We start from the raw sequence: 71,361 nt of genomic DNA on the forward strand, positions 1-71,361 counted from the left end.
CGCAATGTAATGTGTATCAGAAAAACATCTGTTCAATCTTTGCCAATAAACAAATTAAAGTACCACATGAGAACTTAAAACTGACAACCCCCCCCCCCCCCCCCCCGGTCGACAACTGCTCCGGCAAGTGGTACTCAAAAAATTTCACCAAGGTTGGCAGGTCTGTATTTGGTTTGTTCGAAAAACCAAGTCAAGTGATTCCTCTAGTAAAACAGACGAGACAGAGAGCAGCAAGCAGAGACGATAGGGAGGGAGAAGCAAAGTAGGGAGCGATAGAAAAAGCATCCGCCTCCTCCGAGAGCCAGCAAAGAAGAGAAGACTGGAAAGATTCCTTGTTGACAGCAGAAACGCAGCCGCTGGTCATGAGCAGCACTGTCATCAGTGTTTCCTGGGGCCAGAGGGGAGCGTGTACGGGGGTGGGGGGTGGGGGGCGGGTGGTGTGAGGCGTTGAAATGTCAGGGAGGGGGGGCGGGCGGAAAAAAGAGCGCACACATGTACCCCTTTCCCATTGTCAATTGTTAGTGGGTCCAACCATGTTTCGACCTGCTAACAATCGTCTTTTCGACTCCTTTCCCACTGCCTGCTGACCCGGGTCTGACCGCCTGCTGGCGAGCCGCGTTGCTACGTTTTCCATTTTCCCGCACTGATGGTGTCGCAGTATTTGTTCACACACACCACGAGAATCCATCTTGCACCGCTCGTGCTCATGCGCTCGGGCTCGAATTTTTTTCCTGTGGTCCAATCAAGCGTCCTTTAGGGCGGGACATGAAGCTTTGATGAAAGCAGGAAGCGACGGACTGCTAATAATATTAGCATTACTAGCGAAAAGAATGGATGTCCCGACAGTGATTAAATCTGTTTTGGATGAATCCTCTACTGCCTCTTTGAAAAACGAACAGCAAGAGGTGCTTTGTGCATTTTAGAAACTGAAACTAGAGGTATATGAAATCCGTTTTATTTTTTCCCAAATTCCGTTTTTTTCCGTTTTAATATTTCTGAATTTGGTATTTTGTTTTTTATGCTCATTTTTACCATAAAAAAGGTGTCTGGTTAGTGGAAATGAATAAATGTTCCCAATTTAATAGGATATAACAGTCCATTTAATGTTTAAGTGCTGCAACAAAGAAATACTTTTCATTTAGTCACATGCGTCTTTGCGAGTCCAGTCCACAGTACGTTGACAGTATTTACAAAAAGCTTCTCCCCTGAGGCATAAAAGTCCGTGTTCTGTTCTGCTCTGTATTTAGCGCTTAGCATGGAGTTTTGGAACTTTTTTGAATGTGTGAGAGGGGAGGCAGCAGCTCGCTTGGACATCGTGTTGTTGCGTTGCGTCTCGTCGTGGCTGGAACGCGCGTTCACATTTGTTTTCAATTGTATTTCGACGCAAAATCGTGGAAAGCATTTGGCGGTGTGAACGCAGCTTTAGCATATTAGCAGCGCTGTGGAAGTGACGTACACGTTGCAGCAGCTCGGCGGTCCCCCCAGCATGTTTGCTTTGCACTATAAGGTTCCATTTTCTCCCGAAAACTGAATTTCAGGCCAGATTAAGACGAATTCCGCAATATTCCGCGTTTCATTCCAATTCCATTTTTATTGGTCATCTCCACGATTCCGTTATCACAGATTTCAGATTTCGGATTTCAGGGCTGTCCAGTCAGAGTGAAGCTGTCTCTGTCTCCTGGTGTTAATCAGCTCATGTGTGTCCATGAAGAGAGAAGAAGTCCTCGGTGTGTCGCTGCTGTTGGCTGCAGATCTGAGATCTGTCTGAAAGGTTCTGTTAGACATGATGCTGCTGCTTTCTCTCTCAGTGACTGAAGATGAGTGGTGTGGATGAAGAGGAGGACGGACCAGAGTGTGTGGACAGGTGAGAGACGCCAGCTGCTCCTGCAGAGTCCACAGCAACAGCAAGGAGGAGACGAGATGCAGCGCTGCTGTTTCTGTCTGCTCTCAGTGAGCTGCACTCATTCTGAGCTTCAGTCAGAACCTCCTGACCTGTCAGTGACCAACACACCCTGCTGGGAGGCTCTGACCTTTGACCTCTGTCATGGTCCGTCTCTTTACAACTGTGTTGATGATAAAATTCATCAGAGTGTGTGTGTGTGTGTGTGTGTGTGTGTGTGTGTGTGTGTGTGTGTGTGTGTGTGTGTGTGTGTGTGTGTGTTCAGACTCACAGCAGAGTCTTCAGGATCCAGCAGGTTGTCTCTGAAGAGTGACTGGTCCAGATTTACTCCACCAGACTTCAGTGTTGAACCTGAACCTTCAGACACAAAGTAAGAAACTCTTTTCTCTTCTCTTCTTTTCATCACTTCCAGTGTGTCTTGGTTGTGTTTTGGCTGAAATCTGTTCATTACACTTTTGAAAGCGTTGACAGATTTGAATCCAGTAAGAATGGAGATTTTCTGATGTTTAATCTAAAACTGGGAAAAGTGAGAGAGTGGACTGACCACAGCTCCAGATCCATTTAAAGGAACATTTCCTGAGTGAAAGGACTCAGAAACCTGATGAGGCCTCGGGTCAGTACGAGTCCAGCCAGCTGAACAGAGACCTGGTGGAGGGTTTCTTCTGTGAACACACAGCAGAGCGGCCGTATGATGAAACTTCACCTCATCAGAGATAAACATGTTTTATTCTGGTCTGAACCATCCACTCCTGAACAAAAACCCCAGGATTTCAGAAATGTGGTGATTTAAAGAGTGTCTGGTCATCATGTCAGACTGTTACTAACAGCTTCTTGTCCTCTGCTTCACTCTGGAGTCAGAAACAAAAACCCCATCAATCAGCTGAAAGATGGAACTCTTCATAACAGCAGCCTGGAGTTAATGTGGCTGCTGCTTCAGTCACCAACTTTACACTCTTTACACACCGATGTGGAGGAAATACAGACAGTAAATTAGTATGCTTCCCCGTCGCCGCGACATCGTTCCTACCTGATCTACGCCACGCCCTACATCAGGCTACGCTAGGGCTTGACGCACACCTCCCGAAAATCGTGACTTGGCGTCGAGGCGACGCGTGGTGACGTGAACATCGAGGGCTGTGATTGGTCCACGTTCGCATTGTTTATAGAATAAAGTAGAACTCACCCAGAATGCTTTTCTGATCCGAACAGTGCTTCAGGAGGAATTTATTTCTAGAATTGAGCGGCGCACATCCCTATACTGTTAGCAGTGTTAGCACTGTTAGCAGACGGGGCTGTGTGTATAGCCGCTCCTAAAACGGCTTTAATCGTCCAAAAGCTCATTAGTTTCACCAATATTTCATCACGGTCCCTCAGCCTCTCCTCCACCACAGCCCGGTGCCGCCAGATATGTCATATATGCAGATATATGTTCGGTAAATGCACGCGTGTCTAGATACGTACGTCTAGAAATCTCTGTCTATAGATCGATGTCTATAGATCTATGTCTAGGTAAAGCCGGAGCTACGGAAGCCGCATTGTTGTTGTGGCTGCTAGAGGCTTGGCGGTGAAACTGCAGAGGAGGGTGTTCCCTTCACGCAGAAGCAAGATAAGGTCAGTGGCGGCGTAGGAACGACGTCACTGTGACGGGGAGCATACTGAGGCCTTTAGACTGACTGAGCTGACAGTGGGGGGGGGGGGGGGGGGGGTCATGATATATGGTCACAGTCAGCAGCTCAGACAGATTTGATGCAACAACTGACCACAGGAGCCTCAGCAGCGTTTAAGAGACGATAACAAGAGCAGAGAGACTGGTGAAGTCCATCACTGAGGGGAGTGTGTGTGTGTGTGTGTGTGTGTGTGTGTGTGTGTGTGTGTGTGTGTGTGTGTGTATTCAGACACACAGCAGAGTCTTCAGGATCCAGCAGGTTGTCTCTGAAGAGTGACTGGTCCAGATTTACTCCACCAGACTTCAGTGCTGAACCTGGACCTTCAGACACAAAGTAAGAAACTCTTTTCTCTTCTTTTCATCTCTTCCAGTGTGTCTTGGTTCTGTTTTGGCTGAAATCTGCTCATTACACTTTTGACTAACCAAGACTAAGGCTACGTTCACACTGCAGGGCTTAATGCTCAATTCGGATTTTTTTGTGAAATCCGATTTTTTTGCGAGTTCGTTCACATTTACAATAAAATGCGACTTCTATGTGATCTCCTGTCTGAACAGAATACCACCCAAAAGTGTCCCGCATGCGCAGAAGAGGACAGAACGACGTCACGCAGCAGCGCTTCAGTGTTTGCTGAACTCACAAACAACATACAGAATCTGTAGCTTTTCAAGCGTCGATGATTTATTTAAGAACTGATCAAACACGTGTTCTTACAATTGAATAGTGAGCAATCATTTCAGTGCTGCGCTTCTAATCAGCCGCGCCGAGCTCCTTCTGTGTGTGTGTGTTGTCCGTTGTCCTGGCGCTGCAGAATTTAGCGAATGAGAAGGAAGAGAGCCAAGTGTTTGGCCATGGCGTTTTGTGGACCAGTGGCAGCAACAGAGAAACGCAGTCAGGAGTGGGGGGACAGTGATGTGAGAGGTTTTAATGATACGGAGTTCAATCATAATTTTCAGATGACAAGAACTCCCTTAATGTACGTCTGCGAGCGCCTTTTTTTTTTTTTAACACTCACGGTAAGACACATGTCTTCAGGGCCCCACATCGTGACGTGCAGGTCGGATAAATGCGACCTGGCCGTTCAGACTGAAGTCGCATGGCAAAAGATCAGATAGATCAGATTTAGGACCACATGTCCAAGTGGCCTGGGTCGCATTTGAAAAAAATCAGATCTGTGTCGTTCAGACTGTCATGAAAAGATCCGATACAGGTCGCATAGGGGCAAAAAAATCAGATTTGGGTCACTTCAGCCTGCAGTGTGAACGTAGCCTAAGACTAAAACGGAGCGTGGAGACTACTTGACAGAGAGCCCTCTGTCGGGGTTTACCTTTATTCATTAGTATTAAGTTACTAGAGTATGGATTACTGAAAGTAATTGATCACTCAGTAATTTTATTCAATTATTAACTTGAGTAAATTGTCATTTACTAATGAATAATTACAGATAGGGGTGTGATAAGATCTGGTGAGATTAAATCATGACCATATTTCTCGTTTAAATTAAAATCTGTCTCGTGGGATCAAGGCAGAAGCCGATCAGAGTGAGCTCACACTGAACACAGCAGACAGCTTGCCAAACGTGGACAACCGACTCGTTTTTCTGGCAAATTCCAGTCTGAGCAGAGAGGAAAACGGCCCAAATGTGTTCAAAATACAGTTTATAAGTCCAAAATTATTCATATTCCAGGCAAATTTAGGCTCAAAGTTACTTTCATTCAACAAAAAAGCTTTTTTTTTTTCTTTATTTGATTTACCAGAAATGATTCTGGTATTTTCCAAAAGTTAATAAGATTATGGACAAGAAGCACCACTGTGAAATAAAATATTTCTTAGCTTTAATTTACGTTTCAATAAATAGTGTCACCTCCAGCATCATTCATATCCTTCTCAATAATCAACAGAATAGTCTCCATTAGCTTTACAGTGATCAGCCTCTTCCTATAATCACTGAGCAGCTTGTTTCATGTCTCCACTGGGATTTTTAACCATTCGTTTCAGCAATAAGCTCCAACTCTTTTATTTTAAACATGTCCTCCATTTAGTCCTCACAGCCTGTCCCTCTGAAGAGACACCTGTCTCCAGGAGACACTACCAGGTGGATTTCAGGGTGTCTCCTCTTCAGACCTGAGCACAAAATGACCTGTATGGTTTGTTCAATAAAAAGTCTGTTTCTCCAGTCGTATTTTGTCATTTTAGTTTTCTCAAAAGTAAAGAGGAAATCTCGTGTCGTCTCATGATCGTGAAATAAATATCGTCTCGTCTCATATCGTGAGCCGAGTGTCTCGTCACACCGCGACTAATGACCAAACTCCAGCCTCAAAAAGAGGAGAAATCATTTAAACAGGTTGTTAATCTTTACAATGAAGAGCCGTTTAAATTAGTATTGAAGCTTGAGAATGGCACTAAGGCTGCTGTGTGTGTGTGTGTGTGTGTCTGTGTGTGTGTGTGTGTGTGTGTGTATTCAGACTCACAGCAGAGTCTTCAGGATCCAGCAGGTTGTCTCTGAAGAGTGACTGGTCCAGATTTACTCCACCAGACTTCAGTGCTGAACCTGGACCTTCAGACTCAAAGTAAGAAACTCTTTTCTTTTCTTTTCTTTTCATCACTTCCAGTGTGTCTTGGTTGTGTTTTGGCTGAAATCTGTTCATTACACTTTTGAAAGCGTTGACAGATTTGAATCCAGTAAGAATGGAGACACTTTCTGATGTTTAATCTCAAACTGGGAAAAGTGAGAGAGTGGACTGACCACAGCTCCAGATCCATTTAAAGGAACATTTCCTGAGTGAAAGGGCTCAGAAACCTGATGAGGCCTCGGGTCAGTACGAGTCCAGCCAGCTGAACAGAGACCTGGTGGAGGGTTTCTTCTGTGAACACACAGCAGAGCGGCCGTATGATGAAACTTCACCTCATCAGAGATAAACATGTTTTATTCTGGTCTGAACCATCCACTCCTGAACAAAAACCCCATGATTTCAGACATGTGGTGATTTAAAGAGTGTCTGGTCATCATGTCAGACTGTTACTAACAGCTTCTTGTCCTCTGCTTCACTCTGGAGTCAGAAACAAAACCCCATCAATCAGCTGAAAGATGGAACTCTTCATAACAGCAGCCTGGAGTTAATGTGGCTGCTGCTTCAATCACCAACTTTACACTCTTTACACACCGATGTGGAGGAAATACAGACAGTAAATTAGTATGCTTCCCCGTCACCGAGACGCCGTTCCTACGTGATCTGTGCTGTGCCCTACATCAGGCTACACTAGGTCTTGACGCACACCTCCCTAAAATCATGACTTGGCGTCGAGGCGACGCGTGGTGACGTGAACGTCGAGGGCTGTGATTGGTCCGCTTTTGCGTTGTTTATAGAATAAAGTAGAACTCACCCAGAATGCTTTTCTGATCCGAACAGTGCTTCAGGAGGAATTTATTTCTAGAATTGAGCGGCGCACATCCCTATACTGTTAGCAGTGTTAGCACTGTTAGCAGACGGGGCTGTGTGTATAGCCGCTCCTAAAACGGCTTTAATCGTCCAAAAGCTCATTAGTTTCACCAATATTTCATCACGGTCCGCTCAGCCTCTCCTCCACGACAGCCTGGTGTCGCCAGGTATGTCATATATGCAGATATATGTTCGGTAAATGCACGCGTGTCCAGATATCTATGTCTATAGATCTATGTCTATAGATCTATGTCTAGGTAAAGCCGGAGCTACGGAAGCCGCATTGTTGTAACTGCCTAGCAGCATGGCGGTGAAACTGCAGAGGAGGGCGTTCCCTTGACGCAGAAGCAAGATATGTTCAGTGGTGGCGGGGGGGGGTCATGATATATGGTCACAGTCAGCAGCTCAGACAGATTTGATGCAACAACTGACCACAGGAGCCTCAGCAGCGTTTAAGAGACGATAACAAGAGCAGAGAGACTGGTGAAGTCCATCACTGAGGGGAGTGTGTGTGTGTGTGTGTGTGTGTGTGTGTGTGTGTCTGTGTCTGTGTGTCTCTGTGTCTCTGTGTGTGTGTGTGTATTCAGACACCCAGCAGAGTCTTCAGGATCCAGCAGGTTGTCTCTGAAGAGTGACCGGTCCAGATTTGAACCACCAGACTTCAGTGCTGAACCTGGACCTTCAGACTCAAAGTAAGAAAGTGTTTCTGAGATTTCATGGAGAACAGAATTCATTCTTAACTTTCACACACACCTCTGAAATCATGCAGACCCTCCTGTCCTCCTGTCCTCAGAGTGTGTTGGCTCTCTGACAGTTCTCCTCCACAGAGGACATGGCAGTGGAGGGTCCATCCTGTCCCTGCTTCACCAGACCCTGTCTTCTCTCCATGGTGCTGGGGGACATGAGGACCAGGCTTTATGGTTCTCCAGTGTTTTTAACACCATTCAGCCAAGAATCCTGAGAGACTGACTGAGTGTGGAGCCTGCTTTCACCAAACGGAGAAAGCCCACTGTTGGGGTTTACATTTATTAATTAGTATTAAGTTACTAAAATATGGATTACTGGAGGTAATTGATCATTCAGTAATGTTTTAAATTATTAATTTGAGTGAATTGTCATTTACTAATAATTTACATTTAATGGTGCATTAAGGAGTTTGCACGTTTCATGCGAAATAACTGCTTCTGCAGGCCTTGGACGTAATTGCAGCTTAGTGAAATACTCGTGCCTGTGGCTTGCGTCCATGTACGTGCACAGAAGAGGGGAACTCCTTCCTCACTCTTTAAGCAGCACTCGAGTAAGATTTAAGTTTCTTTTACCCGGTGGAGTCTGTGTTGGAGCTGTGGCAGTGCTAGAAGCCAGTCTTTTCTTACTTTCTGGAAGCTCCTGCTCAGTTGTTGCTCACGAAGCATCTGGCGGAGTAATGGCAGACAAAACAAAACTTAAAGCAGAACTTTGCAACTTTTTTACCTCAATAAACGTGCTTTAGAATCCCTGTGGGGGTAAACAAAGACTTGTCACGGTGATTCGCCTGTCTCTTCACTCCCCCCGGGGTCTGTGTCCTGAAAACAGCGCTTGCAACTTTCAGAGGAGCGGACCCGACTACATCTCGCGAGAACAAACCTGCTTTACGGCGCTCATACGGGATTACAAGTATAAAAGCTGTTGGAGTGCGATATCTGTCATTGTGTTGCAATAGACGACCTTTGCATGATGTGTTGATTGGTTCTAATTTCTGTTTGGTAACTGAAAAATTAAGAGGAGTGGCACCTCCTCTCGTAGAATTGAGCGCGAGTGAGTTCGCTGAATTGAGCTGAAAGCATCTCCGAGTGTGTTAGTTTTCCAATAAGTTTGAGTGTGCGAGGCAGGCGTGTCTGCGACAGAGGGAGCAACCGGAGGAGGCAGCGCGAGGAACTGCTGCTGCAGAAGATTTAACAAAATCGCGTAAAACAAACATGAAACCCTCGCTAGCGTTAGCAACGCCACCCTTAGCTGCTCACGGGTGGCAGAACCAAAAAGACAGAAAAAAACTTTGTCTAACGAGCAGAAAAAAGGAAACAGGAGTGAGACGCACTCTGCACGCGGGGCCGGGGGGGGGGGGGGGGGTTATGCGGAGGACGTTTCCGACAGTGAGCTTTCACAGGAGACCAGTAGGGGGAGCACTAAAGCAAATCTTGCATAGTACTGCTTTAAGGAAAACAGGCCAGGGGAGCGCACATTACATCACATCGTCTCAAATTCTACCGAAGAAAAATTCTGGTGCCGGACCGGCACTGCAACTTTCAAGTGACAATTTAGCGATGCTAGAGGTACTTGTAATGAATATGTCAGGGCACATTGTACACATCATTGAATATTTGTAACACATTTATGGTGGAAAATAAGTATTTTTAAAGTTGAAAAACTCCTTAATGCATCTTTAATAATTACAGATCATAAACTGTGAGTAACTAATTATTAATTACAGAGTAAAAAAAACTGTTTAAAGTGAAACACAAAAGTAATTTATCCCAAATCAATCATCAGAATAGATTGTTGTGTATTTATTAATAATGTCAGACAATCAGTCATGTAGGAATGAGTAAATCACAGCAATTTAACAATGAAATCATTGATTAATGAGGTGTTATTGATCAACAATTCAAACTTTATTTGTATAGCACTTTTCATGATAATAAAAACAACGCAAAGTGCTTAACAGTAAAAAAAGAAAAAAAAACAATGGCACAAATGGCTAATTTACTGAAAACAGGGTAAATAACAGAAAATGAACTGACAGAAATTTAGAATTAGGAATTAAATAAAGTATTGGTGTATTCATGAATAATTCTGGGCTCCACCTTGAAGACAAAGCTAATGACCAAACTCCAGTCTCAAAAAGAGCAGAAATACTTTAAACTGGTTGACTGGTAGAATAAACAGCTGTTTGGATCCTCTTAGGGATTGGTCCTGATGATGAGCGCTCACTGCTGGGGGGTCCGCTGGGCGCCCAGCAGCCTCAAGAGCCTCCAGAGTTTGAGAACAAATGCAGACCAGGTTCTGGGTCTGGAGAACAGGGCTGGTTGGAGGCTCTTTGGAAAGCTTTCCTTGAAGTGAAGGTCCAGGGGGGTTTGGTTCTGGTGCTGCATCCTGGGAGACGGAGGGAGGGCAGTGGCTGCTGGCTGCTCTGCAGGAATCCCAGGGAGAAACGTTCAGCACAAATGGAAGATGGTCCAGTCCAGTCTGGGCCCGCGAGGTGTTCTGGTAGCCAGGTGTTGCTCTGGGGGACGGTGCTGGACGTGGTGGCAGCTCTCAGAGAGAAGATCGGTGTGATTCTGGTGTCGTCTGAGGATTTCCTGCGTGGCGGTGATGTTTATAGCCGTGGTTCTGCTGAGTGAAGACGTCACCCTCCAGTCAGCTTCAGACCAGCAGCAGTGCAGCTGGTGGTGAGGAGGGGTCCCGGCTGCAGGGCTCATGAGCGACATCGTGAGGTGAGGAGGTGGTACTGCACCTCCAGCGTACAGGAAGGTCCTCTGGGACTTCAGGCACTGGAGCAGGTGCTATAGACTGTTGCTGAACACGGCTCAAACAAAGGAGAAGATGGTAGAGTTTGGCAGGTGGAGGCACAACATGGACCAGTCCAGACTGATGGAGAGTGTATGGAGGTGGTCTCTACCTGGAAATATCTGGGTCCACCTGGATCACAGACTGGACTGGTCAGTCCTGATGCAGCATATAGAACGGTCGGTGCAGACTGGACTATCTCAGAAGACTGAAATCTGTTGATGTCTGCAAGGAGATGCTGTCCTCTTACTCCCATCACTGGAGTCCTGTGCTGGATGTTCTAGCTGAGGTTTGCTGGAGAAACTCATGAAGCTCAAAGTCACCACTGGAGGGGAACTGCTTGAACAAGCTGGTCTAGAGGTGTGTGTCAGTGGTGGGGGGGTCTGCTGGTGAACTGCTGGAGAACAGAATGAGGAGGAGAATGAAGTCCATCCTCATGAACAGCAGCAAAACTCTTTTTCTCACCAGAGTCAGTCACACATCCACAAGTTTAATCCCTCCTTCATGAACACAAGTAAAATTCTCACATCCGAAACTTTGATCACTGTTTTATATGAGTCCAGGATGAAGATGCTAGTTTATATGAAAGATGTTGAACATGTTCTGTTTATATAAAACATTTATACATGTTGATTTTTTGTGTACATGCAAATGATTAGAGCAGTTTATGTGTGATTTCAGAGGAGTGTGTGAGAGTTAAAATGAATTCAGTCCAAAACAGAACCTCTGATTAGTTTCCTTTGATTTCCTCCAAACCAGAGTGAGAGATGTTGAGCTCCCTTTCAGATTCAGCTCCAGGATTGTGAAGCAGTGTGAGAGTTGAAGCTGGATCTTTGTGTTGTGTTGCTCAGAGTAAATGTTGCTTGGTGTCCACAGAGAGAAGAAGAGGACTGATGTGTGTGAGGAGCAGCCAGAAAGATCCAGAAGCGCCGCTGCACTAAGTAAGAGTGGACATGTGTCTGCTGAGGGACTGGTCTGTCTTCACTGGACTGGTTGTTGTGTTGTAGAGACATGAAAGCTTGTTGTTTGTGTGCAGTGTGATTGTTGTTGTTGTCTGTGAGCAGGTGTGGGTCTGCAGCAGCTTCTAGAAGAACATAAGAAGAGTGTGAGGAGGAGATGTGAACGTGTGACTGAAGGAAGTGATGAAGCAGGAGGAGGAAGCCTCCTCAACAGGATCTACACTGAGCTCCACATCACAGAGGGACTCAGTGAGGAGCTTCAGAGGGAACCTGAGCTGAAGCAGCTGGAGACAGCTTCCAGGAAGGAGAGCCTCCATCACACTGCCATCAGGGTTCAGGACATCTTCAAAGCCTGGGCCCAGCAGCACACACACATCCGAGTGGTTGTGACCAGCGGCGTGGCCGGCAGCGGAAAAACCTTCTCGGTGCACAAGTTCAGTCTGGACTGGGCCGAGGGCCTGGAGAACCAGGATGTCAGTGTGCTGGTGGTGCTCTCCTTCAGGGAGCTGAACCTGCTGGGAGAGCGGCCGTACAGTCTCCTCTCGCTGCTGGCTGTTTTCCATCCCACGCTCCAGAAGCTGACGGCAGAGGAGCTGGCCGTCTGCAAGCTGCTCTTCATCTTGGACGGCCTGGATGAAAGCAGACTTTCTCTGGACTTCAGCGGCGGCCGGTGGCTGCTGGACGTCTCCCGGCAGTCTTCGGTGGGCGAGCTGCTCACTAACCTCATCCGGGGGGATCTGCTGCCCTCGGCTCGGGTCTGGATCACTTCCCGACCGGCGGCGGTCCATCAGATCCCTCCAACATGTGTGGACAGACTGACAGAAGTGCGAGGCTTCACTGACGCCCAGAAGGAGGAGTACTTCAGGAGGAGGCTGAGTGATGAGGAGCTGAGCAGCAGAATCATCTCCCACATCCAGACCTCCAGGAGCCTCCACATCATGTGTGGAATCCCAGTCTTCTGCTGGATCACTGCTACAGTTCTGGAGCACATGTTGAGCAGCGAGCAGAGAGGAGAGCTGCCCCAGACCCTGACTGACATGTACTCCCACTTTGTGCTGGTTCAGACACACAGGAAGAAGCTCAAGTACCATGAAGGACCTGAGACGGATCCACAGGAGCTGACGGAGGCTGACAGGGAGCTTCTTCTGAAGCTGGGCAGGATGGCCTTGGAACATCTGGACAAAGGAAACATCCTGTTCTACCAAGAAGACCTGGAGCAGTGTGGTCTGGATGTGACTGAGGCCTCGCTGTACTCTGGAATCTGTACTCAGATCTTCAAGAGAGAGTCTGTGATCTTCCAGAAAGCCGTCTACAGCTTCGTCCATCTGACTGTTCAGGAGTTTCTGGCTGCAGTCTTCATGTTCCACTGTTTCACCACCTGGAAGACAGACGAGCTGAAGACCTTCATTGGAAGGGCTTATAAAACTTCCCCATCTCTGAGAGCCTTCCTGAAGAGCATCCTACAGAAATCCCTCAGCAGTCAGAACGGCCACCTGGACCTGTTTGTCCGCTTCCTTCATGGCCTCTCTCTGGAATCCAACCAGAGACTCTTGGAAGGTCTGCTGGGTCGGAGAGTGATCCATCCAGGAATCATCCAGAGAGCCATCCAGAACCTGAAGGAGATCAGTAGGAGGGAAGTGTCCCCTGACAGAAGCATCAACATCTTCCACTGTCTGACGGAGATGAAGGACCTCTCAGTCCATCAGGACATCCAAGAGTTCCTGAAGTCAGAGAACAGATCAGAGAAGGAACTCTCTGAGTTCCACTGCTCAGCTCTGGCCTACATGCTGCAGATGTCAGACCAGGTCCTGGAGGAGTTGGACCTGAAGAAGTACAAGACATCATCTGAGGGACGACGGAGACTGATCCCAGCTGTGAAGAACTGCAGGAAGGCTGAGTGAGTCCACATGTCCTCATGATCAATGTCTCAGTGATGTTTGTAGAAAGTAGTTCCTGTAGCTCCTCTGTGGAGATGATCCTCAATGATCTGTCCTGAAGAATCTTGATCGACAACAAACGATGATCTTGATAGTGGTCTAGTCAGATTAAGGACCAGAAAACATGAAATGGTTATTATTCAGCTGATTTTTCTTTTTCTAAAATATTTTCAATACATTTGTTGTGAGAACATTTCAACAATAGCCCTCAGGCAATGAGAATACCTATAGAATCCTGGGTTGTCAGTCTTCTTGTTCTTATTAGATTAATTATGGTCTGCAGTTCTTGAAATATATTTGTCTTAATACACTGTTTTGATGGAAAATAACCAATCATTGATTTGCTACATGTAAAGCAGGGTTTAGGCAGTCATGGGTTCTGAGGCTATACTTTGTCTGGGCCAGACAGCAACCTCCATTGGTAAAACATGAAGCCAATGCTGAAGAGCAGAAAGGTTTTGAACTGAATGCTTTATTGTCATCATACTGAGCATGATGAAATTAAGAGTAGCTGCCAGGTTAGGGTGCATACAGGACATTGATAAGTAAGCACAATATAAAATGAATCGTAACTCAATAATACAACACACAGTGATTAAAACACATCTCAGTGGAATCAGGGTGGGCAGTGAGGTAGCAGGTGCAGACAGTGAAGTCAGGTAACAGTGGACAGTATGCTGTGTTCCAGAGTCTGATGGTCCAAGAGTAAAATCTGTTTCCACCCTGTGAGTCCTGGTCTGATGGGGCCTGAATCTCTTCCTGATGGTAGCAGGGTGAACAGGAGCTGACCAGGGTGGGATCTGTCTGCTGTCACTGTTGCTCTGCTGAGGCAGTGTGAGCTGACAGAGTTCTCAAGGGGGGGCAGAGGGCTTCCTATGGTAACTTCAGCAGTTCTGGTCTGCAGGGCCTTCCTGTCAGCTGCAGAGCAAGCAGCAATCCAAACAGTCACCCAGTCCATCAGCACAGGTTCTATGATAGGATGGTAAAAGACACCTGCAGCTTCCTCTCTACGTGGTTCCTCCACAGAACACCAAGGAAGTGGAGTCTCTGCTGAGCCTTTTAGACCAGTGCTGATGTGTTGGCAGTCCAGGTGAGGTCCTCAGAGACGACAGTCCCCAGGAACATGAAGGACGACACTCTGTCCACACACACACACCGTTGATGGAAAGTGGAGGGTGATACACTCCCTGCTTCCTGAAGTCAGTAAAATCTCTTTGGTCTTGGTGGAGTTAGGCTGCAGGTTGTTTTTGACACACCACCCTGTCAGCTGGTGGATTTCCTCTCTGGAGGCTGTTTTGTCCCCCCTGTGGTCAAACCCACTGTGGGGTCATCAGCAAACCTGATGATGTAATCTGAGGGGTGAATGGGGATGCAGTCGTCTGTATAGATGGCATACAGGAGGGGACTCAGCACTCAGCCCTGGGGGGACCCGGCCCTGAGAGACAGGATGGAGGAAGACAGCTGTCCCACCTGAACCACCTGCACTCTGTTGGTGAGGAAGTCCTTAGTCGGGGGGGTGCTTTAGGTCGGCCAGCTTCTCCACCAGGATGTCAGGACGGATGGTGTTGAACGCCGAGCTGTAATCGATGAACATCATCCTGACATCGGTGACTGGGAGTTCCAGATGGTTCAGAGCTGAGTGGAGAGCAGCGGTGATGGCGTCCTCTGTTGACCGGTTTTGCCTGTAGACACACTGGTAGGCAGGGCATTAACAGAAACGTCGACTAGTCGACTCCCGTCGCACAAGTCGACGTAAATTTACAGGCGTCGACAAGTCGCAGGTTGTTCTTTCTCTCACCCGATCCCCCGACAGCTCAGCCTTCATCCAGCAATGCGCTCATCTTTCTCCATGAAAACATGAAGCGCAGCCCAAGAATGTGAGGGAAGATGGAGGCGGCTGCCGCTGCCTGAAGCTTTAATTGCACTTTATGTTGGCCAGTTAAATTTAAAAGAAACTCCAGGTGTTAGCCTTTGTTTTGTTCAGGTTAAAATGTCAGAAGGACTGTTGATGCTTGTGTCTTGTTCGCGTTTGCGCTCCACCGTGCTGCACCAGTTTCTCCCATACCACATTTTTTGGCCTCAACTGTGAGTGTTCCATGCAGGCGCACTGATCCACGCATCCTCGAGAAGCTTTTCGGCACTCCAGACTGTTTGCCTTCTCCTTTATTACAGATTGTTTATAGAAAATGAAGCTCATACGAGGGGGGACCCAGAAGTCCCCGGACTGTGGTTATAAAAAAAAAAACAAGAATGATTTCAGACTTTTGGCCGTTATATGTCTCTATAGCATAGCCTTAAGCATAACTGTGAAAAATTTCACCTCCCAAAGACACATAAGCAGCTCACAGGCAGTGTTTGTTATTACAGCCCCGCCCCCTTCTTCCAAAAATCCCAAAATGGTCCCACGCCTCTGAACCACGGAGCAGAAACAGGCTCGCGTGGACATGTGCCAGGAGCTGAAAGGCAGCTGGAGGACGATGGAGGCTGTTTGGGAAGATCCTCCCTGCTGCGGCGGCTCCGGGAGGCAGTCAGGCTGAAGCGGCGGCGCTGTGGGAGAGTGGGAAGTGTTTTACGCACAGGGCTCTGCGAGTAAAACAGTTCCTGGTGAAAAACGGCATGGCCCTGCTGCTCCATCCGCCGTATCCCCTCGATTTAGCACCTTGCGACTTCTGTCTCTTCCCAAGAATGAACACGAAACTGAAGGGGCGGAGACTGAATCCTGGACCTGGTCCTGGTCTGGAACAGACTAAATCCTGGACCTGGTCCTGGTCTGGAGCCGACTGGCTCCACAGAGTAAATTTCCATGGTAACTGATGTCCAAACATGTCTCACTGTCCTCTGTCCTCCTTTAGAGGAACTGGAAGACCAAAACCAAAAGACTCAAAAGCAGCTTTTACCCCCAAGCTGTCAAATGTCTGCCCCCCCCCCCCCCCCCCCCCCCCCCCCCCCATGATGACAATATCAGTTTAACATGGAACAATCATGTTAGAGCAGGTCTCGAATCAAGTGGTCTCCTTTACTGTACGCTGCTCTTATGATGCTTATGTACATATACATATATTAGGATTTGCTCTTATGTTGTATATATTTATTGGTTGTGTTATATGGTCTATTTTCTTTTAATGTTGCTGGAGAGAGTACCAAACGGATTTTCATTGTTCTTTGTAACAGTGACAATAAAGATCTATTCTATTCTATTCTATTCTATTCTATCAGAATCTAGACTGTTGATTCAACACAGAACAACTTTTAAAAATAAGAGACGTCTGAGGCCTGACCTGCAAACAGCAACATGGAGAAGAGCTGAGAACTCAGTGTTCTCTCCTCCAGGTTCTCCTCCAGGTTCTCCTCCAGGTTCTCCTCCAGGTTCTCCTCCAGGTTCTCTCCTCCAGGTTCTCCTCCAGGTCAACATGAAGCCAAAGTGAAGAAGTGAAGCTCTGATGTCCAACAGTCCATCAAAGTGTCCTCTCTCATAGCGCCCTGTCCTCTCTGGTCTCATTACAGTCTTTCTGGCTGTGGACTCTCTGATCCTCACTGTGAAGTGATCTCCTCAGCTCTGACCTCTGACCCCTCCCATCTGAAACATCTGGACCTGAGTTGGAACAAGCTGGAGGATTCCTCAGTGAAGATTGTGTGTTCTGGACTGGAGAGTCCAAACTGTAACCTGGAGACTCTGAGGTCAGTTCACTGTCTGAAGGGAGAATCTGTTGGAGGCAAAGGACTGAGAGGAGATCAGGAGGATTCCAGATGTAGTGTGGACAGAGAGTGGACTGAGCTCTGCAGCATGTTGATGAGAGCTCTTCTCCTCCTGGAGGCTTCAGCTGTTTGGACTTTACATTTCTAAACTCTTCCAGTCTGAACCTTCTTCAGCTCTCAGTCACTTCAACATCAAACTCTGTCCTCTAATCTCACTTCTTTCTCTCTTTATTCAGGTTGAGGAGCTGCAGGTTGTCAGAGATCAGCTGTTCTTCTCTGGCCTCAGCTCTGAAGTCCAACCCCTCCCTCCAGAAACATCTGGAACATCTGGACCTGAGTCAGAATCGTCATCTGGATTCAGGAGTTTCTCAGCTGTGTGGTTTTCTGCAGAGTCCACTCTGTGGTCTGCAGACTCTGAGGTCAGACTCCATGTTTGAGTGTGTTTCAGTAAAGTAGTGTTGACACTGAAGGTCAGACATCAGGCTGATCTGAGAGTGATCCACACTGAGGATCTCCAGGAGAAACGGAGCTTCTTCTCTGCTCTTTAGTCCTGTGACTGTGGCAGAGCCGTGTGCAGCTCCACATTTCAAAGCTTGCTAGAAGAAGAAAGGAGCTGCAGTGGATCATTGACTGTGAACCTCTGACACGCTCCATGTTGACCTTCAGCTTTCAAAGCAGCGTAGCGGCTGGGCTCTTCACTCCTCCATGGCAGAACTAAACAGCTGACTGAGCTTCACAGGGTTCCAGTGTGGATTGGAGGATGAAGAGTTGTGAAAGTGTCCAGTCAGTCCAGTGAGGTCTGGATGGGATGTGGTTTCAGAGTTCAGTCAGAGGAGGAGGAGAGTGAACAGGCTGCAGAGCTTCTACCAGACCATGTGGGGGCAGCACTTGTTCTCAGGCTCCTGGCCTTGATTGGGAGCTCGCCATCAGGAATTTGATCTCATTGCAGAACACCTGGCTGCACGGACCAAACTATTCCACTGAGAAAGTTCAAGTCAGCATGAAGCGAAGCTAACGCCAAGCTAACAGCTGAAAGACAAATGGCTTCAAAACACATTGACACCATGTTAACACATCAGCATGTTAGCATTAGCATGTCATCACATTAGCATGTCAGCATCAGTATGTCAGCATTAGTATGTCAGCCTATTAGCATGTTTGCGTTAGCACTAGCATTAGTATTAGCATGTCAGCACATCAGCATGTCAGCATATTAGCATGGTAGCATCAGCATGTCTTTGCATTAGTGTGTCAGAGAATCAGCATGTTAGCATCAGAGTGTCAGGATATTAGCATGTTAGCTTAAGCACATCAGGGCATTTGCATGTTAGCAAACATTAGGTATGTCAGCATTAGCATATCTGCAAATTAGCATACTGACATTAACATGTGGGCACATTGGAATTTTAGCATTAGTGTATCAGTACATTAGCATGTTAGCATTAGCATATTAGAACATTAGCATGTTATCAGTAGTATGTAAGTATGTATGTAGTATGTAAGTAGTACGTTAGCATTAGCATGTCAGCAAATTAGCATGTTAGCATTAGTATGTCAGCATTAGCATATCAGCCTATTAGCATGTTTCTGTTAGCGTTAGCATTAGCATGTCAGTAAATTAGCATGTTAGCATTAGCATGTCAGCATTAGTATATCAGCCTATTAGCATGTTTGTGTTAGCGTTAACATTAATATATCAGTACATTAGCATGTAAGCATTAACATGTGAGTACATTAGCATTTTAGCATTAGCATTTTAGAAAATTAGCATGTGGCATTAGCATTTCAGCATTAGTATATTAGCCTATTAGCATGTTTGTGTTAGCGTTAACATTAACATATCAGTACATTAGCATGTAAGCATTAGCATGTGAGTACATTAGCATTTTAGCATTGGCATTTCAGAAAATTAGCATGTGGCATTAGCATTTCAGCATTAGTATATCAGCCTATTAGCATGTTTGTGTTAGTGTTAGCATTAGCATATCAGCACATTGGGATGTTAGCATAAGCGTGTCAGCACATTAGCATGTGAGTACATTAGCATTTTATCACAATAGCGTGTGTGTGACAGCACAGCCGCATGTCAGTATGTTAGCATTTCAGGTTATTAGCATGTTGAAATTAGCTTGTTAGCCAATTAGCAGGCTAGCGTAAGCATGTCAGAACAGCATGTTAGCATAAGCATGTCAGCACATTATCATGTAGGCATTAGCATGTCAGCACATTAGCATTTTGGCATTAGCATATCAGCAAATTAGCATGTTAGCATTAGCATGTCAGCATTAGTATATCGCCCTATTAGCGTGTTTGCGTTAGCATTAGCATTAGCGTTTCAGCACATCAGCATGTCAGCATATTAACATGGTAGCATCAGCATGTCTTTGCATTAGTGTGTCAGGGAATCAGCATGTTAGCATCAGAGTGTCAGGATATTAGCATGTTAGCTTAAGCACATCAGGGCATTTGCATGTTAGCATAAGTATGTCAGCAAATTAGTATATCAGCATTAGCATGTCAGCATATTAGCATAGTGACATTAACATGTGGACACATTACAATTTTAGCATTAGTATATCAGTACATTAGCATGTTAGCATGAGCATAAGAGGAGACTTATGTGTTAGCAGAGGCATGTCAGCACATTAGCATGTTAGCATTAACATCTCAGCATTAGTATATCAGCTATTAGCATGTTTGTCTTAGCATTAGCATTAGCATAGCAGTACATTAGGATGTCAGCGTAAGCGTGTCAGCATATTAACATGTGACTACATTAGCATTTTATCACAATAGCATGTGTCAGCACAGCAGGATGTCAGTATGTTAGCATGTCAGGTTATTTGCATGTTGAATTTAGCTTGTCAGCCAATTAGTAGGCGAGCATAAGCATGTCAAAACACCTTGTTAGCATTAGCATGTCAGCACATTAGCATGTAGGCATTAGCATGTCAGTACATTAGCATGTTAGCATTAGCATGTCAGGACGTGAACATGTTGGCACATGTTAGCATATGAGTATTTTAGAATGAGTATGTTGGGACGTTACCATGCTATCATTAGCATGTCAGCACATTAGCATGTTAGCATAACTTTTCAGGATATTAGCATGTTTGCATCAGTATGTTGGCAAATTAGCATGGCAGGATTAGCATGTGAACATATGAGCATGTTAGCATTAGCATATCAGAATTGACATGTCAACATGTTAGCATTAGCATGTCAGGATATCAGGATATTAGCATGTTAGCATAACTGTGTCAGGCTGTTAGCATGAGCTTTTCAGCACAATACTATTGTAACGTGAGGGTTCAATGGGTGGTGGTCGGCTTACTCTTATAAGGAGTAAACAAAAGGAAGAACACAGAGATGGTCACAAACAGCTTTTTACTTTAATCGCACTTTTCCTCCACTCCATACATCACACTTCCTCAACCCGTCTCGTCATTCATCACATGTTCCCACTGACCAATAAGCAGCCAGAAGCATTTGAACTACCAAACTCATCTAAAACTCAAGGGGGCGCCACACCTCTGCCAATATCCCCATATACAAACATGACAGCATGGAAATAAATGTAGAAACAATAAACACAGATTTCCAACAAGATACAAGAACCATCTTGAACATCTTACATTTCCTTCCTCTCTCACAAAATGAAACGTCCTCGTTTCACATACAACAACAGAAGCAGCAAACACTGGAAACAATATTCATGAACAATTGCTTCAATGTAAAACATAGTCCAGAAGGTATTTGGGGGCTCTGACTGGACGTCTGCTGGGGAAAGATGAAGAGTCAGTGCCAAGCTCAACCAGGACAGACGGAACAGAGTCAGTGTCATGAGCCAAATCAAGGGGGGGAGCTGTCAAACAGTTGGTCTGAGAAGAAACCAATGGGGGAGAACAGGATTGCAAGTGTGGTTGGGGCTCAGGCACCGGAGCACCGCCTTGTCCAGGTGTGTCGTGAGTCGTCACTGCTGCAGGTTGAGAAGGCTTAAAGGGCAACGCACCAGACAATGCAGTCAATCGAGGGGGATGGGGCTGCAAGCAGGGGTCAGGAGGAGGCGCCATACTTGTTTGACCCGGCACGGGAGCATTGTAAGGTCTGAGACGGTTGTAGTGAACAATCTGGGACTTGTCAGACTGGTCCAGAAGATAATGAATCCGATAGGTTACTCCAGGAGATTCCATGCCCGCACCAAGGCACTCCAATATTTCAAAGGGGCCTTTCCAGTGAGGAGCAAGTTTTTGTTTGGCTGTAGTAGGGTCATTTAACCACACGAGGTCGCCAGACGCATATGGAGTGTGATTAATTCTTTTGTCATACTGCTGTTTTTGTTGGTTGTGAGCAAGGTCACTGTTCCATTGAGTAGATCTGAATGCTGACTGAAGTTTCTGAGTTAATTGTGCAACATAATCAGCAGTCGAACCTGAAGTCGACGAAGATGATGTAGACAGCAACAGGTTAGCAGGCATTCTTGCTTCATGGCCATGGGTGAGAAAGAAAGGGGTGAAGCCCGTTGTTGAGTGTGGGCTGGCATTGTAGGCCAAGGCAACTTGATTCAAACAGTCATCCCATTCACCTGGCTGCTGGAGAAGTGACTTGGCCAACTGATCAATGAGAGTTCTGTTAAATCTCTCAACCATGCCATCACATTGAGGATGATATGGGCTGGTTCGCGTTTTCTGGATGCCCAGCAATTCACACAGATGCCTAACCAGATCAGATTCAAATTGACGTCCCTGATCTGTGTGCAACATCTCCGGAATGCCGTGCTCACAGATGTAGTTCTCAAACAGACACTTTGCCACTGTTGTGGAGCGTTGATCAGGAATGGCATACAGATTGACATATTTGGAGAAATAATCCTGAACAACCAGCACATATCTGTTGCCACGACTTGTAATAGGGAGCTCAATGATGTCAGCTGCAACCTTTTGACATGGTGCATCAGCAGCAATGGTTTTCATCGGAGCTCTGTGGTGAGGTATGGGGCTGCGTCTTGCGTCACATGGAAGACATTGTTTGCACCACATTTTGATGTCACGTGACATGAAAGGCCAATAGTAAAGTTGTTGAGCACTTTTCAGGACTTTGTCTGCAGAAAGATGACCAGTAACTGGATTTCCATGTAGCAACTGTAAGACAGTGTCTTTTAAGGCATGAGGAACAAAAAATTGGTGTAGCTCTGACTTAGTTAATGGCTTCAAAACTTGACGACACAGTAAGCCATTGTGAAATGTCAGCCTGTCATACTCTTGCCAAAAAACTTTCTCAACTGCTGTGCGTTTTTTCATGCGCCAATATGGAGGTTTCTGACCTTTAATTTTTTAAGCTGATGACCTCTGCCAAAATGGGGTCGTGGAGTTGTTCCTTTTTCAGATCTTCTTCTGGAAATTGAAGTACAAATGTAGAAGAGACAGACGATGCAGAACTCTTTAAGTCACGCCCTGAAAGGCAGGAAACTGGATTCGAATTAGTACTGCTGGAGTTGTGACGCTGTACAGTGCTTGTAAACCCAGATGGAATCAGTGAGTTTGAAGGTTCGTCGTCAGTCTCAGAACCAGTAGTAACATGGGTGCCAGGACCCTGTTCCGGTGGTTCGTTGTCAGCAGGGCGACGTGACAGAGCGTCTGCATTCTGGTGGTGGAGGCCATTTTTATGGGTCACTTTCCATTCAAATGGGTCAAGCTCAAGAGCCCAGCGTGCATGCCGGCCAGTTCTGTCATTGTCAATGGGTATTTTTCTGAGACCCAAAAGAGGTTTGTGGTCCGTAACAATAACAAAGGGCTGTTTGCAGATGTAATGACGGAAATGTCGTACTGCCCAAACGATGGCCCAAAGTTCTCTGTCATAGGTTGACCACTTCCTTTCTGCTTTTGTGAGAACATGGCTAGCGTAGGCAATAACTTTCTCGTGATGTCCCACTGTCTGAGCAAGCACAGCACCAATAGCAGAGTTTGATGCGTCGGTGTAAAGTGTGAATGGCAAGTTAAAGTCAGGGAACGTAACCACTGGAGGATTAGAAAGAGCCTGCTTCAGGTAGGTGAATGCATCCTGACACTGGGAAGTCCAATTAAAAGGAGCATTTTTCTCAGTGAGGGCATGTAGTGGAACACTGTGGTGTGCAAAGTTCCTGATGAATTTGCGGTAGTATGAACAAAGTCCCAAGAATGATCTTACTTCTGTTGCAGAGCGTGGTGTGGGCCAGTCTTGTACACTTTTCACATTCCGTGGATCTGGCAGAGTGCCATCTTTCGATACCACATGTCCCAAAAACTGTACCTGGTCCCTCGCAAAACAACATTTGGATGGGTTCAGCTTTCAGCCACTCGACTGAAATCTGGAGAGGATTTCTTCCAGGTGTTGGAGATGTTCACTGAAAGATTGACTGTAAATGAGTACATCATCCAAATACACCAAGCAGGTCTTCCATGGGAGGCCACGAAGTACCATTTCCATTAGCCGCTGGCACGTAGCTGGAGCATTGGTGAGACCCATTGGCATAACTTTGAAGTGATACAGTCCACTACCTGTTGTGAATGCTGTTTTCTCACGGTCTTCCTCCTCCAGTTCAACTTGCCAGTAGCCATGCTGAAGGTCCACTGTAGAAAACCAGGCCGACCCTGACAACGCATCAAGGGCATCATCCACCCTGGGAAGAGGGTGGGAGTCTTTGATCGTCACCCGGTTGAGTTTCCTGTAATCTAAGCAAAAACGCCATGAGCCATTTTTCTTTCGCACCAAAACAACTGGTGCAGCCCAGGGGCTGAAGCTCTCTTCAGTAACATCAGCTTTCAAGAGGTTTTCAACTTGTGCTTGTATTTCAGCTCTCTGCTCTGGCATTACTCTGTAAGCCCTCTGTTTGATTGGTGTGGCATCACCCGTTCGAATATGGTGCTTAATTATGCCAGTGCGACCTCTGTCCTCTGCATCTTTACTGAATACAGCTGAATATTTCTGGAGCAGTGATTTCAAAGACTGTAGTTGAGAAGGTGAGAGTTGTTTTTCATTCAACTGCACAGGAGGAGCCACATCAATCTGAGGGAGGGTTGCACAACATGTTTCATCACTTGGCACAATATCAACAGAAGAAGCAGAATGAAACTCACCCAAGTGTTGGCCAGAATACAGTTCAATATCATCTCTGGAGGGATTTAAGAGCCGAACCACAGTCGTGCCGTTTTGAACTTCACTGAGGGAGTGTGCCATAATTACATCACAGGTTGGGTTAGGCATAAGAACACCGCAGTAGTCAGTTGGGACAGGTGAAGCGGGTGTAGCTGGTGACACACTGGCCGTGATGAGGGTTTCACTCATTGCTGGTATTTTTGTGGGAGCTAGTACAGACACATTACAGCAAGCAGCCACTTCATGCCCTTTTGGTAGTAGAGGAACTGTGACATCCCACAGTTGCAGTTCCTTATGTTTGAGATCAAGGAGGGCATGATGTTTTTCGAGGAAATCCCAACCCAAAATAACTGGCTGGTAGGCACCTCTGAGAACTTCAAAGTCATGCTGCCACAAGTGTTTCCCAAGTCTGATCCCAATAGTTAACTTGCCCAAGATATCCAAGCGCTGTCCATTGACTGAGCGTGCTGTGGCAGATGAAGCTAACATTGGACGTTTCTTCAGAGCTGGATGTGCATTTCGAAAGTCTTCACTAACAATGGACATGAAAGAACCAGAGTCAATTAAAGCACACGATTCAATGCCTTCAACGATAGCACAGATGTTAGGAGAAACACAATGTTCCGATGGAGCACACTTGACATCAGGTAGCAGTTTGGAAGCATTGTTCTGGGGCTGTGATGTCAAAGCTGATGTTTGCCCCGCAACAGCAGCTAATTGAAGTTTCCCTGGTTGTCAGTGCTGGAGCGTGTGCGTCTGTCAGGAGACTGGAAGCGAACACTGGTCCTTGGATGCGGACTCACATCTCTGTATCGCTGACCCGCAGGACTTGGACTGCGTCTGTTAGCATCATTGTCACGGCGACCATACCCAGAAGACGAGTAAGACGAGTGTGATGGGGAGTGGTGTTGATCACGTCTGTCGAGACGTCCATACTCACGATGTCTGCGATGGACAGGTGAAGGTGAACGGCATTCATAATGTGACTCTGGACCACGATCATAATACTGGTTAGGTGAGTAATGGCGTCGAGGAGGATGGCTGGTATCTGAAGGTGAAGGAGAGGCACCACGGGCATTGTGTCGGTAATCATATCTGCCACGCCCGGAGTCCAGACGATGAGCAAGGTAACCCTGCTTCTCATGCAGTTGTTTCACTTCCTGTTGCAGGTTGGCTACTGTAAGCGTCAGCTGCTCAACTGCATGTAGGAGTTTGTCATCAGTGGGTTTAGGATAAATCACAGCCACATGTTCAGCAGGCTGAGCATAAAGGGATCCTGGTGTGGTCAGTTGCAGTGCTGCACGTGCTCTCTCATAACGACTTGCAATACGAAGGGCCTCATCCAAGTCTGCAGCGCCCATTTCATGGATTTTAGATTGTAAAGTGGGATCCAAGCCAGCAACAAAGCGGCGAAATTTTTCACCTTCCAGTGCATTGTGGTCATAGTTCGGGAACGCCTCAAGCACAAGACGAGTAATGTCAGCGCTGTACACATCCAAACTTTCACCTGGTTTACGAGGTCGGGCATTCACATGTGTTTGAAAGAATGGCAATGAGTATCTAGGTCCAAAAACATCCTTGAGTTTGTCTTTTACTGAATCATAGTCTCTCTGAATTGATGGTGATAGGCTATCCCAATACAGAAATGCAGCATCAGCAAGACGAGTGGGGAGAATGGAAGCCATTACCGTAGTCAAATCTGCATCCTCGGTAGTCATGGCTTGCACTGCCACTTCAAAACGCCGAGACCAACTCGTGAAGGATTCAGTCCCATCACCTTTGAACACAGGAGGAAGCTCAATCTTGAGGGTGCCAGCAGGTGAGGGCAAAGGGGGGGCAGCATTTCTTGAAGCATCCACAGATCTCCGTTGCCGTGTGGGGGAGGGTTGCCGCGGACGTACAACATCACTCTCATCAGCGGACATGGCGAAGCAAAAGAAAAAAAAAAGTCCCCTCAAAAGTCACAAAAGTGCATCAAAATAGAAAAAAAAAAGACTGCAAAATGTGTCCACAAAACCTCCTAACACGTTAAAGCTCCAAAAGAGTACTCCAGCCGGTGTAGCACAAAAAAAAAGAGTCCACAGTGAAGTGAATAAAACTCACCCAATGTACAAAACCACTCAAAAATAGCACCACGCTGCCACCAAATGTAACGTGAGGGTTCAATGGGTGGTGGTCGGCTTACTCTTATAAGGAGTAAACAAAAGGAAGAACACAGAGATGGTCACAAACAGCTTTTTACTTTAATCGCACTTTTCCTCCACTCCATACATCACACTTCCTCAACCCGTCTCGTCATTCATCACATGTTCCCACTGACCAATAAGCAGCCTGTGATAGAGTGGGACACTCTGTGGGATGTTGCTGATCTGATTGCTTCCTTCGACGGTGCTCCGGTCAGAGAGAATGGGCTCGGAGAGTGGGATCCATACAACACTTTATTCCAAGTTGGAATACATAGGTATATGTGCGTGTGCGTGTGGTCTAGAATAAAACAATGAAAAAACAATAATAGTACTGTAACTTAAGTATAAAGGCATAATATAATAATAAACATGGAAAATGTATAACGGCAAGTGAGGAAACTCAGTCATATAGATGATAATAATACAAGAGCAGTCAAACAAAGGGTTAAATAAATCAAATATGGGGTTCTGACTGACTTCACGGTCTCTTACTCCCTCTAGTGGACACATAGTGGTATAACAGTCTATCTCCGACACGAGAGATTCACATCACGTGAACTTAATTAACTACTGAAACATGCTGAACGGTCTTCAAACTGACATAAACACACATAATATGTCGGCAGTTAAACTAAGGAACATTGGGGGGGTTATATTCACAACATATCCCACAATCGGACTTACTTTTCTGTCATGGACACACACGATATGCACTCGTCGCTGGGGACGGCTTCAGAGCAGAGGACGCACTCAGTAAAGGAAGTGACATCACCATTGTGTGACTTCAAAGTAAAATACCCGCTAAACACAAAAGACTTTCTGACACAGCCGCCCCCAAATTTAGCGATAAATTTGAAACTTAAAGGAAAGTCCAACCTAAGCGGCGTCCTCTTCATCCTCCCAGGCTGGCAGCCACACAAGGCGCACGACTGGTCTCAGGTAGGTCTCTCCCTTTATTTTGACCTCGGCTGCCCTGACACGTCCATCTGTGCCGGGACAGGTCTTCACCACTCTCCCAATCGGCCACTGAGCTCTGGGTAACTGTGAATCAATCACCATTACCACCTGGCCAGTGGTAAGATTGTCAGTGTCCTTATGCCACTTCGACCGCTGCTGGAGGTCAGGAAGGTGACGACGGATGAAGTTCGACCAGAAATGGTCTGCCAGGATCTGGCTGTGGCGCCATCTTCTTCTGCCAAGAAGATCACTGGATGCGTAGATCGCCTGTGGGAGTGATGCGTCACGCCGCCCCATCAGCAGTAGGTTTGGGGTGACAGGATCTGGGTCAGCAGCATCAGCAGAGAGGTATCCGAGTGGCTTAGCATTGAGTATTCCCTCCACTTCAATCAGCACAGTCTGCAGCACAGGCTCGGCCACAGTGTGATCCTGGAGGACGACTTGAAGAGCTGCTTTGATGGACTTGATCTCACGTTCCCACGTACCGCCGAAGTGTGGTGAACCCGGGGGGTTGAAACGGAAATCAATCTTCTGTCCTGCCAGCTGTTCCTGGAGAGGAATTTCAAGAGCAGCAAAGCTGGCCTGCAGCTCTGCAGCTCCCCCTCTGAAGTTGGTGCCCCTGTCAGCCAGGATCTCGAATGGCTTGCCTCTGCGAGCAATGAAGCGGCGAAGGGCCATCAGGAAGGCATCGGTGTCCATGCTCTCCAGTAGGTCCAAGTGCACACAGCTCGTCGTCATGCACTTGAAAATCAGACCCCACCGTTTCTCTGTGCGCCGGCCTATCTTGACATTGTAAGGGCCAAAGCAGTCGATCCCTGTTGACCAGAAAGGTGGCTTGTACAAGCGGAGTCTGGTTGGAGGCAGGTCTGCCATCTGAGGGATCACAGGGGTTGCACGCCACTTTTGACAATCAACACAGCTGTGTTGATGGTGCTTTATGGACTCTCGCCCACGAAGGATCCAGAATCTTCTCCGTATTTCAGCGAAAACTCTCTCAGGGCCAGGATGCAGCAGGTCGGTATCATATTTCTTAATGAGCAGCTTGGTGATGTGATGTTTGGGATCGAGGATGATGGGATGTATAGCATCTGGGTCAAGATCTTCTGCTCGACGCAGTCTACCACCAACTCTCAGCAGACCAACAGCTTCATCATACTCTGGGGAAAGCATGAGTAAGCGACTCTGTTTTGAGATGATCTTACCAGCAGCCAAGACTTCAACCTCCTCCGGGAAGGACTCACGTTGGGATTGCCTGAGGACATGCAGCTCTGCTGTTTGGGCTTCAGCTGCCGTCATAGGGGGTATGCTCTGGTTGTTAGCCGCCCCGTGAAGGCTCTCATGACTGGCCTTGAGGAGACTGTCCCAGTTGTCTATGTCAGACATAGACGTCGTGGTTGGAGCACAGGTGGCGACTCCACAGAACACTGTCTTTCGAAGTTCATCCTCATCTGCTTCTTGAGCTTCCTCCCAACGAAGTTGTGGCCAGGTTTCTGGATGTTGTCGGAGGAAGTGTGGACCTTGGCTCCACAAGCTTGGCTGGCTGATCTCGAGCAGGGTTTTACCACGAGTGAGGTCATCGGCTGGATTGTCTGTGGTGCCGACGTACCGCCAGGTCGAACCTTCAGTGAGTTCTTGGATTTCTGCCACTCTTGTTCCCACGAAGATCTTGTAGCGGCACGAGTCGGACTTGAGCCATGTCAAAACTGTTGTTGAGTCAGTCCACAGCATGACCTGCTGGGGGGATAGCAACAGTTCTGTCATCAAAACCTTGGCCAGTTGGGCTCCAGCCAAAGCAGCACACAGTTCGAGGCGTGGCATAGTCAGCTGTTTGCGGGGGCTCACCCTGGATCGAGCCATTACGAATGCTACATGGACTTACATAGACTACATGGACTACTTGGTTGTCTTGGGTGCGAAGATATGCAACTGCTCCGTAGGCTTTCTCCGAAGCATCACAGAAGATGTGTGCCACACGTGTGGGTGCCTCAGTGTCTGCTACTGCTGAAACGTAGCATCTGGGAATTTCCACTTGTGGCAGATGGATGAGCTCACGCTCCCACTGTGTCCAGGTGTCCAGCAGTGCCTCTGGTTTGATTGGTTCATCCCAACCGACTCCAACCCTCCAAAGGGTTTGGATGAGGATCTTCGCTCGGGTGGTGAATGGAATGAGGAATCCAAGAGGATCGTATTGTGTTGCCATCACCTTGTAGATGTTCCTCAGAGTCGGTTGAGAATATTCGACTGGTCTGTGACGGTAACCAAGTCGATCGGTAAGGCAGTTCCAGCGAAGTCCTAAGGCTGGTTCTTCTGGATCTTTGCTTGACCGGGAAAGCCACAGCTCAGTGCTCGCTGCCTTTGCATCGTCTGGGAGGTGCTCAATGACTGAGGGGGTGTTGCTGGCCCACTGCCTGATGTCAAAGCCTCCAGCTAAGAGCAGCTTGCGCATCCGGTCAATGGTGGCCTTGGCTTCTTCAGCACTTGTGAAACTGGTCAGACAGTTGTCGACGTAGAAGGCAGACTCCACAAGATGTAGGATATCATCATGCCCTTTGCTGTTGTCCTTCACATGTCTCTGGAGGGCGTATGTGGCACAGCAGGGGCTGCATGTTGTCCCAAATGGCAAGACCTGCCACTCGTACACTGTTGGTTCCTCCTCCCTCTTCATACTTCTCCAGAGAAAACGCAGAAGAGGCTTGTCTTCTGGTAGCAGACGTACCTGGTGAAACATTGCTTTAATGTCACCACTTATGGCCACGCCATGTTCTCGGAACCGAAGTAGTACACCGAGAAGGGTAGGGCCCAAGGTTGGACCTGGCAGGAGTTGGCTGTTGAGGCTTTGGCCGTTGTGCTGGTGTGAGCAGTTGTAGACAATCCTTGCCTTACCATTGTGATGGACGACATGGTGTGGCAGATACCAGGACTCTGTGGAGCTGTCTACTGCTTCAGGAGATAGAGGCTTGGCGTAGCCTTGTTGTTCGAGCCGCTGTACCTCTTGACAGTAGGTGTTAGCCAGAGCAGTGTCTTTGGCTAGACAGCGTTCTGTGCTCCGTAGCTGTGGGAGCAATGTGTGCTTTGGGACCCAGAGCTCGGGGCTTGCCTTGCGTCTCAGCAGTGGAGTAGCGTACCTTGTTACACCATCAACCTCCACTTGGATTGTGCGCTCTTCTAACACTTCGAGTGCCTGCTGATCTTCTTTGGAGCGGGTCACAGTTTTGGTGTTGACGTAGGGCGTTATGTCAACTTCCCACAAACGTTCCACATGTCGTTGCAGCTCTGTGTTGGGAGACATGGTGAAATAGCAGTGAGGATGTTCACCAGTGGAGATAATGCTGGCTGGGCCTTGTAGTGTCCAACCGAGAGCAGTATGCACGGCTAGGGGACTCCCAGGGGGACCAGCTCGGACTGGTTGCTTTGGAAGCAGTAGGTGTGGAAAGTCGGAGCCTATGAGCAGAAGTGGCTGGACCTTGTCGACCATCGGGAGTGGAAGACCTTGCAGGTGTGGGTATTTGTGCATGAGCAACTTGACAGGATAACTGTGTTCAGACAAGCTCAGCTCATCAGCGGTGAAGGCGTGATGGATGCTGTATCTTTGTTTGGGAGCATGAGCTGAGGAGATGTCGAACGAAACCGCAGCCCCTTGTAGATGAATCACCTCATGGCGTACAGTGCGCAGCGGCAGGCTTTCAGGGTCTTTGGTTAAATGAAGTTGCTGGACTACTGAGGGAAGGATGAGAGTCCGCTCTGATCCATCATCCAGGATGGCGAAACCTTCCACCGAGTGTCCAGCATTGTACAGGCGTATTTTCACCAGCTTCAGCATAACTCTCTGTGGACGACTCGGGCGATCAACGTAGATGGTGTTGGGAGCAGTAGTGACCATCAAAACCTTTTTGGTTTCTTGGTGGCACGCTTCATGAAGCACAGTAAGATGTTGTTGCTTGCACACTTGGCAGGGCTTCTTAAGTGTACATGCCTCAGGTGTATGGTTTCTGCCACACCTCCAACAGCCTCTGTCTTTGATCCATGCAGAAATCTCTGACAAAGTGAGCTCTTTGAATTTGGGGCACAGGCTGAGGTAGTGCTCTCGTGTGTCGCAGTACGGGCAGTAAGGCTTCAAAGGAGCTTTAGTTTTAGGGGATTTTGTGCTGCGAGCAGGATCCTGAAGAGTCACCTTGGCATGGCTTTCTGTGTTGTAATACACATTGGATGAATGACCCTGTGGTTTCCTCTGGCTCTTCACTGGCTTAGGCTGTTCTTGGAACATGAGAGTTGCTCTGGATGAAATACGCTTTGCCTGTGACTTTAACTGAAGCCAAGCTGAGAGGTCAACAAGCGTATATGTCTGATCAGTGCCAGTCCTCAGGATGCCTTGGTTGATGCTGTACTCCACAAACCCGTCGCGGTAATGAGCAGGCAGCTTACTAAGTAGCCTGTCTACATGGGAGCCACATCGCAGTTCGTACCCATTCTCACCCTCGAGAGACCGCAGCATGCCTACCAGACTCTGGACTGACAGGGCGAAGCTATCAAACGCCTCAGGATCTCCAGCTTTTACAGGTGGTGAGTTCAAGATGGCACCCAGCTCACTCTGCACGAGCTGACGTAGTTGTCCATATTTGTCCTGGAGGGCCTGGAGGGATGAGGTGTATGGCCTCGGGTCGTGCATGTAGGCTTGGGCGAGTTTGTGGGCACTTGGCAGCTTCAAGTGGTCTAGGAGGACTTGATATTTGAACTGCTCTGTAAGGTGGGCATGTGTGTCAAGCAGATTTTCCAAAGCCATCTTAAGTAGGGCAAAATCTGACTCTTTCCCTGAGGTGAAATGAGGTAGAGCGGGTCTTGGAAGGCCGTAGGATGTGGCAACCAGGAGCTCTATGAGATCTGAACTCGGAGTTGGCCTGTGACCTGGAGGTGGTGCTGTCACTGGTTGTGGTAGAGATGACAGAGCAAGGCGTGGGTGAGACAGCGGATTGTCAGCCTGTATTGGTGGCTGCTGAGGTGGAGTTGGTTGAGATACATGCTGTCTCTGAGCTTGGGTGTAGGCCACTTGTGGTTGGATAAGTGGGGCCATATATTGTGTTGTGGATGGTGGTGGAGCATATGATGGGAAGGCACCAATGGCTGGTGTCGTGCGTGGCGGTAGCACTGGGTTGAGGACTGCAGGAGGAGGTGGCATGGTGGTGTACGTAGGCTGGGGCTGGGTGAGCATACCAGTAGTGACAGGGCCTCTCACTTGAGTATTGGGCTTGCTTTGCACTGCTGGGGCTATAGTTGAGGCAGGTGACATCATGGCTGCACTGGAAACTGGTGGTGGAGTATCAGTATATGGGGTCGAATGGAGCGGTACAGTTGCACTCTGTGAGTAAGGTGTTGGAAGCTGGTCTTTACTGACGGCATGGGGGTTGTACTCACATTCACTCAGGGGCCTGGAGGAAGATGAACTATGAGCTGCTTCTTCTTTCAGGAAAGATGTGACAAGAGCTGCTTGCATCACCTCCATTTCTTTCTCTTTGATTTTGCGTTGCAGTATTTGTCGTTTGGTTATGGCCTCTTTGGTTTTGTGTGCCATTTCTGCCTTCTCCTCCAGTCGACGTCTCTGCCGCTCCTGTTCTCTCAGAAGCTCCTCCTTCTCATTGAGAGCATCTCTAGCTTCTTTATCTAGCAGACTGCACTGCTCGTCCACGAGCGTCTGCTCCTCAATCTGCCTGTGTGCTTCTGCCAGTTCCATACGCTTGACGTGCTCCTCCAATATGGCGCTTTGTAGATCAGATAATCCCTCTGTTAAGGATCTCCGGGTCACTGAGCCGACGCTCCACTGGGTTTTCGGTTTGCTATGACCAGAAGAGGCTTTGCTTGACTGTGCTTTCCTTGGTTGTGGGGCAAGAGGGCCGAGGTCTGTGATGAACTGGGCTGAGGCGGTTGCTCCAAGTTCCTCGATTTTGGTGGTAGGGGGTACCGTGATACCCGGTATGTATCCAACTTCAAAGTGTTCAAGGTGTACTGGTACATGTCTCTCCCGCTGTGGTCTAGAACTCACTGCTGCGTTGGCAGATGGTTGTTTTGATTCCATGTTGTCTCCAGAAGCTATCAAATCCGGCTCGAAGGACCATGTGATAGAGTGGGACACTCTGTGGGATGTTGCTGATCTGATTGCTTCCTTCGACGGTGCTCCGGTCAGAGAGAATGGGCTCGGAGAGTGGGATCCATACAACACTTTATTCCAAGTTGGAATACATAGGTATATGTGCGTGTGCGTGTGGTCTAGAATAAAACAATGAAAAAACAATAATAGTACTGTAACTTAAGTATAAAGGCATAATATAATAATAAACATGGAAAATGTATAACGGCAAGTGAGGAAACTCAGTCATATAGATGATAATAATACAAGAGCAGTCAAACAAAGGGTTAAATAAATCAAATATGGGGTTCTGACTGACTTCACGGTCTCTTACTCCCTCTAGTGGACACATAGTGGTATAACAGTCTATCTCCGACACGAGAGATTCACATCACGTGAACTTAATTAACTACTGAAACATGCTGAACGGTCTTCAAACTGACATAAACACACATAATATGTCGGCAGTTAAACTAAGGAACATTGGGGGGGTTATATTCACAACATATCCCACAATCGGACTTACTTTTCTGTCATGGACACACACGATATGCACTCGTCGCTGGGGACGGCTTCAGAGCAGAGGACGCACTCAGTAAAGGAAGTGACATCACCATTGTGTGACTTCAAAGTAAAATACCCGCTAAACACAAAAGACTTTCTGACACAGCCAGAAGCATTTGAACTACCAAACTCATCTAAAACTCAAGGGGGCGCCACACCTCTGCCAATATCCCCATATACAAACATGACAGCATGGAAATAAATGTAGAAACAATAAACACAGATTTCCAACAAGATACAAGAACCATCTTGAACATCTTACAGTATGTTAGCATAAGCATATCAGCACATTAGCTTGTTAGCATTAACATGTGAGCTTATTATGGGATGTCACAAGTAACAGTTGTGTCACGTGTGTGTGTGTGTGTGTGTGTGTGTGTGTGTGTGTGTGTGTGTGTGTGTGTGTGTGTGTGTGTGTGTGTGTGTGTGTGTGCAAACTCTGTCCTCTAATCTCACTTCTTTCTCTCTTTATTCAGGTTGGAGGACTGCAGGTTGTCAGAGATCAGCTGTTCTTCTGTGGCCTCAGCTCTGAAGTCCAACCCCTCCCTCCAGAAACATCTGGAACATCTGGACCTGAGCTTGAACCCTCTGCAGGATTCAGCAATTTCTCAGCTGTGTGGTTTTCTGCAGAGTCCACTCTGTGGTCTGCAGACTCTGAGGTCAGTTGACTGTCTGTTCCTGTTGTAGAAGGAGAAATGTTTGTCAGCAGCTGTGATCTGAGACTCTGATCCTGCAGTGAGAGAGTGGACTGAGCTCAGCAGCAGCTGACTGCTGTGTGTGGACATGAGGAGGAGTGTGAATGTTGTGTGTGATGAAGATCCTCAACAACAGAACAGCTCATTGATCAGGACTCAGTAATGTGGAGCTGCTCATTTCTCCATCAATACATCTGATTGGTTCCTCCTCATTGATTCTGTTGCTTTCTCTCTTTATTCAGGTTGGAGGACTGCAGTTTGTCAGAGATCAGCTGTTCTTCTGTGGCCTCAGCTCTGAAGTCCAACCCCTCCCTCCAGAAACATCTGGAACATCTGGACCTGAGCGGGAACCCTCTGCAGGATTCAGGAGTTTCTCAGCTGTGTGGTTTTCTGCAGAGTCCACTCTGTGGTCTGCAGACTCTGAGGTCAGACTCCATGTTTGAGTGTGTTTCAGTAAAGTAGTGTTGACACTAAAGGTCAGACATCAGGCTGATCTGAGAGTGATCCACACTGAGGATCTCCAGGAGAAACGGAGCTTCTTCTCTGCTCTTTAGTCCTGTGACTGTGGCAGAGCCGTGTGCAGCTCCACATTTCAAAGCTTGCTAGAAGAAGAAAGGAGCTGCAGTGGATCATTGACTGTGAACCTCTGACACGCTCCATGTTGACCTTCAGCTTTCAAAGCAGCGTAGCGGCTGGGCTCTTCACTCCTCCATGGCAGAACTAAACAGCTGACTGAGCTTCACAGGGTTCCAGTGTGGATTGGAGGATGAAGAGTTGTGAAAGTGTCCAGTCAGTCCAGTGAGGTCTGGATGGGATGTGGTTTCAGAGTTCAGTCAGAGGAGGAGGAGAGTGAACAGGCTGCAGAGCTTCTACCAGACCATGTGGGGGCAGCACTTGTTCTCAGGCTCCTGGCCTTGATTGGGAGCTCGCCATCAGGAATTTGATCTCATTGCAGAACACCTGGCTGCACGGACCAAACTATTCCACTGAGAAAGTTCAAGTCAGCATGAAGCTAAGCTAACGCCAAGCTAACAGCTGAAAGACAAATGGCTTCAAAACACATTGACACCATGTTAACACATTAGCATGTTAGCATTAGCATGTTAAACATTAGCTTGTAGGCATTAGCATGTCAGTACATTAGCATTTTAGCATTAGCATATCAGCCTATTAGCATGTTTGTGTTAGCGTTAACATTAACATATCAGTACATTAGCATGTAAGCATTAGCATGTAAGCACATTAGCATTTTAGCATTAGCATTTCAGAAAATTAGCATGTGGCATTAGCATTTCAGCATTAGTATATCAGCCTATTAGCATGTTTGTGTTAGTGTTAGCATTAGCATATCAGCACATTGGGATGTTAGCATAAGCGTGTCAGCACATTAGCATGTGAGTACATTAGCATTTTATCACAATAGCATGTGTGTGACAGCACAGCCGCATGTCAGTATGTTAGCATGTCAGGTTATTAGCATGTTGAAATTAGCTTGTTAGCCAATTAGCAGGCTAGCGTAAGCATGTCAGAACAGCATGTTAGCATAAGCATGTCAGCACATTAGCATGTAGGCATTAGCATGTCAGTACATTAGCATTTTGGCATTAGCATATCAGCAAATTAGCATGTTAGCATTAGCATGTCAGCATTAGTATATCACCCTATTAGCGTGTTTGCGTTAGCATTAGCATTAGCGTTTCAGCACATCAGCATGTCAGGATATTAGCATGTTAGCTTAACTCTGTCAGGCTGTTAGCATGAGCTTTTCAGCACAATAGTATGTTAGCATAAGCATGTCAGCACATTAGCTTGTTAGCATTAACATGTGAGCTTATTATGGGATGTCACAAGTCACAGTTGTGTGACGTGTGTGTGTGTGTTTGTGTGTGTGTGTGTGTGTGTGTGTGTGTGTGTGTGTGTGTGTGTGTGTGTGTGTGTGTGTGTAAACTCTGTCCTCTAATCTCACTTCTTTCTCTCTTTATTCAGGTTGTATAGATGCAGTTTGTCAGAGATCAGCTGTTCTTCTGTGGCCTCAGCTCTGGAGTCCAACCCCTCCCTCCAGAAACATCTGGAACATCTGGACCTGAGCAGGAACCCTCTGCAGGATTCAGGAGTTTCTCAGCTGTGTGGTTTTCTGCAGAGTCCACTCTGTGGTCTGCAGACTCTGAGGTCAGTTGACTGTCTGTTCCTGTTGTAGAAGGAGAAATGTTTGTCAGCAGCTGTGATCTGAGACTCTGATCCTGCAGTGAGAGAGTGGACTGAGCTCAGCAGCAGCTGACTGCTGTGTGTGGACATGAGGAGGAGTGTGAATGTTGTGTGTGATGAAGATCCACAACAACAGAACAGCTCATTGATCAGGACTCAGTAATGTGGAGCTGCTCATTTCTCCATCAATACATCTGATTGGTTCCTCCTCATTGATTCTGCTGCTTTCTCTCTTTATTCAGGTTGGAGTTCTGCAGTTTGTCAGAGATCAGCTGTTCTTCTCTGGCCTCAGCTCTGAAGTCCAACCCCTCCCACCTGAAGGAGCTGGACCTGCGTTGGAACTGGCTGCGGTCTCCAGATGTGCAGCAGCTGGTTGCTCTCCAGCAGAGTCCAGACTGCAGCCTGCAGACTCTGAGGTCAGTAGATGGTTGGAGTGAGTCCATGCTGCTTTCAGCAGGTTTGGACTAAACACAGTCAGTGTGAGAACAAAGATCCAGTGTTTGACTCTCAGTGAGGCTGTGAGAGGAGAACGCTGAGCAGCTTCAGGATTGGACAGCAGAGGACACACAGTCAGCCAATCAGAGGAGCCACAGGCTTGTTGTGTTGGTCTGACAGTGGTGGTCCTTCATGAGCTCTGAGCTGCTGACTGCTGCTCTGAACAGGACTGAAGTCCTCACTGCTTCACACACTCTGACCACCACCTCTCATCTCTCTGCAGCTACTGAGAGCAGAGAGGAGGCTGTGAGTCCTGAAGATCTACTGAGAGCAGAGCTTCTTCCAGCACTGAGTGACAGAGGAAGCAACAGAAGAGCTGCTGAGTGTCAGTGGTGCAGTGTGAAGAGCTGTGAGAGTCCAGCATGGAACCATGGAGCATCAGTAGATCTTCAGCGTTCAGCCCTGCTGCTCTCCCTCATTTCACCATCCTGAAGGAGATTTATCCAAAGAACCACTCAGAAACCGTTTTCAGATCAACAACATCTGCTGCTTCTGTGAGACTGGTGTAGAAACAACTGTCCAGATGTTCTTCTCATGCTCTCAGATACAATCTGCTTTGATTTTCAAAGTGATTCCAGGCTAAATCTCTTCATTTCTGAGTCATGTGACAGAAAACAGGAGAACTTTTGGACTGACTGCAGGAGAAAAATGATGAATTGTTCAGTCATGTAATTCTCTGCTTGGTGAAGTTTTTCATTCCTCTCAATCACATTTTAAAGTCAATCCTCAACTTTCAATGATTTCTAATTGTTTAGCAGCTCAGTAAAAATGATCAAACTACTAAGACACAGATCTTAGACACAATCTTTGAAACAGTCCAGATTCATTTGTCCTCTTTGTTCATAAAAACTCTATTTTGATCAATATTTAGTGAAGCTGGTTTCTTGTTTCTTCTGTGTTCTTCTCATCTTCTCTGAAGCTTAAACTCCTGATTGAAGTCTTGATGTCAGCTGATAGTCAGAGAACTCTTTTCCTGTTTGAGAGCTTTGTTTCATTGGTTTAGAAGGAAACACAGAGAATTCCCTCCTGACTGGATTGATTTGGGAACATGTTCAATGTTTGTTCTAATAAAGTCTGTTGAACTGTTTCTTGTTCCGTCCTCTTTCCACCACCACGCTGCTCACAGCCTCTGAAAACACAACTTTTAGAAAACTGCTGCCACTGGTCTCCATGGAAACGGGAGGAAACAGCCGCAGTCAGCAGTTCTTTGGCGTCACATCAGTAAAGAGAGTTTTCCAGTTGTCATCAGGACTCCACAGGTGGAGCAGCAGTGAACCAACAGAGCAGGAAACAGAGTTTCCAGTCAGGCTAGTTTCTCTTTAGTTGATGGTTTATTTGTTGAGAAGCAGAGGATGAAAATCCGGCTCTTCAGAAAGGCCTTGATTCTTTGTGGACATGAGACTTTTCTCTCTGCTGTCAGTCAGCTGACCTGCTGCTGCTCCTCCACAATCCTCTCCATGGCCTTTCTTAGCGCCCCCCTCTGGCCTCCTCCTGAAACACAACTAATACAGCAGTGTTATCATGAAGTCTGAGCAGCAGGGGATACAGTCAGGTCGGCACCACTCCAAGTCGGCCCCGGCCAACTCGGCACCGCCCCGGGATACATTCAACTCGGCATCAAGCCAAGTCGGCATCAAGCCAAGTCGGCATCTCGCCAAGTCGGCCTCGCGGGCGGGGGGGGCTCTCGAGTGGCCGAGTTGGTCGGTGCGGACTTGACTGTAAGCTGCTTACCAATTCGGCCAAAAGCGTCTTTCTTTTTTTTTTAATCACGATGGTGGATAATGTACCTGGAAGCTTCATGTTTGACGTCCGAGTAGCTTAGCTACAAGCGCGCAGCGCTTAGCGGGTGTCTGGTCATGTGACCGTTCCCAAGGCATTCTGGGAATCGTAGTGCAGCGATGCCGGCTGCGCCGCGACGATTTGCAGTTTTTTTCGTGCCGGCAGCGCCGCCTCTCCTCACGTAGCAGGCAGGGGACTGGAGGACAAACTGTGTGGTTATGGTGACTGACAGGCTAGAGGTGGAGAATGGACCTGGAGCTTCATGGTTGACGTCCTGTTTGAACCGAGTAGCTTCACTACGAGCGCACAGCGCGAGCGGCTGTCTGGTCATGTGACCAGATCATGTGACCGGCATGTGATCCGCGAACGCCGCATGATCAAACCAGTCGCCTGCATTATAATTTTATTGTAATGTTCTCCACCCCTGAAGTTTGGTCAGCCAGTACAATTAATTTATTTTTACCCAATCAGTGGAAACCTAGGAAGACCGAAGCTGCATGGCGAACTCGATCATACTTGTTGTATTTCATCCCAACCACAACATAATACCTGTATTGCATTATGCTTATGCTGATTTGTTCATTTCTGATCAACATTGTTAGTTTATCAGTCATTATTCTTTTCTTTAACAAACATTGTAATTTGCAAAAGCATGTATTTTGTTGTAAATGTTGTTTTCCCGCCATCTAGTGTGCGTCAACAGTAATAGCAACTGGGACTGTAATATCAAACGATTACCAGTAGTACATGTTAAGCTGTTCATGTGGTTTCTTGGCGTTCATAAGCTCATAAACGTAGCCCTCCGGTAAAATATTATATACATTTCATTTCACTGAAATGACAGTCGTCATGTATACATTTAAATCACGTGTCAAACTCCAGTCCTCAGGAGCGGTGACCCTACATGTTTTAGATCTAATTGTAAATCTAATTGTACTGGCTGACCAAACTTCAGGGGTGGAGAACATTACAATAAAATTATAATGCAGGCGACTGGTTTGATCATGCGGCGTTCGCGGATCACATGCCGGTCACATGATCTGGTCACATGACCAGACAGCCGCTCGCGCTGTGCGCTCGTAGCTAAGCTACTCGGTTCAAACAGGACGTCAACCATGAAGCTCCAGGTCCATTCTCCACCTCTAGCCTGTCAGTCACCATAACCACACAGTTTGTCCTCCAGTCCCCTGCCTGCTATGTGAGGAGAAGCGGCGCTGCCGGCACAAAAAAAACTGCAAATTGTCGCGGCGCAGCCGGCATCGCTGCACTACGATTCCCAGAATGCCTTGGGACCGGTCACATGACCAGACAGCCGCTAAGCGCTGCGCGCTTGTAGCTAAGCTACTCGGACGTCAAACATGAAGCTTCCAGGTACATTATCCACCATCGTGATTAAAAAAAAAAGAAAGACGCTTTTGGCCGAATTGGTAAGGAGCTTACAGTCAAGTCCGCACCGACCAACTCGGCCACTCGAGAGCCCCCCCGCCCGCGAGGCCGACTTGGCGAGATGCCGACTTGGCTTGATGCCGACTTGGCTTGATGCCGAGATGACTGTATCCCGGGGCGGTGCCGAGTTGGCCGGGGCCGACTTGGAGTGGTGCCGACCTGACTGTAAACCGAGCAGCAGGACTCCTTCAGTCAGAGTGGAATGAAAAAGGCTGCAGCTGCTCTTTAAATGTCCAAACTCCATGACTGGGTGTCCTCCTGTCCCACAGGGTTCCTCACTTGAAGACTACAGTAATCAAATTACTTTCCTCGGTTGGACAGACTTCTTTGTTTACCAAACCTGAAAACCACTGGTAAGAGAGAGAAATGGCAACTGATGGGAATTGAACCCGGAACCTCTCACACCCTAAGTGAGAATCATCCTCCTAGACCAACGAGCCGACATGCTCCTCAGTGGAAAATGCGAATCAGCTGTGTGCTGGTCAGAGGAGAGTGCTCATGTTGTCTGCGCGGGGGTGGGGTGGGAGAAGAGTGGTGGGGAGGAGTTCAACTTTTGTGACATACTTAAGTTTGAAGAGTTTCAAACGAGCTGTTTTCTAACCGAAGGGAGGGGCTGCTGTAGAGAGCAGCAGACTGAAAGAGATTACTCAGACATGCGTGGATGAAGGCAAATAACATTTTGGGGCTGGTTTTAAAGGGAAATCAACTTTGTGGCATGCTTAAAACCTTCAAAAAGTGGATTTTGCATGATATTGGTCCTTTAATACAGCTGTGAGGGACTTGGTGTGAATGACACACACACACACACACACACACACACACACACACACACACACACACACACACACACACACACACACACACACACACACACACACACACACACACACACACACACACACACACACATTCATACACTCATTATGAGTAAAGGGAACAGTCATCTCAACTGCACATCTGGCTGGTGTGACGTGTGCTCCAAGCTTTAAGATGTTCTGCTGAAACGTACCAACATGTTCCAGAGAGAACAACACTCACACATTAACGTCTCAAACATCCTGATCATGATCTCAGCTCTCGGCTGGCAGCTGACCTCAATACCAAACTGTCCAGGTGGGAATAAAGTCCAACCTGTCTGTCAGGACAGGCCCAGCCCAGAGGACAGTTACTAGACTGATTTACTTTTAATTTCTTGAGTTGTGACGAGACACTGAGCTCATGAGACAGGACATGACATTGGGTTCACCATCATGAGATCAGAAACTGGTCAAGAGCTCAGAGCAGAGAAATGACAACAGAATGATGCATAAACATCCACAAATCCAAATGTTTTAGTGTGAATAAATAGAAGAGCTGCATGAAAATATAATATCTTCAAAATCAGTTCAGCTTCAACATCATGTCAGTTTAAACTTTGTATCCTGGAGCAGCGTCCAGTGAAACGTCTCTTTCAATCCTGCTGCAGCTGAAAATACAACTATGACTCAACTCTCTGCACAGTCATCTCACCGGCCGGACTGGAGCCTCTGGAGTCCCTGGTTTGGCCCACAGACCAGATGTTTGACTGCGCTGAGCACAATGAGAGAAAAGCTGAAGGAAAGCCTCCCTCCTGATTGGACGAGACAGAGAGAGGACAAAGGAGGACCTGAGGACGCTCAGCGAGGACCAGCTGAGGAAACAGAGCCTCAACATCTGGAAACATCTGCTTTTCTCCACTCAGTTCAATGTGTGTGAATCCTGAAAGTCTTTTATTCCAGTGAAGTAGCTCCTTCATTCAGTTCACAGCTCTCATCGTCACGTCTGATGAACGTCCTGCTGGACTGTTTGGAGAGGTGTCAAGAACGGAGTCGTTCACTTTCATGGCAGGAAAAAGTCAGAACTCAACAAGAGCATGGAGGCCTGTCCCCCCCTCTGGAGAAGAAGATGTGTGATTTCTCCACCAGAGTAGAAATCAGGGGAAACGAGGAAGAGGAGTCCCTGTGCTGCTGAAGCCATCAGTGCTCTCAGCCATGGAGCTCCCAGCTGAAACTCCTGAGATGTGTGGAGTCCTCAAAGAGAACGTTTCCATGTTGGCTGGACCAGGAGCCTCGTCCGCTTCCAGAGGGGGGGAATGCATCCAGAAGTCTGCAGGGAGAGTGGTGCTGAAAACCCAGAGGCCTCAACATCAACATGGCTGCCAAAGCACACAGCTACAATGTCTCAGGTCCTCAACCTTCAAGAACATGAGTCAGACCAACCTGCAGACTTTCTGGGTCCTGACATCCGTGAGCTCAGGCAGTGTTAGCGCCTCCACAGGGAACACTGCAGCCTGCCAGGATGAGCTCAGTGGAGAAGGGGACACTCTCACAGTATGAAGGCTGACCACAGCTGACTTGATGACACTGACCCTGAAGGTATGGATGTGTGTATACTAGTAGAATGAAGGTCAGCTGTTCGCCATGGCTATTGTCTCATGAGAAATGCATCATCACTGCTATTTAACTGGAACAAACTCTGAATACTGTGTTTGGTTGTTTGAGGATAAAGATGAAGAATCCTAACAATCTGTTTCACATTGGAGGAATGCAAATGTAGACTGTCAAGTATTGTTGACATGTTTTTCCTCATAGGCAGTGTGTCTAATCATGTTATGTACAACATTAATATACAAAATGACTTTGTGTAAATGTGTAACTGAAGTAAAGCAGGAAGTCCATATAGGTTTCTGTCTTCAGGATGCTACTCTTAAGGTTTCTTTTTTGTTCTTTTCTTACATTGCCACTTCAGAAAAAGTCGACTGTTCTCAAGAAGCAGACGTATGAAGTGATGAGGACGAGCCTGCCAGTGTCGGCTCAGCCACAGAGACCACAGCTGAAGACCACCGTGAGGCAGAGGGGACGTCTCCACTGCTCTCCTCTTCCTCTGATGCCGCTCTCCATCAAGGTCAATAAAAGACAGGATTCATTGTTTGTATGAAGTGACAGTAATGTGTCCAGTAAAACCCCACAGCTGTGTCTGATGACAGAATCTGCTCTGCAGTCAGCTGCTGCAGCAGTCCTACAGCAGGCTGCTGTGCTGGATCACCAGGAGGGAAGTTACAAAGTACAAATACTTTGTCATGTAGTTCAGTAGATTTTTCAGGTATCTGTACTTTACTGGATTGTTTATTTTTGACAATTATTTACTTTTACTCCCTACATTTGAACACAAAAATCTGTACTTTCTCCTCCTCACATTGTTAAAAATAACTTGTTACTTCTGTTCAGCCTCCATGGACGTGACAACACAACGTAAAACAGACAGAACCAGAGACACACAGACTGTCAGCTGACATTACATTACAGCGCCACGACGACTGACAGCATCAGACAGACAGACAGGAAGCTGTGGTCCAGTCAGACTCCAGCAGCCTTCAGTCTGTTCAGGACCTTCTGTCTCCAGTAGAGTCTCGTTACCTTCACTGTCTGCTGGATGAAACGGCTCCATCACCTCTGGCTGCTGCTGCAGCTGCACGGGTCGTCAGCCTGAAGCTGGATCAGTCACATTCAAGCTTTCAGTCCACTGACAACACTAGTTTTTATTATTTATTTTTTTCATTTTGCCAAGTTATCAAACAAGTATTGTGTATAATTAACATAGTAAAATATCATTTTTACTTTTAGACTTCAGTAAATTTCAGAGTGTGTACTTTCCCCTGAGTGAAGGAGTTGTCTTTTTTACACAAGTATCTGCACTTCTACTTCAGTACAGAGTGTGAGAACTTTTGCCACCTTTGTGGATCATTAGTAAAAGTAGTTAACATCCCTCATCCACATTATATTCAGATCAGTTCAAAATTAATTTGTGTATTTTAAAATCACAAACTATGCCACCTTTTTAGGAGTGTTTTAAAAAGAAAAACTAGTGTAGTAAAACCTGCTGCTCATGGTCTTCCAGTATTTGTCACATGACCGCTGTTGTCCTTGCACATTTAACATTGGTCCTGACAGAAGGGTGACTTGACATCAGCTTTTCTCTTTTCTTTATAGAGATGTCACAGACACGTCTGAAAAGAGACGACTCTAAACGTCAGTGGGATAACAGCGAGGTCCGTGCTGTGGAAACACACATGATGGACTTCATACACACTTGCAAGGTTCAGCAGAAGATGGACTGTCTGCAGTGTATCAATGTAGAGCCCGACGCACAGAGAGACCGCCGCTGGACTGGAGGAAAAAATGACATCAGAAATCGAATCACTGCCATGAAGAAAAAGGCTCCTGCTGAACAATAAGAGCCAGTTTTTGTTGCTTTTCAGATCATTCATCAGACCATCGTTTTCTCTTTTGGAAGAAACAGACTTGTTCATTGTTACCTGTATGTTTGGAACCACATGAATTGTTGCTCTGAGCTTTGATGTTCACACATTGTTTCAGTAAAACACATTCTGACAGCATACCTTAGTTTGTTGGGTGATGTTTATTTTCATGTAAATTTGATTCTGGTGTCGATGTGGAGAACATGTTCAGTCTAAATCTGATTTAGAAAAAAGTGTTTCCTGTAGAATTTTATTGAATCTCCAGTCAGCAAGTCAGTAAAATGTATTTATATAGAACTTTTCACAGATCATCATCACAAAGTGCTTCACAGTGTAAAAATCACAGAGATCCAAGACATGGCACAGCACATAAAAACAAGGAGATCAGAAATCATACAGACAGTTTATGTTATAACTTCACAGAGTGTCAGTCTGGAAAGTTCTGCCCACTTCTTCTTTGTTGGTTGTTCTTCAAGCTTTGCTTGATTCTGCTTCCTTTGCTTGTCCAGATGCAGGTGCTTTTTTTTTCACATCTTCAGCAAAGGGCAGAAGTTTGGGAGCATTCCACTTTGCCTCATTCAGACTCCTCAGTGCCTGGGCTGACACGCTCTCATTCCATTTAGTGCCACAGATCTGTTTGAACTCCTGAGCATCACGAGCAGTGTCCTCACCACTGATCACTGCTTCACATTCAACAACATGAGCCAACTTTTTAAGGTTGTAGCTTCAATGCCACAGACGGGGTTTTGTAGAAGCCCGTTTTCTCCTCACAGCCAGCAACACTCCTGACAGCTTCTATGACATGGGGGAGACTGGCTGGTACAAAGAAGTCATGTGCTCTGTTCAGTTTGCCTCCCAGCTTTCCCTGAAGTATCAGTCTACCAGCCTCTCTCATCTTTTCTCTGATGGATTCATGTTTTGTTACGTCCTGCCTGTTCTTATTGTACAGATGTTCCCCAAACGTCAAAATGCATCTCTCTTTTCGGATCACCCTTGACACTTCGTCTTCATTCATGTTATTCACCGATTCCCAGACAGCTGCTTTAACACCATCTGGGACAGGCTGGGCCAACGCACAAACAGCTGGACTCCAGTTCTTCCAGGCTTCAAACACGCAGCTTCTTTGCTCAGCTGGCGTCTTTTCATCAGCATCACAGTGATTTTCTCTTCAACAAGGCCTCACAGTTCACACAGTGCAGGTTCTCACTGGGCTGACAGGAACTGCTGACTGCTGTCTGGGGATCAGCAATCCCTTTCCTTCTTTAAGAACTTCAGCATTGTGGGCACGGTTTCCTCCATTCCTCAGCAAATTCAACTGGATTCTTCTTTCTTTGGAGCCTTTTGGAAATTCAGATGCTCTTGCGACTTCTGCATGATCTTTGTGTTTGATTCCAGGTGTCGTGTTGTTTTGCTCAAAGGCTGAACACAACAGACACAGTAGTACTTCTTATTGTACAGTCTGCCGCCATCTTTCTTTTCCTTTAGCTTCATTACTGACTCATCTGAACTTCCAGATGAAGCAGATCCTTTGGAGTTCTCACCGGCCCGTGGTGGTGTCGTCCGGCTTCTCTTGTGCTTCTGTTCATTTACTTCCTGTGAGCTGACAGAAGCCTTTTTCAGAACCCGTTTCCTCCGTTTCTGCTGCTGGACTTCTGGTCCATCTGCCTCCCAGTCATCAGTAGTTCCTGGCTCATGTTCGTCCTCGGTGGACTCAGAGCTGCTGAGTGAGTCCTCACAGCATCGACGCATCTGTTTAGTAAGTTCTAAAAACAAAGGCATGTTCAGGACACATTCCTGATTCAACCCCATGAAACGATCAAACAGTAACGAGGACGACACTGGGGGGTTTGCATGTTGGAGCCCAATACATAAAATGTGTGTACATGTTACTACCAAGCATTTTCCCAGCATTCCACTGGAGCGGTGAACATTACAACTGTTTCTCCTGCTTTCCAGGTTGACTCTGGTTTCAGTTCAGTTCCAGTTCATTGTTATAAAACTCAACCTACAGCGGCTTGAAACATGTTTCAGCTCTCATCAGGGAGAAGCAGATGTCAGTGATATTCTCTGATGAAGTTATGAATCCACTGTAACAGAGCTACACAGAGAAACTAAAGATGGTGAGTGGTACGGTCCTTTAAAGGAGCTTTTAAATCATGGTGTTCCTGTTGGACATGTTGAAAAGTGACCCTCCATTGTAATAAGTAGCAGCAGCAACACACAGCATCTAGAATTATGTTCATGTGAAGCAGTGTGAAGAACTCAGGCTGGATGTGACAGAAATGTTCATCTAATGCAGCTCTGACTGTGTTTCAATGTGGAGATCAGGAAAGAACTGTCAGCTGTTAGTAATTCACCTTTACTGAAACACACAGACAGCGGTCAGAGTTAAAGGACAAATACAAAGTTATTAGTAGATGAGAATACATGATGAGTCTCTGAAATCAAGCTAAATGAGAATCTTTCTCTCAGTAGGAACTATACAGTGGACTGAACTTTAGGATTGTAATGTCCCCCAAACATCTGCCTGATGAATGAACTCAGCAGCTCACTGTCAGTCCTCTGGAGCTCAGGAACGCCTGGATCCTCAGAAACATCTCTGGGAGACGGCGTGACGACGAACATACTGCCGCTGCCACTGGAGCACTGCTCCATGTCCTGAAGAGGAAACATTAGAGATGACTTTCCATTTTCTGATGCTCTGCAGAACAGAGAGATTCAACACTAGAAGTCCCCCAGAGGGCCGTTTGGCCTTTCTGCCTGTAAAACCCTCAGAGGGGCCAAACGGCCCAGAGGAAGGAGTGAAGAGATGCTTCTGTCATGAAAACAAGGCTCTTCAGCAGAGGACGACGGGGACATGCAGCCACTGAAGGACACTTGTTTAGAGCAGAGTGTGTGGGGGAGGGGGGCAGACGTCTCTCCTGCTCTGCTGCTCATGTTGCCTGCAGAAAGTCAGGAGGAAGAGCAGCGGTCCAGCGAGTCACTGACTGAGGTTACAGGATGTTTTTAGTTTGCAGTTGGTTCATTCTGAATAGATAGATAGATAGATAGATAATTAATTTTATTTCGGCCATAAAGAATACATGTCATAAGTTATGTATGCATACATATAGATATACACTTATATACATAGACATACTCAGACATATTTATGTGCACATACATACATACACTTGAACGCACATACACATGAATACACATATCATTTGGCCGAAAAGGTTTAGGGCTGAAGCCGAAGCTTATTTTGCCCACCACTACCTCACCGCTGTATGAAAATTAAATAGAACCGAACTAAGTCGAGCTATGACAACAAGCCGACAATCTAAATAGGGCACAGCAAAAGGAAACACTTTTGTTAATTAACATTTTCTTCCTGTCGTTTTTGTTGCAAAAATTTATTTATTTATTTTTTTTTCCCTTCTCCTTCCCTTCCATCTGCTCCCTTCCTTCCTCGTGGTTCTACTCTCTCTTCCCCCTTCCCTTCCCTTCCCTCTCCCTTCCCCATCCTCTCCCCTTCCGTCCAAATTTTCCTCCCTCCTTCTTGTGCTTCTCCCCATTTATGAGGCCGCTAAGAGTGGTACTTACAGTAAATGGTGACGCGAGATAAAGTACAGAGGCCAAACCATCAGACATAATGGATAAAAGAATGAATTAAATCGTTTAAAAAAAAAAAAAAAAAAAAAAAAAAAATTAGCTTGGTTGTGAGTTTTGTATGATATGTCTTGTTGGGTTTGTCTACTACTTCACTGTGTATATTTATTAATCACCCAGGTTTTGTATGATTTTTTGAATATATTCAGAGACTTTGCTGTTTTTAGTTCCTTGTCCAGACTGTTCCACAGATTCACCCCTTTGACTGAAGTACAGTGTCCTTTGGTGTTTGTTCTTGCTTTTATTTTATTAAATATTGCAGTGCCCCTTAAATTATATCTGGTCTCTCTTTGTTTGAACAGGTCCTGCATGCATTCTGGGAGAATATCGTGATATGCTTTATACATTATGAGTGCTGTGTTTAAGTTTGTTAAGTCATCCAATTTGAGTAGTCGGTTTTTAATGAAAAGAGAATTTGTTGGTGCATGATAGTCACTATGATTAATAATTCTTATTGCTTTTTTTTGTAGTATTGAAATCGGATGGATTATTGTTTTATACATATGCCCCCACACTTCCACACAATATGTTAGATATGGCAATAAAAGTGAGCAGTATAGTGTGTGGAGGGATTTTTTGTTGACAAAATATTTTACTTTGTGTAAGATAGCTATTATTTTTGATATTTTTCTTTTTAAATTGTCAATATGGGCCTTCCAATTTAGCTTGTTATCTATTATCACGCCGAGAAACTTGGTTTGGTTTACTAGTTCGATGGCTCTGTCGTTAATGGATAGTTTTATTGGAGTTGTAATCATTTTGTTACCGAATACCATGAAATGTGTTTTATTTATATTTAATGATAGTTGATTTATATCAAACCACGTTTTAAGAATGTTTAGATCATTTTCTACTGCATGCAGGAGCTGTTCAAGATCTGGACTGGAGGCATACAGACTTGTATCATCAGCAAAAAGGACACAGTTTACACTTTGCAGGGCATCGCAAATATCATTTATATACAGTATGAAAAGCTTGGGACCAAGAACGGAGCCTTGTGGGACTCCATATGTAATCAGCTGGGTATCAGACTCTACACCATTAAGATGCACGTACTGCTTCCGATTAGTAAGATAGCTTTTTAGCCATGTGAGGGCGGTACCCCTTATTCCATATCTATTCATTTTTTTGAGTAGTGTCTCATGATGGATGGTATCAAATGCTTTTCTGAGGTCGATAAACACTCCAATGGTGAATTCTGAGTTGTCAGTTGCCTTTGAAATGCTCTCAATGAGTTCAATTACTGCCATTGATGTAGACATTTTGGCTCTAAAACCGTATTGATGATTATTTAGCAAATGATACTTATTGATAAAACTGTCCAATCTATTCGTGAAAAGCTTTTCCAGGATTTTGGAAAATTGAGGAAGTAGTGAGATTGGTCTGTAGTTAGTAAGTGATTGTTTATCTCCATTTTTGTATATTGGAATAACTTTTGCAGTTTTCATTTCATCAGGAAAAATACCGGTTTGGAATGATAAATTACAAATATGAGTGAAAGGTTTTAAGATGATATCAATTATACTTTTAATTAAGGTTATGTCTATATTAGAGTGATCTGTCGATTTCTTATTTTTGAAGTTATTGACAATTGTCAGTATTTCATATTCATTTACAGCGCTAATAAATATGGAGTGTGGGTTCATGTTGATCAATCTTTCATCTAGCCCATGTTTATCTCTGGGCTTCACTATCTCCTTTGCAAGATTTGGTCCTACATTCACAAAATAATCATTAAATGCAGCTGCAATCTCTTTAGGTCCGTTTAGTGTAGTGTTGCCCACGTTAATGTAATTTGGGAGTTTTGTTTTACCAGTGCCCTTATTGATTATGTTGTTAAGTGTTTTCCAGGTACCGTGAATGTTGCTTTTGTAATGATCCAGTGTTTTATGATAGTAGTCCTTTTTACTTTCTCTAATAATGTTGGTGAGCTTGTTTTTATACGTCTTATATCTAATTTCTGACTCCACATTTCTATCTTTTAGGAAGTTTTTATAGAGTTGATTTTTCTTTTTGCAAGCATTTATTATTCCTTTAGTCATCCAGGGCTTGACATGTATTTGTTGGTTTTTGCGAAGTGTCTTTTTAAGGGGACAATGTGTATCATAGAACATCATCAATACAGTCAAAAAGGCATTATAGGCCTCATTTGGCTCAGAGGCAGAATAGACTTCATCCCAAGTCAGTTTTTGCAGGTCTTCTCTGAGTGCATCGATTGCATCAGGGGTTCTTAAGCGTGTCAGTGTATAGGTGTTGTCTATGGGAGTTTTCCCTTTGACACAAGTCCGATGGAATATAGCAAATATGGGAAGGTGGTCTGTTATGTCATTGATAAGCAGTCCAGCAGTTATTTGGCTTTCTATGGCATTAGTGTAAATGTTGTCTATCAGTGTTGCTGTCTCTAATGTGATTCTGGTGGGTTTGGTTATTGCAGGGAACTGATTATTAGTAAACATGGTGTTGATGAAGTTGCTTGTTTCAGTGTTTTCGTCGGACTTGAGAATGTCAATGTTAAAGTCACCGACAATTAGGTGCATCTTGTTATTGTTTATATTGACAAGCATACCATCAAGAATTGAGTTGAAGGTATCCAAACAGGATCCAGGTCTTCTGTATAAACATGTAATGACTATATTCTTAGCATTTTTAAGTATTATTTCTACTGTTAATGACTCAAGGATGTTGTCGATGTTATTTGTATTTACCAGTTTACACTGCAATGATTTCTCAATGTATAATGCAACTCCTCCACCTAGTCTATTAACCCTGTGTGATGTAAATAATTCATACCCATCCATTTCGATACCAGGTGTTTTTTCTTCATCTAACCAGGTCTCAGACACAGCAACCACACTAAATTTTTTGAACTGGCTCAGATAATCCTTGATGTGTTTGAAGTTTTTGTGTAGACTCCTGCTGTTAAAGTGTATCACAGAGAGATTTTCTTCCATTTTGAGAGTCTTGAACTGATCATTGGTATAGTACTCACAATCATTAATTATATTATTGTAAAAGTTATTTTCAGGATCGAGATCATTTTCAATTTCATAAGATTTATGTTCAGTCATTTCAAATGTTTTAAATTTAAATTTTTCGTATTTTCTATAAAGATTTTCTGCCTTTACTTCCCTATTTTGAGGATTAAGTAAGTCATCAGTGACATTGTTCACTTCAAGCTCTCGAAATGGAAGCAAGGTGTCCTCAGAATCTATCATAATTCAAACGGCACAGTTCATTTTGAGATGAACTCTGAGATGAACTGAATGAAGTCATTCAGAATGATATTAGTGAGCTTTGTGTTTACATGGAATGAATGAAGGATTAAATCTTCTCTCACGCCGCGGTCTGCAAAGCGTTCTGATTGGACAGGACGGCTGTGACGTACTGACGTCTCCAGGAAGTAAACAGCGTTTTTCTCTCTTCCTTTCTGGATTAACTTTGACGCTGCAGCTTTAATAAATGTCGGCGTTCAGCGCTCCTCGATCCGCTCGTTTCATTATATCCAATTCTTCTGAAACTGCCGTTAAATAAACCGTCTCCATACGAGGCGAAACGCGGACCGCGGGCCGCCATCTTGGAATATTGCGTCATCACGACGGAGCAGAACGACCAGAATGAAGTCGCCTCATCAGCAGATAATTCAGCTTACAAAGGAGAACGAACCCGCCGGTTTATTCAGATTCAGACTGAATTCCAAAGTGTTGGGGTGTTTACATGGTTATTTTAGAGCAGAATGAGGCTTCATTTGGATTTATAGAGGAATAAAAAGTCCCAGGTGAACACATGGAGTGTGCTGTCAGTGACACCAACCGTTCTGATGAAAACAACAAAACGGGGAAGTTTTATAGAACACCATGGACTGGCAGCCCTTCATACACCTCCGTTATCACGGAGCAGTAATACTAGTAGTAGTTTTACTATTCTATATATTTTCATGTCATTTATTTCAGCTTTTATTTATAACAATCAGTTGAATCTGTCTGCTCCTCAGACATGTGGGCTCGTTGGTCTAGGACAGGGTTTCCCAACCCTGGTCCTCAGGGAACACTATCCTGCATGTTTTGGATGTTTCCCTCTTCCAACACACCTGATTCACATGACCAGCTCGTTATCAAGCTCTGCAGAGGCCTAGTAACAATCCTGATCATTTGGATCAGGTGTGTTGGAAGAGGGAAACATCCAAAACATGAAGGATAGTGTTCCCTGAGGACCAGGGTTGGGAAACCCTGGTCTCGGAGTATGATTCTCACTTTGGGTGTGAGAGGTTCCGGGTTCAATTCCCAGACAAGCCCTTGGAATTATGATTCAGTCTTCAACAAGTGGCTTTCAGCTTTGGTCATCAACCAGGATCCCTTTGAGTAAAACTTCAGAAGCTTCTCTGACTTTGTGTTGGAGGTTTGGCTGATCTCATGTTCATGACCAGCAGCAGCATTTCCACCGTGAATGCATTGGTTGGTTTTATACAGCACTTTTCTGGACACTCAAAGACGCTTTACATTGCATTATTCATTCACTCTATACTGGATGGTGGTAAGCTACTCTTGTAGCCACAGCTGCCCTGGGGCAGACTGACGGAAGCGAGGCTGCCAATCTGCGCCATCAGCCCCTCCAACCACCACCAACCATTCACTCTCGGCAAGGTGGGTGAAGTGTCTTGCCCAAGGACACAACGACAGTTTTGCGCCTGCGGGAGCGGGGATCAAACCGCCAACCTTCCGGTTATAAGACGACCCGCTCTACCAACTGAGCTACTGTCGCCCCAACAAGGAGATGGAGCCGGAGAGCTCTCACAAAGTTCCCCCTGAGAGCAGTTTCTAAAAAGTAGTGTTTTCAGTGTCTCCAGCACTGTTGTGGTGTAAACAGACACCAGAACACAGTGAGAGTTTAGTGTTTCCTCTTGAAGCCTCTGCAGTGTAAACGGCCTTATTTTCAGGCAGCAGACCAAAACAGTGTTGTCAGACAGAAGAGCTGGAGGACATGGTTCCTGGAGAGAAGCAGAGCTGAGTCCTCCAGTGGTTTCATTTAGGATGTGAGGGACTCAGCAGCACAGCGGCCAGCAGGAGTCATGGCTGAGTGACGCTGCAACACTGGAGGAAACTCTTTTCTGCACTCAGTCTTTGATCGGGGAGCAGTTTGGACTTTATCATTTAGACTTCAGCTTCATAATCCATCATATTGTTTGGCCCACAGACCAGATGTTTGACAGAGCTGAGCACAATGAGAGAAAAGCTGAAGGAAAGCCTCCCTCCTGATTGGATGAGACAGAGAGAGGACAAAGGAGGACCTGAGGACGCTCAGCGAGGACCAGCTGAGGAAACACACTCAGGCAGCGACCTGAAGACTGTCCAGGCTGTCAGGAGTCTTCTGCACCTGCCTCATTTATGATGACCTATGTGTCGGCTAGTTGGTCTGGGAGTAGGATTCTCATTTTGGGTGAGAGGTCCTGGGTTCAATTCCTGGATGAGGCCTTGTCTTTGCTCTCTCCTGCGGTTTTTAGGTTTCCTCCAGAAGAAGTCTGTCCACCAGAGGAAAATAATGTGATTAGTTTGATATATTCCAGTTAAAAGTGAGGCTAACCAATGTGGAAACCCTCCTCAGATTCAGAGTGATGATCTGGTTGGTGGAGGAGCGACCGGCCCCCAGTGACGTGGAGGGAAACCCCGTAGCATCAGCACAGGTTCAGACTGCTGAACGAAGCCACACCTGGCTTTACCAACGTGACACAGCTGCTGAAGGAGCTCCGGCTCCATGCTGCTCACTCAGAGGAGGAAGAACCAGATGTTGAACTCTGCAGGCCAGGGGCCTCGTTGATCACACACTGTGGAGGGCCTTGTGGCTTTTCACAGGAGTCATCTGAAGGTTTTTTCAGATGTTGTTAAGTGTTTTTGTTTTGTTTAACTTGGACTGGCAGACTCCATCTGTTATCAGGGCTTTGTATCAGTATCTGGTCTGAACCCCGACTGGGAGGAAGACACACAGAGAGTATCTGTGAGTGTCAGCTTTCTCACCTGTTCTTCCACTCTCTGAGAGAATCCTTTATTAAACCACATCATGACACTTGGTGATTTCTCAGAAATTCTGTATGCCAACAACAGAAAAATTTCCAAAGCAGTTCTATGGTTTATCTTGCTGGAAGGATCCTCTGGGATGTTGAGAGATTGATTTTATCTCACAGCCACAAAGAGACACTCAGCCTCTGTTCATAAGCTTGATGATATTAATGTTTGACATAAAGCCTGGAGATGCTGGGGACTGAACCCAGGACCTCCTACATGCAAAGCAGGCGCTCTACCACTGAGCTACATCCCCTGTTTCCTCCAACTGCTCTGCTGATTCTGAGTGAAGTGAATCAGCTCAGTGAGTCCAGGAGGAAAACTCCTGAGAAGCCTGTTCCTCTCTCAGCAGGACAGTCTGGACTGTGGAGTGTGGCTGGTTGCTGGAGGTCAGTGTTGATGGAAGTGGATCCATCACTGGTCCAGGTCAGGTGTTTTCGTCACACAGCCATGACTCCTGCTGGGCCGCTGCGCTGCTGAGTCCCTCACATTAGTCCTGTGCGGTATACCGGTTTGTACCGAATACTGGTTTTTATTTTCGTTATGATATGAATTTTTCATATACCGCAATACCGGTGAACGGCCCAAACAACGTCCGGAATGTACGCGACAGTGAAGTGTTTCAGGTGGGACCCATTTCACTGCTGCACACCAACAACACAGCGTGTTGTTGGCTGCCGGCGAGAGCTCTCAAAGTGAAGCACACTTGCGTTGCTGACATGTGGAGCAGTGGCAGCAGATGATCCAGACTGCTTCATTTTTAAAATCATGTAAAACAGGGCAACTCCTGGAAACACTGTTTGAGGAAGTGACTTTGAGGAGCAGCATCAGTTTCTTCATCATCTAATCATCTCTGTGCAGCTCCAGAAGAATTTTTACAGATGTTACAGATGTTTGTGATCCTCAGTGGACCACACTGAGTGCAAGAGGAGTCTTCATGTTGATATTATTAGAATTTAAAACTGTTAGTGGGCCAAGTCCTGATCCTCCAGACAGAGCTGTGAAACTGTCCGCTAGTTTGTGTTAGTGGGGAAGAAACAGCATAACGCCTTCAGTCTGGACACTGGGGGACAGTCCACCCACAGCCTTCAGTCTGGACACTGGGGGACAGTCCACCCACAGCCGGTCTTCACCCAGCAGCAAATAGTTAATGATCTCTGGAGCTCTGCAGATACAGAGGCCTGGAAAATGACACAGGTTTAGTGATGTTGGCTAAAAACTTCCTCATCACAATGTAAAGACTCCTGAGGACACTTTAAAACAGCTCCAAAAGAGGACTGGAGCGGGACTTTAAAGAGCTTTCAGGCCTCGGCTTCATTCATTTTCTTTAAAGAGGATATTTCTGTCTGGGCTGAACTCGCCATTAGATCAGGCAGTTGTAAAGTTTCTTCTTCCCCCAACCTCTCAGTATGAACAGTGACCAGGTGGGGGCAGCATTACGCTGATCCAGCGTCCAGCCTGCCGGAAGTCAGTAGAAGAAGAAGCTGCAGCTGCAGTTGATGCCAGTCCTGGTCTGACACGTGCTGGTCCAACAAGGATCCAGACTCAGTAAAGGTCCAACTCTTTAAACTTTGTGTTCAGAGCGGTTAAAGTGAGTTTTCCAGGAAGCTCCGGATTGATTCCTGTCGGTTTTTAACATCTGCTTTTAGCAGCAGCAGAGACGCTACAGGAAGTGGGGCACCAGTTAACACGGAGACCAGTTAATCCGAAACACCTGCGAGCCAAGTACCCCTGGCTGCAGCCCGCAGAACGGGGCGTGCCTCAACGTGGGCGGAGTTAAACGTTTAACTCCGCCCACGTTGAGCCTCACTCGTTTATTGTCGCCGTCTGGTGGCGCCACTGGCCTCTATCAGATGATATGACAGAATTCTAAGGAGTGCTATCCTGTTCTGAACTATGGGGGGCAGTAATACGCAAATAGCGTCTACACTGCCGGAAATCTCACTGAAGAAGAAGAAGAAGAAGCAGAAAGAAATTTGGAAAATGGAGGTAAGCACATATATATTTTGTTTAAACGTGTTGTTTTAACGTGCTTTAACATTGCGGTTTTGCGATTTTGTAACAGACAAGGAAGGAAGTGATATTATTTTATCTGCAGTTGCATTATCGTCAGACACATTTATTTTGTCGTGATGTCCTGATTTTGTCACGTGCTAAGTAGCAAGCCTATTTGAAAAGTTACCGTATACAAAACATGAAAACGATGCCATTCCTTTTAGCATTACACTAATTCCAAATATTCACAGTAATCAAATGGAACGACCATGTCTAATTAATGAAATATTGCGTTAGACATGAAATAGAACTTACTGCTTTTGTTTGTGGAATAAATCGTGATCTGGAAGACAAATCATGTCAAATCATGGCTGTTGATATAGATATACATTTAAATGTTGTATCTGATCAGTTGTATTGGGCCAGTCTGGACTAAAATGCCAATCCGGCTCCAACTGTCATGTTACCAGACGGTGAACCGTTCTGTCCTGTCCAGACATCTGTTAGCATCCATGACATGACACGAATCAACATTTGTTGTTGAGGTGAAAAATCGTTTCAGATCTTTTTGTCTTGTGAATTCCTCAGTATTGTGCCTTTTTTAAGTCTATTTTTCCCCTCTGATTTGTAGAGACACATTACCATACTTACGGATACACCAACCCCAACAAAATGCAGCAGCAGTGAACATTTCCACTGTCCTTTCTGCAAATATGAGGCAGCTAAGCATATGGTGCAGAACCATATGAAAGGCCACTCTTCAGTAAAACACAGAGGTACTTACTTATGACACATATTTAGATGAGCAATATATTGGTACAAGTACAAATGTTATTTACTTCTTTCCTCTCTTTCAGAATTCATAATTATTAAGTGTGGCTTAAGTTGTCGGACAGCAGCACATTTTCATTGCTGCTATTGTGCTGCAACAATTATTAATAGAGGCCAGTTTATAAGACACATAGAACTACACCAAGAGGAGAAGCATGATGCAGCCCCTAAAGAACAAACAAAGACCCTCGCAATGCCTCCTGTACAGCTCCCTGTGGCATCCGCACAGATCCCTGCGGCCTCTTCACAGCTTCCTGCGGCCCCCACTCAGATCCCTGCGGCCCCCACTCAGCTCCCTGTGGCCTCTGCACAGCATCCGGATACCCCTAAAGCATCAAGTCACACAATATATGGAAAACACAAGAAAGTCACTTGTCCTCACTGCAGCATGATGTTGAGCAAGAAAAACTTCAAAACACACTGCAAAAGAAAGCATACCCACCACTTTGAGACAGTGTCGAAGGACAGATTTTTGGCCTCTCAATGTGTTGATGTCAAAAATGGTGTGTTTGCAGTTGAAAAATCTTTTTGTGGTCCAGCAACACCCATACATGTCATTAAGAATACTTGGGGACCAACCCACAAGGTCATGTGTGAGGTCAACCAGTGCCGTCTGAACAGTGACTTTGCACGAAGAAGCGGGATGTTGCCATATGAGTGCCCCATATACTGTCTTTATTGTATTGCCCACGTGCTGACAATCAAAACGTCACTCTAACAGCTGAGGCGTTGAAAACAATGGTGGACAATAAATGGTTTGGTGAGGAGCGTAAAGCCAGTCTCTTGCGATCTCAGCAAAGTGCTGTTGCAGAGGGTGTGCCCCTGTCTGTGCATCTGAATGTGGGTGGTCCACCTTCCAAATTTCATATCTCTGTTCATGAAGCAAACATAACCTATTACAGTAGGTTGGGAAGAGTGATTGTGTCTTACGACACAAAGCAGAACAACTGGCATTGTCCCTGCTCTAAAGCAAGACACTCTTGCATTCACAAAGCTGTTGCTAAATGGCATCTCTTTGTCACAAAGAGGGAGCTATTCCAAAAGGTGAAGAGCACAGAGGAAGAGACACACAATCCAACCCAGGCCACCACAGATCAAAATGCAAGTGAGGACAGTGTGGAGGACAGTTATCCACCAGATGACAGAAGTGTTGCAAGGATGCTTAATTACCTCCTCACAAATAAAAAGCTCCCTGCAGATCTGCCCCAAGCTCTCATGGAGCAGTCAAGAGAGGGAAGAGCAAAGGACAGCTTTCCAAAGCACCTTATCCCTAAAGAAACAACATGTGTGGAATGTGAGTACACAATGTGTGAACAACTGGTAACATCAAAAGCCAAGATCCTGACAAGCACGGGTGTAGTTGAAGGTTGGTACTGTCACGGGTCCTTCTATGCTCTTATCATTTATTTAATAATTTATTATTTAATTTATATGTACATGACAAACAAAAAGAATAATTCTACTTATCGCAAAGGACATTCCAGCCACAGCCATAACCTTTGTTTGGACTGTGTTTTTAGGAATATCAACGTACAGGAAGTCCTGCCTGAACTGTGGCATGATCTACAGATACCAGGAGTGGGAGGATGGTATCCACAACTTTGACGACCACATAATCTTGTCTCTGCATTTGTGCCTGATGGTTAGGAATGCATTACAGGTGAGATCGTATCATTCAGAAATGCATTCTGCTCACTGAAAAGTCCAGTGAATTGATTTTGTATGTAATGTGATGTTATTTTAACTTCTTTCCATCCTTTTGAGTGACACCACAGTTCAACTCACAGTAATACAAAAAAAAAAAGTTTTGACAAGATAAAATATATTTAATTGTATTTCCTAAGGCTATTGAAGATGCAATTCTAACAAAGCAACTTACATTTTGAAATCATCTAACATTAGAATACTCCTGTTCTCATCACTTTCCAGACGCATACAACTATCAGCAAAGTGATAGAAATAATTGAAACAACAGAGAAGGTGTCCTTTCCGAACAAGGAGAGGATTCTCCAAGCCTACCTTCATTTTGAGGCCCTTACAAACCATGACTACAGTTACAATTGTGTGTCATGTGGCTATAGCCCAGCGGTTGTTGTGATGGATCTTCACAAGAAAGGTGTTTTCAATTTGCCAGGTGAGTTCGATAAGCTGTTATGTCACATAGGTATTTTAGCTTCATTGTTTGTATAACATCTCCTCTCCCTCTTCTGTGTGGTCAACTGTTTTCTTGTCTGTACTCATCTATTGCACGTCTGCCCATCCTAGGAGAGGGATCTTTCTTCTGTTGCTCACCCTGAGGTTTACTGTGTTTTCTTGGGAGTTTTTGCTAAAGGTCTAAAGGCAGAGGATGTTGTTATGATGGTTTGTAAAACCCTCGAATCAAACTGTTCATAACATATGCTATACAACTAAAATGTATAGCATCTGGACTAAAACCACCAGGTTCAGGAACAGGTTTTTCCCAATAGAACTCTTCCTCCCGCCACCCCTTACCCTCTCACACACATGCCCCAGCCCCCTCAGGAAGTGACTATATGCATTTTGTTGCTCTGTATTTGTGACATGTGCAATAACAAAGCTGAATCCAATATAATCTATATTTTGTCGGCTCTAATGCTCAGATATTTTATTAGTGATTGACATGGGAAAAAAATAAACTGTTCTTTTAACAGTGAGTGAGATCCAAAGCCTGCCTGATGATTTTGATGGCCATGTGGATATAGCAAATTTCTGGGATGCTGTGGCCATGGAAATGATTAGTCGTCGTTTAATTCCATGTAAGTAATTTGAAAAGACAGGTTAAGAGCAGTTGCACTGAAAGTAAAGTATATTAATGTGTTTAGTCTTGTGCTAATAATAGCTAATACTCTTTATATTTTTTCACAAAGGTGGTCGAAAGAACCCTTTTGTTGCGTCCCCCAGTTATCATCACTGGGCCCCATGGATTGGCCCACACACACGAAGATCAAATTCAGTTTTAAACACTGAATTTGAAAAAATGCAAGCTCCAAAAACGCCAAACAATGGGGATGATGATGATGACATGATTAATGAAGAGCGGCTCACAGATGAGCTTGTGAACTTGAAGGTGAATTAGTTGATAAAATATGCAAAATCCACTTTTTTTGCAAACAAAAAATATGTCTATGCTTTATTCACAATATCAACTCAAATGCATGTTTGCAACAGGTAGAGGACATCAGGGCACTCTGTAAAAACTGTGGTGTGGATGACAAAGGCTCCAAAGTGGATCTTGTCATGCGACTTTCAGAAAAAATGTCAAAAAGAGTCACCTACAACAAGGTGTTTGAGAAAGTGTGGGCTGCCTCTGGTAAGTGAAGTAATGTGTTCATCATCAATCAGTATGTATTTATGTAAATTAGCCATACATGTTCCTAATGTCAGTTATTACTCATACTAGAGTCTCATAATATGCATTTGAATCAAACTGTAAAAGTGGGTGATACAAATAAAGTTGCCCTTGACCACTGTTTTTCTGTTTCCAGGTGGTTGGGCTGTAATCACCTGTCCATGTGGGGTTGTGTATTCAGTGAAGTTCAACCTCAGAGCAGAGAGTCCACGTGACTTTGTGGATCTCTTGTTATCGTGGAAAGACATTCCCAATGTTTCAGTGTATGATTATGCCAGAGGGCTGGCGCTGCATGCGAACCGCAGGCAGCCAGGAATCTTTGCCCCTTTTCAAGGAAGGTTACTGGATCCCACCCCAGACAACATAAAGCATGCCTCAGAGAGCACGGTTCATGTCAACTTGCCATGGCTGAAAAATTCTAAGATGCCCGCTGATGAAAATGGTCACCCTCTCACTGGGTCCTCGCAGCATTTCGCTTTAAACGATGTGTTCCACCAAGGCAACAGCAAAGACCAGAGGGAGGTTCTGAGAAAGCTGGAGCTTGTGCCTGAGCTTGCTGGTCTTATAAACAGCCAGTGTGTGGAGCAGCTTTTTTCTGGGATGAGAAAGAACAATTACTTTTTAAATATGACAACCCCATCCACACACATATTTCTCCAAAGAAATATACTTCATCATTATAACATGGCAAAGAACAAAAGAGTCCGAGAACAGTATAGCAAGATTGTTCCTTCAGATGTTGAAATGCAATGTGACAGCCATGGAAGGCTAGTCTTAGGTATGTTAATGAATATTTATGCACAATTATTGTCCTCGTCCACTTTATGCAACTTTTTACAATGTATGTAACATTATCTTTTCTTTTTGCTCATTCCCCATCAGCTGGAATGCCAACGGGGTCATCTGACAACAGCAAAGACCAAGAAGAATGTCAAGAGTGTGAGTCCCTGCTAGTGTGTGTGTGTGTGTGTGTGTGTGTGTGTGTGTGTGTGTGTGTGTGTGTGTGTGTGCGTTCTCGTATTTCTATCCTTGTTGGGGCCAAATGTCCCCACAAGGATAGCAAAACGTGAAACGACGTGCCTTGTGGGGACCTTTTTCCGGTCCTAAGTAGGAGAAACAGTGTTTTCTTGACCATGTTGTTGTTACTGAAAAAAGTAAAAGTGCAAAAACATTTCTTTAGGGTTAGGCTTTATTGTGGTGTGGGTTAGGGTTAGGGTAAGGGTCAGGGTTAGGGGCTAGACATGAATGGGAGTCAATGGACGGTCCCCACAAGGATAGAAATACAAGACAGAGTGTGTGTGTGTGTGTGTGTGTGTGTGTGTGTGTGTGTGTGTGTGTGTAAGTAGAAATGTGACATTTCACACTTGATTTTTATTCTGATGTTTTTTTTCCCCCACTAGTAATTGATGGCAGTCAGCAGAGACCTCATGGGCACTTCACTAGTCTCCATAACTTGTCAGCACACAGAGCATGCTGGGGACAGGAACTCAACGACATCCAGGAACACCTGGTAATGTCAACCATTGTGCCACTGTAAATATCTCTGAATGGTATTAATATAACCAAAAACATGTTTCAAGACTTTGTTTTCTTCCACTAGCTGTCAGATGCCTTGGATGAGACCAAAAGTCCCACTGAGTACCTTGCAATGGTGAACAACATCATCCTGACTCGCTCTGACTTTTGGAGTCTTGGTTTGAGTCGAGACTTTGACGGGATGGTAGGCATAGAGAATGTGTTGTGCTGATATGATTTCTGTATTTTTTGTTATTATTTTAATTTGTGTTTGTTTTCTGCTAGATCCTGAACTCTTGTCTTCATGTCATTGGGAAGGTAGAGTAGCTATGGTGAAAAACTTAATTCAGATGGGTTGGATAGTATAGTTCAATGATCTATCTCTGTTACAGAGAATAGAGCACGTGTTTGCTGCAAACAGCCATGTCATTGTCACATGGTTTCCACCATCATCCACAAACCCCATGGATCACCTGCCGGTAGTTTGTTGAAAAGTTTTGCTTTTGTAGTGAAGTTTGAGCATTTCATAATCAGTTATTGATATCTTTTTACAGGACAATGCAGCCAGTCTACAGTGGGTTCTGCTTCCAGTATTTGTACCTGGACACTGGATACTCTGTGTAAATACATTTCTATCTTCCTCTATTATTACCTTGCACAACAAAGTTGCTCATTGCTGGTTTAAATTTTTTGGTTTATTAAATGCATGGCAGCTTTGTAAGTGTTTCTGTAACGTTCCATAACTTTATGTGTCTGGTTATATTTGAACACATTTAACAGATACTGAGGCCACAGGCTCGGGAGATTTTCTTCCGAGATCCCCTCTGTGGCAGCAGCTGGAGAGATCAGAGTAGAGTCCATCTTTTCAGGTTTTTAGGGCACCTTCCAAGATCTTGCCTGGACAGTGGTAGTTCTGTTTTAAACCACTTGTCCTTTGTTTGTTTATTAAATGGTTCTGTTTTTATTTGAATTTAATTTTCCCCTGCATTGAGATGTTCCAAACAAAAACAAACAACAAAAGGGAGTGTTTGCAAGGGATAGACGTAATTGTTACATTATTCTACGCAGATGGAAACAGAACCATACATTTTGTTTGAGTGGGCCAGTTCTGTTTAAGCCCATTACAAAAATGTTTGATTTGAAGTTCCAGCCTCTTCCTTATTCACTTTCAGCTTTGTTCCAAGTGTTGCTTTGAAATGGTTTATTGTACTTTTATTTACTTCCACTTACTCTTTGACCAGGCACATTGCTCACAGCCTGTCTCCTGGCCCTTGGAGACAGCTTGGTGTGAATGATGTTCAGGTGAGATGTTACTACATTGCATTTGCTAACATTTGCTATTTTCTTGCCATTCTTTTATTAAAATACTACTTTCACACCCAAGGGCCTAACACTGCAAGGATGCTCCAACAACTGTGGCGTGTTTGTTTTGATGGTAAGAACTACTCAGTATGTTATATCGATGACATCTAAAGTGTTTTTTTCTGCATTTAAAACACACTCTTTGTATTGAAAAATTGTATCCTCACAGAATATGCATGATATTATATTAACCAGTATCTCTTAAATTACAGTACGCTCTGTACATTGTAATGGGGGCCAGTTGCGATTTCAGTGAGGTATATGCAAATTGTGACACGTTATGCTTGACGGTAGCGATGAAGGTATTATTTTTCAAAACATATTTTAATCTTCTGCATTTCCTTCTTCACAGGAAAACATGCTGCAAATTCGAAGATGGTGGTGTCTTGTTCTCCTGCAGAACTTCCCCATGCCGTAAGCCCCCTCAGTATCACACTTTTAAACCAGATTCTTTTAGATCACGTTTTACTGTATTCACTGTTATCTGACCTGCATGAATGTTTTCATTGTGAATGTGTGTTGTCATTAAATCACCAAGATCTGAAGAATAGAGATTGCAGCAAAGAAAAAGGCAACGAGAGCTGAAAAAACTACAGGTGAGAGGTCATGTGATAAAGTAGTATATAATGAAACTATTGCTTGAAGACTGATCCTGCCACTTATTTCAGGATGTGGCTGAAGTCCCCCTGAAAAAGTTGAGGCTTTCGGAATCTGCCACTGACGCATCAGGTATTGTTCCAGCCAGCACTGTCTCACACATATCCATCAAGGCTTTTGAGGTTCGATGTCACAGAGCAGTCATTATTTCTCTGTTAATCATCAAAACAGTGTACTTAAAATCAACCACTTAAATTGTCATTGTGCCTGTAGACACCACAATCTGTTTCCTTTTTAGATGAGACTGAGAACCTGCCAGGACTGGGAACAGGAGACGGGGTATATTGCCTGAGACGGGTAGTCTCATTTCAGTGTTTTCTGCAATCTCCGAGCCTTTACTTAAATAACTGTTTTCTTTATTTTTGTTTAGGAGAATCGTTTGGTCAATGATGCATTGATGGCAGCCCGGTGGTGTGGGACCAGAACTTTCAAGGGAAAAATTTCACTTCCCCAAGTTGTCACCATGGCCAAGGAGGAACGCGTGAGGGCAGTGGAACCCCTGTGTGTCTGTGATGGCCAGGAAGAAGAGGAGACCGCTGATGTCAGAGAACCGTTCCTTTTTGTCTTCAGTCTGCAGGAAGACTACGAGACATTCTGTCAAGAAATTATTGACCAGAGAAACATGAAGGTGTTTTGTGCTTTTAAGAAAAAAGAATAATGTGTTCAACGGGGCTGAAGCTTCATTCATTACATCTGACCTCTTCAAATGTACATGGTTCGTGAGTTGTACAGACTCTGATATATTATGTCTGGCATAATCATATACGGAAGTCCCTATACAGAGATCAGAGATTATGTTTTTGTTTGTTATGTAGAATGAAGGCCAAACTAAGAGCCCTCTTTGATATGAGGAAAGACATGTAACGTAGACTGTCAGTTCAGTCTTATGTCCTCGAGTGGATTAGTGACACTTTAAGAAAGTCGTTAGTGCAAAGTTTAGGAAATCTGTGTTATCAGCCAGTAATAACCATGGTATGTTCAGGTATCAATGGCTTAGACATTCCTGCTGTCTCTGATCTCCTTAATGTAGCTGATATGATCCAGTGTACAAAAAAATCCAAATCTGTTTATGTGGCATTTAAAGCCATGAGTGTGGACTGAGAACTGTTGTTTTGTGGGGCAGTATCTAACTCTGACCAGTAGAGGGCGCGTTCGCTACATGGTGTGTTCATGGGTAGGGATACTCTCGCGTGATTACACCCCGAGAACGGGAACACGGATGTCAGTGAATGTGAACTGTGGTGTTAAAATACTTCATTTTTGCTCTTTACAGCATCAAAATAAAAGACATTAAAATTCAATGTGTAGTGGAGCATTGTGCTACGCTACATCTACGTATGCTGTATGTCACACATTCCACTCACTGTTTCAGTCCAGCTAGCCCTAGTTTGACAGGGTTTGAGTTAGGGGAGCGTTGAACCCAAATAAAAAGTTGTGTCGCTATAGTATTACAACTCCTGGCACAAATTATGGAATCACCAGTCTCGGAGGACGTTCGTTCAGTTGTTTAATTTTGTAGAAAAAAAGCAGGTCACAAACATGACAAAAAACTAAAGTCATTTTATTTTGCAACTTTCTGACTGTAAGACACACTAAAAGATATCAAGAGGAAAAATTGTAGCCAGTAACAATTACTGTTTTAGACCAAGCACAGGGAATAAAATGATGGAATCACTGAATTCTGAGGAAAAAAATGATGGAATCACCCCTACATTCTCATTCCCAAAACTAGCACTGTAAGCAGTAAGCACCACCCAGTATGGTGCGAATGAATAATGCAATGTAAAGTGTCTTTGAGTGTCCTGAAAAGCGCTATATAAAACCAATGCATTATTATTATTATTATTATTATTATTATTATTATTATTATTTGATACAAGAAAAATGTTTTCCCAAAGAACTATTTTTTGGCTCCAGACCTGATCCTGATATAAATAGTAATGCTGATATAAATTAATCATGACAGTAAATCACATAAGATGCTAGGTGATACATACAAAAGTGTTCTTTCCTTAATAAGAAGAATAAAGATACAGTTCAGCTTGATGTACAATCATTAAATGGTTTGTAGTCCAGCATTTAGAAGCTGTATTGACGTTTGTGAATGTGCTACATAGTCTCCGCCACCAGACAAACCAGACGGCAACAATAAACGAGTCAAGCTCAACGTGGGTGGAGTTAAACGTTTAACTCCGCCCACGTTGAGGCGCGCCCCGTTCTGCCGGCTGCAGTCAGGGGCTTCTCCTCACAGGCTCTGTTGACATTGAGACGATCTTCCCGTGACTTCTCTGACTGCCAAGAGCTGGATGTGATGTTCCTGACAGAGACGTGGCTGCTTGAAGGTGAACTGGCCTCCTGATGGAACTCTGTCCCCAGGACTGCGGCTTCTTCAGCTCTCCCAGCATGCCATTGGGCTCACTTGGGGCCCGTTTCTGTCTTTCTGGACTGTTTGAAGTGATTGAGGTCAAGTTGACCATCATTCAAGTCGTCATGACTCATGTTTTCATTTCCTTCAGTCAGGATGTGGTCATTGGATGAGAACTGGAAAAGACTGAAGCCAAGATGGCGCCAGTGTGGTTGGCATGCCGTCTGTCTCTGCGATCTCTACTTGTGTTTGTGGCAATATTGACAACTTTTGCTGTAAAAGTCAATTCTCTGCTGGTCTGTGAGCGACAAACATTACTGGATCTTCGACCCACGGCTTAATACTTGGTGGATTATAAGTGTGAAGGACAGGGGAATCCTCATCCACCTTTCCTGGCTGGGATACCGGCTCACCTCTGCCGTGTCCCGGCTCCACCTCCACGCAGGGCCCGCCACAGACGCTGGGGGAAGCGAAGCGGGAGGCTGGTGAAGCTAAAGGATTCAGATTCAGAAAACTTTATTGATCCCAAAGGGCAATTTGTTTGCAGCACATCTCGAGTCGTTTCACATGTAAATACAACATGAGACAGTTCAGTTTAACCCCAAGTGGAACTCAGGTTGAACAATATTAAAACAAGCAATACAATAACAATTTAGGAGCTGGAATTCAATAATTTGATTGCAGAAGGCACAAAAGAGTTTGAAAAACGGTTAGTTTTCCTAGCTGGAGCCAAATACCGGCGTCCAGAAGGCATCAAGATAAACTCTGGAGTCAGAGGATGAAGAGGCTGAGCCAAGATGCTGTGTGCTTTACTCAGCACCTGCTGCTCCCACAGAGAATGCAAGTCCCTCAGTTTAACACCTGTGATTTTAGAGCAGGTCTTGACAATGTTCTGCAGTTTGTTTTTGTCCCTCACAGACAAGGATTGAAACCAACAGATAAAAGAAAATGTGAGTAAACTCTCAATAAACGAGCAGTAAAAATTAGGCTCATCTGTTGCTCGGGCGCAGCACTTTTTTTACGTGTCATGTTCCCAATAGGACTCGTTGCCTCGTTCCCGTGGTTGGTTTGGACGATGAGAGGACTCGTCACCCTCCCTTCCCTCGTCAGCAGTGGAGAGGAGTGGACCTGCGTAATCTTCGGCCTCTACAGCGGGTGTATAGCAGGGCTAACACTCAGGCTAACACCGCGGCTCCTATCCGGATGGCGCTAACAACCGCCAACTCATTGGTGAACAAGACATTTATCCTAAAGGATTTTATTGAGATTTTCTCTTCATTACTGAAAGTAAGACCGGAGCTGGTGAGTCGAGTGCTTTTTCTGAACTTTTGCCCCCTGGTTTCAGCTATTTCTCGACACCAAGAAACTGTCATGGTGGTGGCGTAGCGACTGTGTTTAACAGTGTTTACAAGTGTGCACAGCTCGCCTTGGCTGCGCCTTGGAGTTTTGAGATCAATACTTTTGTTTTGTCTTCTGATTCACCCATTCTGTGCGCTGTTGTGTACCGGCGACCTGGATATAATAAGTACTTTATCAATGACTTTTCCAGCTTCTTAGCTGATGTTATGTCAAGGTTCGACCGCTTGTTGATTTTGGGTGATTTTAATATTCACGCAGTATGCTTCCCAGGTAAACCTATGACAAGAGAGTTCCTGGACCTTATTGATACATTTAACCTCGTGCAGTCTGTTTCTGGAGCAACGCATCGGGATGGACACACGCTGGACTTAGTGCTATCCCATGGCATTTCAGTGTGTAATGTTGAAGTCTGTGACCCTGTATTTTCAGACCATTGTCGAATTGTTTTTGATGTTCCCGGTCCACATAACATGGTTAAATCTTGTGTTCCTGCACAACACTGTCGCATCATTAACTCTGCCACTGCTGCTCAGTTCTCTGTTTCCTTTGAAAACTCAGTGTTGGCTGCTGATATTTCTTTTTTCGATGTTGATATTGAAATGTTTTTCCAAACATTTTGAATCAACCTGCCAGTCAGTTTTAGACAGTGTTTCTCCTCTTAAAGTGAGACGACCAAAACCTGAAGCTGAGCCTTGGCTAAATGAGTCCACTCGTGCCATCAGACGTGAGTGTAGATAGGCTGCAAGTGTCTCTTGAAATTTTACAGAAATGTCTGCAAAGGTATCAGAAATGTGTAAAAGCAGCTAAAGCTAAATATTTTGCTGATATTGTGACAGCCAATAGGCAAAAACCACGAGTTCTTTTTAATATGGTGAACAGAGCTCTGAACGTTCCTCAGTCGGATGGCCTGGAAGCCTCACCTGAGGTCTGTGAGAATTTCCTGAACTTTTTTGTGAATATGATTGTGTCTACAAGGGCCCTTATCAGCCCTCCAGCTGTCAGTTCACCTGTTTCTGCCTCTTGCTCAGCTCTGCTCCATACGTTTGAGCCAGTAACACTCTCTTGCTTAGAAAAAGTGGTTTGTAAAATGAAGCCTGCTGGTTCCCCAAATGATCCTACTCCTTCACATCTGTTCAAAGAAGTGTTTCCTTCTATTGCAACTTTTGTTTTACATCATGTTAATGGAAGCTTGGCAAATGGAGTGGTCAACAAAAGTTTGAAACATGCTGTTGTTCAGCCATTGTTAAAAAAGTCTGGCCTTGATCCTAAAGATCCTGCAAACTCACGTCCGATTTCCAAACTTCCATTTCTATCTAAAATCTTGGAAAAATGTGTTTTTAATCAGTTGAAAGCTTTTCTAGATGAGCAACAGATCCCAGAGGTTTGTCAGTCGGGTTTTAAAAATCTCCACAGTACTGAGACAGCTCTGTTGAGAGTTTTTAATTACATTTTTATGTTTGCTGACTCTGGACAGATGGTTCCTTTAGTTTTATTGGACTTGACTGCAGCGTTCGATACAGTGGATCATGAAATCCTCCTGTCCCGCCTTGAAAATCTGGTTGGGATTAAGGGATCCGCTTTAGAGTGGTTTCGCTCCTACTTGAAAGACAGAAGTTTTTGCGTCAAAATTGGTGATTTTGTGTCCTCCTCAGCTCCTCTGTCGTGCGGCGTGCCACAGGGCTCAATCCTTGGGCCACTTCTTTTTTCTTTATATCTGCTTCCGCTGGGATCTGTTCTACGGAGGTTTCGTGTGTCCTTCCATCTTTACGCCGATGACTGTCAAATCTATGTACCTCTGAAGTGTGAAGATTCATTCAGTGCTGCGCAACTTCTGGACTGCATTAACACGACTAAGGACTGGATGTCAGAAAATTTTCTGTGTCTCAATGATAGCAGAACTGAGGTTCTTCTGGTTGGTCCATAGTAAGGCCAGCAGTAAACAAGTTAACTTGGGGCCTTTGAGTCAGTTTGTTAAGCCCACTGTTACCAACCTGGGTGTTAAAATGGACCATGAACTCAACCTTGATAAGCAGGTTAGTGCTGTTGTGAAGTCAAATTTTTTCCATCTGAGACAGATCACTAAGGTAAAATCTTTCCTCTCAAAACACAATTTTGAAATATTGATTCATGCTTTTGTTTCAACTCGGCTGGACTATTGTAATGCTCTTTACGCCGGCATTGAGGAGAGTTTACTGAAGCGTCTGCAGCTCGTCCAAAATGCTGCAGCTCGCCTTTTAACTGGCACACGAAAATACGACCACATATCACCAGTCGTCTCTTCATTGGCTTCCTGTCTGCTACCGGATCGATTTTAAAGTTCTTTTATTTGTTTTCAAATCTTTAAATGGTCTTGCCCCACCATATTTGTCTGAACTGCTGGTACCTTATGTGCCAGGACGTCATCTCAGATCAGCAAACAAGGCTCACCTTGCGGTTCCTGATACAAATCTCAAATGTAGGGGTTATTGAGCATTTTCTACCACTGGTCCAAAACTGTGGAATGATTTACCTCTGCACATAAAGCAATCAGATTCTCTTCCTATTTTTAAGTCCCGTCTTAAGACTCTCTTATTTTCTTTGGCTTTTAACTAGTGTGAGTCTGTATTTTACTGAAAAGTTGTCAGTGTTGTCTGATTAATATTTTCATGTCTATTTCTATTGTTTTTATTTTGTGTCTGTACAGCACTTTGGTCAACACTTTTGTTTTTAGTAGTGCTTTATAAATAAACTGGACTGGACTGGACTGTCCAGGCTGTCAGGAGTCTGGATCACCTGCCTAATTCATGACAATCAGTTGAGTGTTTTTGCTTCTTCAGTATGTGGGCTCGTTGGTCTAGGAGTATGATTCTCACTTAGGGTGTGAGAGGTCCCAGGTTCAATTCCCAGACGAGCCCTTCAGTCGTCATTGCTCTCTCCTACAAATGGTTTGTTTAGACAAAGTCTGGCCACCGGAGGAAAATAATGTGATTAGTTTGATATATTCCAGTTAAAAGTGAGGCTAACGAGTGTGGAAACCCTCCTCAGATTCAGAGTGATGATCTGGTTGGTGGAGGAGCGACCGGCCCCCAGTGACGTGGAGGGAAACCCCGTAGCGTCAGCACAGGTTCAGACTGCTGAACGAAGCCACACCTGGCTTTACCAACGTGACACAGCTGCTGAAGGAGCTCCGGCTCCATGCTGCTCACTCAAAGGAGGAAGAACCAGATGTT

At 45.3% G+C, this 71,361-nt stretch overlaps 2 protein-coding genes, 2 long non-coding RNA genes and 1 other non-coding gene across 6 annotated transcripts in view; 4 read left to right on the forward strand and 1 right to left on the reverse strand.

Moving 5' to 3' along the window:
* LOC115384175 (uncharacterized) overlaps positions 1-2,218 on the forward strand; it is a 6,451-nt gene extending 4,233 nt beyond the window's left edge. Inside the window, exons 2-3 of one of the 2 annotated variants that reach the window (XR_003930839.1) lie at positions 1,809-1,864; positions 2,166-2,218. This is a non-coding gene — a long non-coding RNA (uncharacterized LOC115384175). The other variant, XR_003930840.1, reaches the window with a different exon arrangement.
* A 7,993-nt stretch (positions 2,219-10,211) lies between these two features.
* Positions 10,212-37,775, forward strand: LOC115384263 (NLR family CARD domain-containing protein 3-like). The gene is made up of 5 exons (XM_030086594.1): positions 10,212-10,247; positions 11,626-13,403; positions 16,948-17,121; positions 37,241-37,414; positions 37,717-37,775. Exons 1-5 carry the CDS (start codon positions 10,212-10,214, stop codon positions 37,721-37,723), a joined length of 2,169 nt encoding a protein of 722 aa, XP_029942454.1. The 3' UTR covers positions 37,724-37,775.
* Positions 37,776-54,882: 17,107 nt separating this feature from the next.
* On the reverse strand, positions 54,883-54,954 carry trnaa-ugc (transfer RNA alanine (anticodon UGC)). Its single transcript has one exon. It is a non-coding gene; the product is annotated as a tRNA-Ala (tRNA).
* Positions 54,955-56,681: 1,727 nt separating this feature from the next.
* LOC115384264 (uncharacterized) lies at positions 56,682-63,263 on the forward strand. Its single transcript, XM_030086595.1, is given in 13 exon segments — positions 56,682-56,687; positions 57,775-58,183; positions 58,186-58,890; positions 59,045-59,184; positions 59,454-59,658; positions 60,197-60,301; positions 60,413-60,612; positions 60,714-60,855; positions 61,031-61,672; positions 61,777-61,833; positions 62,295-62,404; positions 62,495-62,614; positions 63,243-63,263. Coding segments are annotated over 13 exon segments (2,862 nt in total).
* A 395-nt stretch (positions 63,264-63,658) lies between these two features.
* On the forward strand, positions 63,659-64,500 carry LOC115384185 (uncharacterized). Its single transcript, XR_003930850.1, has 6 exons — positions 63,659-63,711; positions 63,794-63,844; positions 63,984-64,028; positions 64,124-64,185; positions 64,310-64,367; positions 64,440-64,500. It is a non-coding gene; the product is annotated as an uncharacterized LOC115384185 (long non-coding RNA).
* Positions 64,501-71,361: the final 6,861 nt, after the last annotated feature.

Source organism: Salarias fasciatus (genome assembly GCF_902148845.1).
Source record: "Salarias fasciatus chromosome 23 unlocalized genomic scaffold, fSalaFa1.1 super_scaffold_20, whole genome shotgun sequence".
Classification (NCBI taxonomy): Eukaryota; Metazoa; Chordata; class Actinopteri; order Blenniiformes; family Blenniidae; genus Salarias; species Salarias fasciatus.

Coding starts and splice junctions, on each gene's coding strand:
- LOC115384263 (XM_030086594.1), top strand. CDS start 10,212: ATGGTCCAGTCCAGTCTGGGCCCGCGAGGTGTTCTG. Junction 10,248..11,625: donor TGGGCCCGCGAGGTGTTCTG/GTAGCCAGGTGT, acceptor GTGGGTCTGCAG/CAGCTTCTAGAAGAACATAA. Junction 13,404..16,947: donor AAGAACTGCAGGAAGGCTGA/GTGAGTCCACAT, acceptor GTCTCATTACAG/TCTTTCTGGCTGTGGACTCT.